Source organism: Pinus tabuliformis, chromosome 9, assembly GCF_031772625.1.
Source record: "Pinus tabuliformis cultivar Carrire ecotype Pingquan chromosome 9, CPIR1, whole genome shotgun sequence".
NCBI classification, from domain to species: domain Eukaryota; kingdom Viridiplantae; phylum Streptophyta; class Pinopsida; order Pinales; family Pinaceae; genus Pinus; species Pinus tabuliformis.
In genome coordinates this window covers 1,558,422,260-1,558,494,348 of record NC_142307.1, presented here as the reverse complement: position 1 = coordinate 1,558,494,348, position 72,089 = coordinate 1,558,422,260, and the positions used below count along the sequence as shown (strand labels likewise).

Here is a 72,089-nt window from a genome sequence, read left to right as displayed (position 1 = left end):
CGCATTTTCTTATGAACTACTTTTATGCAATTGTATGAATAATGTTTAATGCCTGTCATTGGATTAACTCATCACTTTAATTTGTGGACTATTATGCATTTTAGCTTGTGATGCCATCTTGCTCATGTGTTCCTTTCAAGTTGTGTACTTTTACAGACTTCTAAGTGGCGCACTTCCTTTCCCCTCTATGTGTTAGAACCTTCATGCATCACACTTGACTCTCTGCAAGGTCACACACTTTCTCTCACCCATATTTATCCTACTTACCTCTATGCGCTATCATGGTCAAGACATTACACTACCACCCAATGCTGGGACTCCTACTCTGAACAGTTTGAGGTCTAGTTGGGACTTCATATCGGGGAGATCCCCTAAATGTTGTCAGGTCCATCACCATCAACAGGTCCTTAACTTAGCTCATTTTATTTTCACTGTCCTAGAGGGCATGATGGTGCAGTACTATGCTGACTTTAGTCAATAGATGGGCATGAATTATGATTTAATGAATGGTATAAAATACGATTTAATGGATTAATTTAAAGCCACCTCACATGAGCCTTCAGTATGATATCCACTCTCCACTCATGTAAACTCACTCCACCATTCCCACTTGTCACATTTTCACTATGTTTTACACATATACCTCCATGAGGGGCCACATTGAGTTCACATTTGATTCCTCTCATCTCAAACTACATGCCAATGCTTTTATTTTTTCATGCTCATCGCCTTACGTTTGGCCTTGAAGCATCACACATATCCACTGCCAACAGAATTGTACCTTGTAATTTCATGTACACACTTACCATTAATGATCTAAACATATGTGGAGGTTTTAAAATAATAAATATAAAAAGAAATCCAATATTTGACCTGATAAAGTGAGTATTCAATTAGTAGAATAAAATAAATCTTGTATCTATCTTATTTTCTCTATTTGTTTGTGAACTTCTATCTTTGTTTGACGACAACACTGCTTTTAATAGTTTGCATTGTTTTTGCAGGTTCAAATGGGAATGAACAAGATATAATCCAAAACTCTACAACATCAAATGAGATCGAAAGGCTACCTTGGAAAATTTACATCGAAAAGAATGTGAACAAAAAACATCCCACCATTGAACCAAGATGAATTCAACTTGCACAGGATCAAACAAAAAAGGGTTTTTGTTTAAATTTATTATCTTTGAAACATAGTTTGTTAAAGAAAAACAAACCATAATTGGGTGTAATTTGGAGATATTATAAATTAAAATGATATTTCAAAATAACAAAAGCATTGCACATTACGCCATGATGTATGCATGTTTTGCCCCAGTTCTAAAATGACTAGATCTTTTTTGTTTTTCATGATAATTCTTATTGCAAAAAGATTTCTCATAATATCTTGTGTTTGTTATTGCTGGTAAATATTCAATTGAAGTTCACACCAAGAAAATTTATTGTCGAGCTCACATTGAATAAAAAAGTAAACATGAAAATACCATCGTATTGGACACAATTAAGATTGAACTGTGTAGTCCCAAAAGTAGATCTCGTGCGATGATTTCAAATGAAGTTTGTTCAAGCAAACCTATGAGGGAACGTTAGAAAATAGTTGACTTGTAACTTTTCTTCAAAATAGGATTGCAGACAACTTTTGTAGTTTGAAAATTTCATTGTGGTAGATAAAACCCTAAGCATCAAGATAAAAAATAAATACCAACAATGTCAGATTGGAAAATTCAGTGTCAGGAGAGACTAATATGAGCCAAAAAAGTGTAGAGATTGGATTGCAAACCCCAAATATTTAGTCCTTCCTATGAACAAAACTTTTGAAACGGATTCGAATTAAATTTTGAAGGGGGTTTTGATGGTGTTGGAAGTCTACTAACACAAGGGGTCTCCCCAATATGAAGTCCCAACTAGATTTTACATTGTTTGGAGTAGGATCCCCATACAAATAATAGGCCCAACTTCCATTACTTAAAGGTTTTCCTTGGTTGCGATAAACAACATAAGAGAGTATGCACATAACCTTTGAAACAAGCAAGTTGACTCTGTGAGGCATACAAATGTAATGTATATAAGGTACTTTTGTTAAGAAATTTACGACAGAGAGATAAATTATTACTGAGATTTACCGAGATTTACAGAGAGGAATAATAAAATAACCAGCAACAATACACATAAATATCATACACATAATATTTATCCAGGAAAACCCCAAATCTATGGAAAAACCCCACCCAATGAGATCTCATTAGCATTGGCCAAAAACCTGGCCAATCCGACCAAGTGAACCTTCACCACTCACCTCCAGGCCTACATTACAATGAAGTATCCCTGACCTTTTATAGGCTCCATTAAATGCAATACCACAGACCATAATACCATGGGTACACTATACCATGTGCCTAAAACCACTACTATTTAACTAGGTCAACCTTGAATCAAACCTCGAGTTAATTTTACCGAACAATTCCCCACCTAAACTTGACTTGGGGTTCCTTGACTAAATCCATCTAAAACCTGCTAAGTGAGACAATCCCTCTCACTCTAGCCCTTACCCCCTTCAAAGTTTTTTTACCCGGGATTTGTTAACCCAACATCCCCCTATTACCTAGGTCTAACCCATACTTTACCAGTAATTACCCAGGGGTACGCATGCCTTACCAGGTCTTACAACAGTATGCCCATTTACATGCAAATTAAAAATTTCACTCCATTATAATAATAATAATAATAATAATAATAATTTACCCTTATTGCCATCTTTGTACATATGAAATCATTTTCCATATAAAAATAACCCATCTGCCGAATTACACGGGTCACCCGCCGATGTAACCGCTAGTTGTCTAGGCGTTTTTTTCAGGTACATGGTTCATCAAATAATTAATCCACGTGCACTTATCCTCCTCATCCACTGAATCTCTCATGACCCAATAGTGTGTAGCTTTGCTTCACAATCTATGGCTTTTGATCCAGATCTATAAGAAAAACTCAATTATCACTCTATCTACTAGGCCAATACAAACCCTTGGCAACAAAAAACGTCCTTTTGAAGCCAAATTACCTTTGATATGAGTTGTTAAGAAATTTACGACAGAGAGATAAATTATTACTGAGATTTATCGAAATTTATAGAGAGGAATAATAAAAATAACCAATCACAATACACATAATATTTATCCAGGAAAACCCCAAATCTAGGGAAAAACCCTGCCCAATGAGATCTCTTTAGCATTGGCCAAAACCCTGGCCAATCCAGCCAAGTGAGCCTTCACCACTCACCTCCAGGCCTACATTACAATGAATTATTCCTGCCCTTTCATAGGGTCCATTACATGCAATACCATGGACTGTAATACCATGGGCACACTATACCATGTGCCCAAAACCACTACTATTTAAACAGGTCAACCTTGACTCAAACCTCGAGTCAATTTTACCTAACAACTTTTAGAGAAGAGAAAAGAAAGTGTGATATTCTATAATGAAATTAATAGTATTATCCTAAAAGAGACACATGACAGCAAGGAAAGACTCATTAGTTAACTTGCAAAATAGTTCACAAGATAACAACGACCATAAAATAAAATAACAACACACATTCAACAATATATATACCAAAGCCAACGAAATAGTTAATTTTCTTTAGTATGTGTGAACACAAACATATACCACAAACATTAAAATAATAGTCTTACAACATCCACAACACATGCATAAAAGTGCATTAGATCTAAGAGCTTCTGATATTAAGTGAAAGCTCCAAGATACATGATTACAATATTGTTGCAACACTAGCCCCAATAGTGGAACATTAATTCACCTCTTGCTCCTCCAAAGAATGATCTTCTCCCCTATGCCAAGCTAGATAATCCAAGGTGAAAATTCCTTTTCTTCAACTATGAGGGTTTATTTATAACAAATGGGGTGACTCTTCATCTCCCATGTGAATCTTGACCTCCCTCATGAATCTTGAGCTCCTATGTAACCTTTGAGCTCCTACATGACTCTAGGATGTCCCAATGAATCTTCATGTTCCATGTGTGACCTTTGGGCTTCCACACAGTTTACATTTTCTCATTTTTTTGGAACACAAAATTACATTCCGCAAATTGTGGAAAAATACATGGACAATATAGGACTTGATGATGACACTTTGAGAAGCCATAATTTGGACATTGTGACATAATACTTCATTGTAGTGTATCAATGCCAAGTTATTCTCTTTTCTTATATGTCTTTAAGCCTTCATGATATATCTAGCTTGTAATTCATCTTCACCCTCCAAATGGTCTAAGTAAGTGTTCGAACCTTCTAAGTCAACATGAGTTTACATCTCTCTGTCATTGTTCAGAATTCCTTTACTCCTGCATGATATCATATTTATGTCTTGTCTTCGTGAGTGTCCTTCTTGTAACCTATTCTTTCTAACCTCCTTGAACATCATCTTTCCATGATAGGGTGATAGTACCTATGAATGAAGTTAACTCATTACAAAACAACATCAATCCCCAAATCACCTATTCTACCTTGTTTTCTCATGAAAAATGTTGATTGTGATGGGATAATGCACAAGGGTTGATGGAAGAGGAATTCTTGAGCACATTGTGAAAATTTAGGAGGTAGGGATTGGGGGTCTAGACACTATGATTGCGTAATGCGCAATGGAAAGGGAGAGATAAGACATGGATTGCACAATGGGAAATTCCATGAGGAAATGATAGAAATCTTAGGAATTGTGACTGCACAATGCACCGTGCTTGAGGGAGAGGATCCATATACTATGTATTTGAGAACTACAAGGGATAAAATATGGCCCTACTATCCACTAAGACTATGAAATGCATAGTAAGGGAAAGGTTGGCAAAGGTAGTGCGTAGGGAGCAAGTGTAGGAGACAAGAGAGGCAAGTTTGGGCACTGTAATTGCAAAGTGCATAGTGGCTGAGAAGGTATCTCTTGAGATTGTATAGTTGAGCACTGCAAGGGTTCATAGATCACCTCACTATCCAGTGAGACTATGCAATGGCCAACATAAGGCAAGATGGATCAAGGACTATACAATGTGCAAGTGTAAGAAACAAGGTTGAGGATTTGTACTCTAAGGTTGCTCAATGCATAGTTAGAGGAGGTTTTCCTTAAGATGGGTATAGTGCATAGGTCCAAGAGGAAAGGGTCTCATCACTAAGGCTTAGAAGTGTGGAGTGTGCTCATCACTTGACTATAAGGTTGAGTGTGCTCGTGACTTGTGCAAGATGTGAGGACAGGGATGAACTCCAAAATTGACTAAGTGTGAGATCAATGAGACAAGAGAATAAAAGAATGTAATAGGTATTGAACATGATCACACACATATATACACCCATACACATGAAAATAAGATACATATTACCCAAAACCAACACGCATACAATGAAATGATAGTAAAGTGACACTTATCTCCAAGTGCGACACTTAAGATGAACCTTTACCACATAAATGTCGACTGCAACCAAAAGGTGCACTATTCCATAAGAATATGTCCATCATGTGTTATAATGATAAATACCATCAACTAGTGCAATAGAGCGTGTTGTAGTTGCCTCTAGAAGGTGTTCCATGGTGCTCTTAAGATGTGTGAAAACAAGCGAAAGTGACACATGCAAGAGTGAAAGTGACACATGAAAACACAAGAAAACAAGAGTGACAGACGTAAGAATGAAAGTAGGAAAAAGTAACACTTACAAAAGATAGAGAGCAAAAATGACACATGTAAGAGCAAAGAAATAAAACATTACAATTGAAAAAGTGAAAGCAACAATTGAGAAACTCACTCAGAAGATGGGGAATTTGCAACCACGAGTGAGAGAATTCTCTTGATACTCCAACAATGCATAGAGTTCAAAATAAAGAGATGAATATAAGGATGAGCTTTGGAATGGACTATTTATACAGGGAGAGCAAACATACAATTAGGGTTAAATATGGTGAAGGCTTAATGCATGTCGGGAAACTAGGAGCCAAGAGTGAATCGAATGAATTGAATAAGTACACTCTCACTGTCAACAAAGAGTGCACGATCACTATATGCATATGATGTCCTTACACTATCACTACCCATAAGTATTATGTAGTCTATGTCTCTAGGGACTATGCAAGCACTGACATCAAGGACTGCGCAAGTACTATCCACAAGGATTGTGCATGCACTGTCATCAAGGATTGCAAAGTCTCCATGTCTAGACATTAGAGGAAATTTTAGCCTAAAAGTTCCCATGAAATTTTCATGTAATTTCCATGTCATAATATGTAAACCAATCAAAATCCTTTAAATTTAAAAATAGGTACATGTAAATATTTTGGAGGGAAAAGAAGAAAAACTACTTTTTTTAATTCTATTTTTGGCTTATCTCCTTATAGGTTTACTCAAATTTCAAGTGTATATTCTCATTGGATGCGGAATTAAATTACACATCCAACAAGTACCCATTATGCATAATTTTTAGAAGACCCACATTGATAAAAAAAAAAATGTAGATACATTAAAAAAGTTTGTTCAACACACTTTTTTAATGTATCTTCATTTTTTATCAATGTGGGTCTTCACAAAAGTATGCATAATGGACACTCATAGGATGTGGAATTTAATTCCACATCCAACGAGTGTCTACACTTGAACTTTAAGTAAACCTAGAAGGAGATAAGCCAAAAATACAATTAAATAAAGTAGTTTTCTTCTTTTCCCTCCAAAATTTATAACTATTATTTTATTATTTTAACTATCATTTTATTATTTTTCCTTAGGAGGTCACGTTTGCGCTAAAATTTTGTCTAATGCACTGTAAATTCATTGTGATTAGGTATTGTGTAGCCACTATCATTAGGTGCTATGCAATGCTTGACTTCCAAAGATACACATTTACTACTAGGATTGCTTAGAAGAAGTTTGATATGCAAGCATCATAAGATAGGCATGTAAAATTGTAACACCCTCCTCCCACATCTACCCAAGTAACCGGCAAACTAGGGTAAACATGTGACAAGAAGTTACTATGATATGATTTGATTCCCTATGTGTTAATTAAGGAAGTGGAACTGAACGAAATGCACCATACAGGCCTTCCATATCAGCAACAAAACTCCCAAGAGCCATCCCAACCACTCAGGTAACCAACCCATGAGACCAACTTAAGTTTCATACCATTAAACCCACGAAAGCTCCCTTGATTTGGATAAGCATGCATCCAAGATGCTCCCACAACATGGGTATGCATGTGTCTAGGGAATTTTCTATACAATGTTGTACCCGCGTCTCCGAGATTTGAGCCATGTTTTCAAGCCCAGAGCCCAAGTCACTACCCAAAACTAAACGACACTTTTAGAACTGAAAGATAACAATATAATGATGATACAAATACAATTACTTGAACAAGGACTTGAATGGACCCCTACTAGCCATGACAGACATTTTTCCAAACATGTCACAAATATGTAATCCATAGGTTTAAACAACATATTTGAGCATAGGGGTCTCATACTTATCTGAGATTTGCTATGAGGCACTGTTTCCTTATCACTTTAGTTGCATTATCATCTTAGGCCATAGATACATTTCTCATTCAATTACAAGTAAAAACATGATGAGAGCCATACATAGCCATTGTCATAATAAATGCTTATAACCAACATAATAACAACAAATATAGCAAGGATAAATCAGCCATAAAATCCACATATAAACCAATACATTTACACATAAGATACCAAGGAAATAACCTCTTATTAATGAATGAAAAAAACAACCTGGTATGGGACTACCATGTTCCACCCGCCCATAGATTGGTTGAGCCAAATCTCTCTTCAGCCAATCAGTCTCATGCCATATTCCAAGCATGAATGTGGGATCTCATAAAACACATCAATCAAAACCATCTAGGGCTTCCAAAGGCCAAACCACCTCAACTCATCAACCAATGATTCCACTGTTGTGCACGACCCAACCTAGTCTAGTTTTGGTCAAAGACTTCACATTTTGATGAGCAGAGCATGCGGAGTCCATGAAGTTCTATTCACCGTGAAATGTCTAGGGGCTTTGGGGTGGGTCAAAGCCCCTTATTTTGTAATGGGTATCAGGGTTTTAGCCCATTGTTTTGTTGAATCCATAGTATGTGGACCATGGTTTTGTAGTAATGAAATATATATAAGGAGATGCAATGCTTTGTCGAAGAGGCACATATAGATGAAATGATCATACATTCTATCTTTAGTCTATATTTTGGGATTTTAGGAAAGGCTTCGCAGCTAAGTGCGTGAAGGCCTTGGAAGAGTCTGCAGCTGAGTGCGCAGACCATCTGCAGCTGGGTGCGCAAGTCGAAGAAATTATATGTACTGAAAGATCTATCTTAATAAAGACAAGGAAATTTTGGTGAATTCTTGTGTATCTGTATTCTTAATCTGTGTTCATATATATTGATATGCATGTTTTTTACTTATTTATGTGTAATAATACATCCTATATTGTTCTCTGATATGTTTATGAAATAAGCACAAACTTCTGAAGTAAAGCATTAGTGCGTAATCTTTTATATATCCGAAGTTGTAGATTAGTATAAAATATAAGAAAACGCACAGGTGCCACAATACAATATCCCTCTGGCTGAAGAAACCTAGTTTTGCAACCTCCCATAACCACTTTGGGTGAGGCTCCGATCTTCTTGCAGGTCATTGCTGAAAGGGCCAGTGGTTCAGGGTTTTTTTGGTGCACAGTACACTTTGAAACTGGGTCCAAGCCCCTTGAGCCAACAAATGGTTCTGTTTCTGGTACTAGGATCTATTTGAGGGATATATTTTGGCATCCATCGAAGAAGGAAATCTAGGAGTGGGTTGACCAAACATAATAAGAATTTATAGTTCAGGAAAATAGAAATCCGTGATTGTCGCCTAAAGCCTAGTTGTAGAAGTATCACTATACAAAACAAACGAGATATTCTTTGCAACATTTTCTAATGAGTTATATGAATGGGTATCAAAGTTGACCAAGTGTAAGACTTGTTTCAAAAACCTCGAGCCTACCATGTGGAGCCCTAAATTAATACAGCAACTCAGGAATACTAACAACATGATCTCAAGAGCGGTTGGTTTTTGGATTACCAGTATCCTGAGAGGATTTATTATTGAATTTGCAATAGAAATGACTATATCTTACAACAAAGTTGACTGAAGATTTTTCAAGGGTACACGAGGTAAGTACCCAAACTCTTTGAAGCTGTGGATTAAATTTTTTTATGTGAAAAAGATGTACTACGAATGCAGTCATATTAATGTTTGGACGAAGAGGGAATAATTATGAACTAGGACCAAGGTCTATGCGAAGTGGGAAGCGATATAGAGTAGAGAATGGACCAAAGAAATTTATTGAGACTAACTATAGTCCCTTGTTAGGTGGGTCTGAGAGTGAAGAAGAAGGAAGTAACCCTACAACCCTACGGTATTCCCCCTCCCATCCTGAAGGTGCATCGAAGTTAGGAGTTGAGAAAAATCAAGGCATATTTGGGATTCCCCATCCATATACTCCCCTTACCTCCCATCCCCCTCCCCATAATTCCCCTACTCCCCCTCCCCCTCTCCCTAACCCTACAAGAAGAAAAATGGGTGACCATATTAAGTTGCATATATTTAGAGGCCTTGGATCAGACAATCCTGACGAGTTCTAGTTTGTAGCTAATGCATTATGGAAAGAAAGATAGATCAATGGCAAATATGTAAAGAAGGTGTAGCTCATCACGACACTGCAAGAAAGAGTGTTGAAATGGTACATGAAATATTATACGACTAATCAGGTTGCTTTGTTGGATGATATTAAGAAAGCACTGGTATCAGAATTCAAGAAGCCAAAATCAGAATCATATTGCATTACAGAGTTGAAGGAAATCAAACAGATGACTACTAATTTTGTGTGGGATTTGGATCAATGATTCAAGGTGTTAATGGGACAAGTAATCTTTAACATACCCCCAAAACAACATAAATAATGGTTTATGGTTGCGCTGCTACCACATATCCGGTTACCCTTAACACAACAGAAGATAGTGGCTCAAGCTGAGGCATTGGAGATTGCAATGAAGCTAGAAGCCTCTCCAATTGGAGATACTCATGCAGGAGTACAACAAATTTAGAGTCAGCTAGAAAATTTGACCTTGGAATTGCAAGATATCAAGAAAGTTAAAGAAACTAGATTAGAAGTATGGTTTAGAAAATGCAAAGCTAAGGGCCACTATAAGGATCAATGCCCTATGTTCAGAGATTACTTGGCAAGTGGAGAACCTAATCCAATAAATCCATGATCAATTTTGTGGTGTGAGATTTGTAGAACAAGAGGCCAACATCGCTCTGACTATTTCTATTTAATACAAAAGTACGTACAGACCCTAAAGAAAGTACGTTGAAACTTTTGTAAGTCAGTGAGCCATGATGAGAGAAATTGTTGAAGTTATGACTTGATGATGGAGCACACTGTTGATGCTTATATATTGCAAACTGAAGGGCATATATGTGAGGAGCCAAGCGAGCATGCTAGTCGAGGAGGATTCCACGGATGAGGAGGAGGAGGAGGAAGATGATTTGATCGAGGATGCGGCCAAATTATCTATTATAACTGTGGACAGGAAGGACATTTCACAAGAGATTGTCAAAACCCTACTACAACCTGTAGCTACTGAAAATATTTTGATTACATAATAGAAGAATGTTTGGTTCTTATCACAAAGATGCAGGAGAAAAGGAACCACCAGGCCACATAAAATATTAAAATGATGACAATTGAGCCAAGGGAAGATGAATCACGCATCAACATGGTAACAAGGAGTGGTTTTACGATGGGAGATGATAAAGGTAAGAATAAAGTAGAAGAGACATGGGTAAGAAAGAGCACAAAAAAGATCCCTAGGTTTAGTATCCAAAAGGAAAAATAAACTTTCATGGGAGTGAAGCGGAGCTTCATGGATGTTGGGGCTAAAACATCTAGTGCACAACTAAATTTAATGCCAAAGAAGGACTATGACAAAGTATCTACTCCGATGCAATAATTAGATCCAAGTATTTTGAAGTCGTTTTTATAGAATTGCATGAAGTTGTTGAGGAATAAGAATGTTGCCGAAGGAATCTAGTCATTGTTAGACTCTTGTGCTGATAAAGAGGTACCATGAAGTGATCGACACACAGTAAAAAGTTTTAATCGACATAAGAAAAGAAAGGGGAAGGAAATGAAATTGACTACACATATCAGGGAATATGATATGGATCAAGTAATCCTGGATTTAGGATCTGATGCCAACATGTTACCTAAGAAAACTAGGGAGTCAATGGGAAATCCGAAGTTGCAATGGTCACGAATACAGTTGAGGAAGGCTAACCAAAATAAGATCATACCTATGGGAAGGTTACCTGACATCATAGTAGACATCGAAGGAGTCTAAACTGTTGCAGACTTTGAAGTGATTGAAAGTGTAAACGATAACAACCCTTATCCGGCGCTGCTTGGATTAGATTGGGATTTCGATAATTTGGCGATAATAAATTTGAAGAAGAGACAAATGGTGTTCTAAAGAGATGATATGAGGGTCATCGTCCCTCTAGACCCTTTAGAAGGAGTGTGCTATATAGAGCCTGTCTAGGATGAGTATTGTGACACAGATGCCGACAAAATTTACCAGATAACAATAAGGAAGAGGATTGGATTAATCCTATTGTAGATGGAAAATTGGGTTGGGATAAGGACCGTGATTGTAATTCAGATTTCGAGGAAGAACTGGAAAATTGGAAGAATATGTTATATGAAGTCTCTACCACAAAATCACTTTGTTGCATAACTTCCAAGGTATGTAATCTACCTTATTATGATGCGATCAGAGTTGTAAGTCTATTTCTTGAAGAATATGAAAGATATATACCAGAAGAACAAAGGCTGCAAGCTTTGGATGTAGCCCTGAGGTCTACACCTGCTAGATGGTGGGGTACTCATAAAAGAAATTAAACAGATTTGCGGCAGTGTCAAAGATTAATGTGGATCAATTTTGGCTCAATCGACAAAAAAATTGAAGTAAAGTATGATGGTAAGGTTGATCCCTGGGATCATATTCATCGTTGCACTTTAGTTTGGAAAGAAATTCTAGAACAAGAGTGGGTACATGGATTTATCCACACACTAGAAACGATTCATATGAATTGGTATCTTGAAACAGAACTGCGACATGGAACTGCAAACTGGACATATTTGGTTGAAGGGTTCATACTAACATTCAGTTTTGACGATGATTTCCCATGTATAGACTCGACTCTTTAGGAAACAAGAGTAAATATGTTTTGAGAATGAATCTCCATTAACATGGCAGCATGATTGGGCTATGTCGTTACAAAATGCATTGGCATGTTATAATATCACTGCTGAAGAAGATGAAGATCTTCATAATATTGATATACCAGAATTAGAAGGACATTGCAAAGTTGTTGGACCCAAAAAATAAAATACTAGATATAACATAGCCTGTAAAAACATAGAAAGTGAATATTGGGACAGAGGAGACTTGATGTTCGCGAAAATTGGAAACTATTGGGACATAGATACAGTTAGTAAAATCACAGTGCTACTACATGAATACTCAGAACTATTCTCGACGAAGTTTTTAGAAATGAAGAGCATATTAGGGGAATTATGAGTTATGAGAATCCTTCTAAAACCTAACACAAAGCCTGTGAAGCAAATATCCTATAGATTGAATCTAAAATAGAATGAAAAAGTGAAGGAAGAACTAGACAAAATGCTAGTAGCAGGGATTTTCGAACCTGTCGAAGAGTTTGAATGGGTGAGTCCCATGATAATTCAGGAAAAGAAGAAGAAAGGAGAGATCAGAATCTGTGTTGACTTAAGGAAACTAAATTATGCATATGTGCATGACCCTTTCCATACACCATTTAAAAATGAAGTATTGGACAATGTAGGAGGTCACGAGGCCTATTCTTTCATAGATGTCTTTTCGGGTTACCATCAGATCAGGATTGCGCTATAAGATAGACATAAGACAAATTTTGCAACAGAGTGGGTCTCATTTCAGTAGATGGTGATGCCTTTTGGCTTGAAGAATGTGCCTTCCATATTTTCTAGATTCGTAATCATAGCGTTTACGGAGTATACTATGCAGTAGAAGAAAGAGTTGGTGGTTAAGGCATCAAATTTTTCACTGACAATTGGGAATTTGTATAAATTGGGACCAAATGAAATATTGCATAGGTATGTTCCTGATAAAGAAATACAAATAATTTTGACAGAAGATCATAGTGGCACAACTAGTGGACATTATGCAGGAAAAGCCACTATGCAGAAAATTTTAAGAGCAGAACTATGGTGGCCTACATTACACAAATATGCAAAGGAATATTGTCGAGCTTGTGATATCTGCTAAAGAATAGGAAAACCTTCAAGAAGATATGAAATGCCACTAGTACCTTTAGTAACATTGTAGGCTTTTAACAAATGGGCCATTGATTTTTTTGGACCGATCAATCCACCAGGGAAAAAGACTGGTGTGAGGTATATAATAACTGCGATTGATTATATGACCAGGGGGGCCGAAGCACAGCCTGTGAAGGATTGCAATGCAGAAACTGCTGCAAAGTTCATATTTGAGTATATTTTGTCCATATTAATGTGTCGAAGGATATTGATGAGTGACCAAGGGTCACATTTCTTGAATAAGTACGCCATCAGAAAATTACCCCATATCACCCTCAAGTGAATGGGACAGTCGAAGCTTTCAAATAAAATTCTAGAAAATGCACTCACAAAGGTGTGCAATGTGAACAAGAATGACTAGGATCTAAGAATTCTAGTGGTGTTGCAGGAATATAGGACAACATGCAAGAAATTGACAAGCCAGGCACCTTTTAAGTTGGTATATGGACAAAAAGCAGTCATGCTTATGGAGTACATTGTGCCCATTTTAAGAATTGCAACCTTCACAGACATGGAAGATTTTGATATAATGGAGGAGAGGATGGTGAAATTTATTTCTTTGGAAGAGGACAAGTTTATAGCAGGTTTTCATCAACAAGTACAAAAAGCAAGGAACAAAGCCTTGCATGACAGGCACATCAAGCAAAATATATTTCAGGAAGGAAATCTTGTACTCTTATATGATCACAAATTCGTGAATTTCCAGGGAAAATTTAAGACACATTAGCTAGGGCCGTATATCATCAAACATGTCTCTGATGGTGGCATAGTTCAGCTCGCGAAGTTAAACGGTCAGCTCATCCTAGGACGAGTGAATGGTAGCAGATTGAATATATACATGGATGACTCTATCCCTAGAGCTTCACACTAAAAGATGAAAGGAGAAGAGTCTTAGTGCCACTTGCAGTTGAAAGTGGGCACTAGACTATAAAATAATATGCAGAACGAGACTTCTTTGAAGAATATGACTGTGTGATATTCAGAAGTATGTTGGAGTTCGAAAGAACCGCACCAAAGGAAGATTACTGTGCAATATTTAGAAGTATGTCGAAGTTCAGAAGAACCATGATGAAGGGTAGATTACTACATGATTTTTGAAGATAACTGGAAAAATATGACCGTTGGAAGGAAAAAGCTACCATTAAAAGAAAGTTGTCATTAAAAGGCACGAGAGAAACACATTTATGAAGCACAACTGGCCGAATCTAGTGCCATACTTGCATTAAATGAGAAAAATATAAGCCAATCATGAGGTTCAAAATTCAAATTTGCTATAAAGGCCATGTCTCGCACCACATTTTACACTTTGTTGTCTGGAGAATTCAGTTTGAGAATTTGCAACTAAGTGTGAGAGAAGTGAGTTGTTGTATGTCTAAGAGAAGCTTTGAGGAAATTGCTAGAGAATTTGCAAAGAAAGGGTTAGCAAGATTCATGGAAGCCTAGGGTGGTCAAACTGGAGCAGAAAATGTACGCATGTCCCCAAGGCGCGTGAGGATGCCACGAAAACAAGTAGTCACATGAGAACATCCCAAGAAAAGCCCTGAAAAAAGGCTACCTGAAAGAGTAGAGCTCAGAAATTCTCCAAGGAAGAAGACAACAAAATAGTAGTAGATGAAGCCCCGGCAAGATAAGAAACCCAAGGAGAAGGTGAAGGAGCAAGTACAACATGAATAACTATAGGAAATCCATGATAGTGAGGAGGAAGCCGAGATGCCTCAAATAGATATAAAGGGTGAAAAAATTCCCTCTATACTGCCACCATATTTTCCACTGAGAAAACCGAGCGCCAAGCTAGTCAAAGATCTGAAAGATGCGAAGTTTGACACATTCACACCATTTATATAGAAGAAAGTTCCATTTGAAGGTGAAGTGTTGGGGGAAATCCCACAACTAAAAATGGAGGACTGGGACTTTAATGACATAAGAAAATATCCGCAGTTCAAACCAAGCAAGTACATACACACAGTCTATTATCCAGAGAATAGAGTTACGAGGTTGGAGCTGCACTGGTGGGTTGCAGGATTGCAGAGATCAGGCTTGTTAAACATGCTATATGTGCCACACTTCAGTAGAAGCACATCCAACACAGCTTGTGTGCGACAGTTACTAGCATTGGTGCATGATGGATACCTCTGGCTGGGGACAAGGATCCTAATCAATGAAATGTTGATCAAGAGGATTATTGGGCTACCACACCAAGGAGAGGACACTGCTAAATATTTCATTGGTAACAACCAAGACAAGGCAATGGAATAGACCATGAAGGAAAAGTTAGGGATTATCAAGAAGTCATGTGGTTATGATATCAAATCTATTAGCGACCAAGGGGTATGCCTCGCTGCACATAGTAGGGAAAATAATGAGGAAGTGTAGAGCGAATAAAGTTCCAGCAGCTATGGTTTCTTTGGCTGTATAGTGCAGTGATAGGGTTCTATTCAACTGGGTTGGGTACTTATGTAGGGAATTTTTAGAGGATTGTCAGGAAGCATAGGAGGAAGGAAAAACATTTCATTACACGTGGTTGATCTTGATCATCGCGCTGATCGCATGGAAGGAGCCGGAGGACTCATAGTTTCCTCCTATTGAAATAGATGTATGTGAAGCCGCGTAGTATGCCTCACTGTGGCATACTAAGGAGTCGTTGCACGCACATGAGAACAAAATTTTCTTTGTGCTATTGAGCATGGATTTTCACATGGTGGTGAACTAGTATCCCAGGTTATCACCTAGTTTGTATGAGCAGTATTGCAACATTGCAGCATTCAAGGTTGATTTTCATAGAGTCTACATCAAGACATAGAAGGATCCAATGGAGACATGGCACCCTCTACCATACTTGGTCACTGAAGATGACCTGCTCATAGTAATACAACAATGGTCATTTGAATGGATGACCCAGACCATAGACGACACTAAAGCAATAGGGGGCATCGCAAAGCATGTGGGTCCAAGTGGGACAAAGAAAGGGAAATAAGAACATGAACCAATGCCAGAGACAGAGCCAAAGACAAAGCCAAATATGGAACAAGATATCCAGGACCCTCTTAGAGACATAGATCCAACAAAGGAATCACCATTCATCATTAAAAATAGGGTACCTATAGTAACTATGTCGGGCCCAAGGAATAAACAGAAGGCGAGCAAATCTAAGGGTGTGATAGTACTTGTCCTCACTAATGGGGAAATTGAAGAGATTGGCAAGAAGGTCTAGGAAGTAATGGATGAGATCTCGGACAAGGTTGATGATTGCTACAAAACAATCTTGATAGAGGTGCAGCAAGGCATCGTAAAGTTAAAGGTACTGGTATAGATAGCCAGACAACCAACACAGATAGGCCAGCTACCGTAGCCAGAGAAACGAATAGAAACAATGCTCAGAGTAAGGATTTTGTAGGTACTAGTTGGAGAATTGTAGTTTGAATCAACAGAGGATAGAGAATGAGCAAAAGCCTGGGACAACATCAACATGAACATTTTTGCGTTGTTGATTTAGGTATTACATGAACTCCATCAAAATATTACAAATGAATTAAAGGAGTGAGAACATTTCACTTTTATGCTAAGCATTTAGGTGGAGAAGGACAGAGCTTCATTGAAGAAGGAGCTCGATCAATTGATTAAGGAAAGGGATGGAGTATGCCAATGAAAAAAACAGCTGGAAAAAGTCATTGTAGATACCTGTATCACAATTCTAGATGTGAAGGTCCATGAAGAGGAGTTACCAGCAGAGAAGGTCACTAAGCTTTCCATCGCGATAAGATACTCAAAGAATAAGCTCATCGAGATGAAGTTTGAGTATGAAGTCAAGATTACTAATCTGGAAATGAGGCTGCAGCTATCATGCCACTAGAAGGATGTGAATAGAGGGAAAAGGATTTGAAAGCTTCATTGAAAGGCATCATTGACACATTGGAGGACTGTGCCAACTATTGGATGAATCCATGTATATTTGGACCTCACTGCATGAGGATCCAAACATTCAGAGGATCGATGAGGAGCTCCATATGAAATAGAAGCAGTTGGATGAAATTCGGGCAACTGCAAAGACCTTACCAGTCTCGCAAAGGCTTGTAAGAATCATAGAAGGAAAGACTCTTCAAAAGAAGATGGAAGACCTTTGGCGAAAGGAGTATATTTTGATAGAAAGGACTCAATTGTTGCAGGATGAGGCTTTCCAGCTGTTGCAGGTAGTCAATAGTAAGCTCACAGAGCTATGATAGAGGGAGAAAGAAGTGTTGCAGAAGACTCTCGGGCCAACTAAAGGGTCAATGTTGGATGAAGTACACATAGAGGAGGAGTAGGTAGAATAAATACTTTAGCAGTATAATGTCTCCTACATGAGCATCGTAGCAAAGATTCGGGGCACAACAGCTATGTGAGTTGGGACGAGTCACATGTGATTGTTGGGGGCCTATTGGGCATGACGCAACTTGATCCAGTTTTGGGCAAAGATTCCACATTTTCAGTAGTGGAGCGCACTAATTCCATGAAGTTGTATTCACCGCACAATGTCTAAGGGCTTTAGGGTGGGTCAAAGCCCCTTATTTTGTAATGGCTATTGGGGTTTTAGCCTATTGTTTTGTTGAATCCATAGTATGTGTACCATGCTTTTGTAGTAATGAAATATATATAAGTAGATGTAATTATTTGTCGAAGAGACACATATAGATGAAATGATCATACTTTCTGTCTTTAGTCTATATTTTGGGCTTTTAGGAAAGGCTCTATAGATTAGTGCATAGAGGCATTGGAAGAGTCTGCAGCTGAGTGCGCAGGCCACCTGTAGTTGGGTTTGTAGGTCGAAGGAATTATATGTATTGAAAGATCTATCTTAATAAATATGATGAAGTTTTGGCGAAGTCTTGTATATTTGTATTCTTAATATGTGTTCATATGTACTGATATGCATGATTTTTACTTATTTATGTGAAATAATACATGTTATATTGTTCTCTAATATGTTTATGAAATAAGCTCAAATCTATGAAGTAAAGCATTAGTGCAAAGTCTTTTATGTATGTGAAGTTGTAAATCAGTATAAAATATAAGAAAAAACACGAATACCACAACACAATGTCCCTCTGGCTGCAGAAACCTAGTTTTTGCAACCTCCCATAACTGCTTCGGGTGAGACTGCGATTTGCCTACAGGTCATTTCCAAAAGAGCCAGTGGTTGAGGGTTTTGTTGGTGTGTAGTACACTTTGAACCTGGGTCCAAGCCCCTTGAGCCAACATCCACCTCACAATTGGACATCACAAAACCATCACCAGATTGGTCTCTACCCAAGCCTTCCAGGGCTCCAAAGCGTTTGTTCCAACCAAGGCTTCCAGGACTAGTAACTCAACCCATAGTTGTTGTCAGGATTCCAGAGCATTTGTCCAACCAGGCTTCAAGTACTAGTAACTCAACCGAAAAAGGGCTTCTAGATCATTTTTCCAACCAAGGCTTCTAGGACTAGTAACTCAACTCAAGCTATTACAGGGATTCTAGAGAATTTGTCCAATTAGGGCTTCCAGGAACTAGTAACCCAACCCAAGCTAAAGGAAACATGAGAACCAACCAGAAAAACAAAGAAATGAACCCACAAAATCATGGTTATCTAGGAAATGGAAAGGCTAGGCAAATACACAGGAAATCCAGGAAATCCTCTATGCCAATGACAAATCATGACCAATAAACCACATCCATATGCCATGAATGCCAAAACTTGAGTAAAACATACACACAACTCGGTACCTGCAAGAAAAACCCATTGTAGTTGTTGATCCTGATGTACTCTTACACTTTCCTTCTTTCTCCAAAACTCCAAGTATGTCATATTCTCCAAGAGTGCTCCAATAAAACTCTAAGCATCCAAGAGTATGAGAGACAAAATAGAGAGAGAGCTCCAAAACTGAACTAAAAAAAAAGTTAGTGAAAACATCCTCAGAAGCATTTTTATTAATGAGGCCTCTATTTTCTTCATTTTCCATTATTTTCCCTCAATTTCCTCCTCACATGTAACTTGTGACCTTTCACCTTCCTTTTCTCCTAATTTCCTTTATTTTCATAAATAAAATGGCAATAAATTCCTCATTCCTTTCCAAATCCTTTTTCATTGCCTTTACCAATTTCCTTAGCCATAATAAACCAAATGAACACCCAATATGATGTTTTCCCCACCATTCATCTTGGAATATGTGTCCCATTACTGTGGTCTTATATATTTTTACATGGATTTTTAACTAGGGTTGTTATAGAACCCTCCCCCTTGGGGGAACATCGTCCTCGGTGTTCAATGACACTTATAACCAGAAAGATCACTGAAAACAAAACATGCTTCCCATGGAGATTTATAACATAACTCATTGCAGTATTTACAATGACCATCGACTAAAGCATGACAAACATACCGTTTACTAGAGCTTTATAACACATCTCATTATAATGTTTGCAATAATAACCTCATATACACACATACACATTTGCTTCAACTAACAAATAACCATACTGTCTATAGAGATTTATAAATCTAGCCTGATACAATATTTACAATGATATACACATATGCACATTTTTCTCAACCAATAAATAAAAGGATACGATGCTTGTATTCACAACAAGGGAATCTAGACGCTCACACCTCCAGCCTCAAAGTAATAATAGGATTCACCTCCTTCCCAGGAAGTCTAGAATCCACTGCAAGGTCAAATTTGCATCTAATGTCGAGAACCACAATCCTGTGCCACTTGTGCTCTTAGTGAACAGTTACCGACTCATTGTTCCAAGGCACACTCCTAATGTGCACTTGATTCCATCTGACAACGGTAATTTCCAAAACAAGTGTATCCTCGACCTTCCTTTCTCTTCTACATAGTCCCTCAGGCAATTTGGTCACCCCCTTTCATGCATTCATACACCTTCCAAGTTTCGCTAGCAACCCCATCCCAGGTGGTCCATCCCTTGGTAAGGTTTCCTCGCATCAGAAGGTCCAAAAACCAAGGAATATCCCTGCCTTAAAACCATCATACTGGTCATATCATGCTCATGGAAATCAATGGACACTATTGGGTACCAGTGTCCCACAATGGCCCTGCTCCTGAATGCTTTACCAACATATTGTTTCTTGTTCCAATTCCTTTTGTTGTTGCTGCTAATGTTTGTTGTCAGTTTTGACCACCCAATCGGGCATTTCATGCTTTCCTGTACCAAGCACATAATTTCCATTAGATTCAAAATGAATTGAAATAACTTCAAATCATACCTCATTGGTGGCCCATCAACAAGGTTCACTTGAAATTTTGTTCGCTTCCTGTCACAACATGTCAAACTAACATCTTTGACCAAATCAACATGTATAAACACATCACATCAGTTAGCTCAAAACACAACCATGATAGATCAAAATCATAAATCACATGTAACCATCATAAATCATAATCATATATCACATGTCATCATCATAGACCATAATCATACATCACATGCATAATAAAATTGAAATAAAATATTGATACTTATCCTTTAATCAATCCTTAAGTTCTACCTTTGTCCTTATTTTGTATGCACATTGGATCGATTGCCACACCTGACAAACACCCAGTGCCTTCTCCTCAACCATGTGCACATACACATAGTGTGCATCACACACATACAACCACACACAACATACAATACCATGCAATGCATGCACCTAAACCTGACATACCACAAATACACCTACACCCAGTGTACAACACAACACAATACATATACCTACACCCGTTGTACAACACAACACAATACATACAACTACACCCAGTGTACAACACAAGATAAATACGTACAAAGAGTACAACACAATGAATACATATGTCACGATACCACAACTACACAATGCACATACATAGTACCACATGCCCACAACACAACATGTATGACATGCACACAATACCACATGTACACCAGTACCATGTGTATGACATGTACACAGTACCGTCTATACACAACACAACATGTGCACAACATCACATGTACACGACACCACCTGCACAATGTGCACACAACGCCACATGTACACTACACCACATTTACAACATGTACACAGTACCACATGCATGACATGTACACAACACCACATGTACATAGCTTCTACATGCACGACATGTACACAACACCACATGTACAACATCCACACGACACCATATGTACATAGCACTGCATATACAACATGTTAATAGCACCATATGTACACAACAACGCATATCCAACATGCGCACAACACCATATGCACACAACACCACGTATCCATCATGTGCACAGTACAATATGTACACAACACCGCATATCCAACAAGTACATATCACCATCTATACCCAACAATGCATATGAAATATACACACAACACCATATACAAAACAAGCACCCCACATAATATGTAGACAATATCATCTATACATAGCTTTGCATAAATAACATGTACACAACACCCTATATACACAACATTGCATGCAAACAACATCACAGGTGAAACATATACAACAATAGTACTGCACATCCACAGACCACACACTGACTCTACCAAACAGCCTTGCTTCTAGTGTTTTCCCACTATTCATGCATGTTCCATCATGTTGTCGATCACATCGCTTTCATTTCATTGATGTACCCCTCAACATTACTTGTCCATAACATAAACATAGGCATAGTACAAGCATATAATATCAATTCATATCCACATGATACTGACCTTGTAGATCTTTCAGGGTTACTCTTCCCACTTGATTCCTCATAGAACTAGGAACCTCTTCATGTCATTCACCTACATAAGCAATCATTCCTCCACAAGAATGAACCCTGACAGCACTGTTAGATAGTGACATAGATACATAGATAAATACATATATATAAAAATTAGCATAAACAATCATGATCTTGTCAAACAACAACATACATACGTACATACATGTATACATATATAGGCATAATCATATTCATGAACACAATATAATTACCATATATCATAAGGTCTGGGTTAAGAGAACCAATTGTATCTATTCACAACATGCACAACATTGAGAACAACGATTTTCCACATAGCCAAGGCATTTGATGCCTCAAATCCATTTACTTCACCTTTCTGGTTACCTTTCTCATGTCTATACTACCACCATCCATTTACCACACTGGACCCAACCAGTACAACTAGTTATCTTATTCTTACCTTCAGTTGCCCTTATACATCCACCAAGCTCCATCCGAGTCTTACATCACCTGTTGGGTTTCATTCAGCTCTCCCTGAGCTCCATTCACTTGCACCTTTCCAACCAAATCCCAAGGCCCTCAAAACATAAAAAGGCACCAACCAAAAGCAACCAAGAAGAAAAGTATGAAAAACCAATAATAGTATGACATCACAAACAAAGTGGCAAGGCCTTGCACTAGACAAAATCAAAACCCATAAATCAAGCTCAAACAAATCACAAAATACTAAAAGCACAAGATTGGAAATAAGCACCATGACTCAATCCCCATGGTTCCTAGTGCTTCCAAAGGAAAGATCAACTTGAGCCTTCTCCAAGATTTCATGGCAATCTCTTTTGCCATGCAATTCCTTGCATCATAATGCCATAAACATACAACTATCAGTGCATAAGTAAACATCACAATATACCAGTTATCTTGTCGTGTTGTTCCAAGCGAGTTGCCACATTGTACACCTGTATAAATTATTCCTCAACAGATTCCAATTCTCTCGATGAACCCAACTATAGCTAAAAACTACCTAATATATCTGTCAAATACATGTTTAGGAATATAACATATATCCACATAATATCAAACAAAATATAGGTTAAGGAGACTTCTTGTATTCAAAGAATTCATTCATTTGGATTTGTGGTTTGCAAACATATCCAAAGGAATCCTCACCTAATTCCCTTCTTTTCACCTTTTTGACTTGTTGCAATAGAGTCTTACTACGTACTATCACATCACCCAACTGTGAGTTATATAAACACATAAACTATTACCTTGTCAAGCTAATACCAAGCATTTTTCTGCGCAACTGCTCACACATGTCAGTCTCACGTTCCAAAGTTCAAGAAATCTTGTATATTAATTTGAAATAAATGTTTACCAAGTCTAAAAACCATATCATACTCAACAATCAACTCACATTCATCAATCATAATACATAATGCTACAACTATCACCTACTTACACTCAAGTACATATCAATTGTCTCAACACATATGTATTAGTACAACCATCTTAAAACAATAACATTTCGGCAAGAAATCTTATAGACACATACTCATATCGTTCAAGTAATCAAATTCAAACAACTAATAGATGACATAATAGACACTAACCACTCAAACACCAAATAAATGACATAGTCAAACATTCAAACACCAAATAGATGCCATAAGAAAACTCATACCTTAATGTATCTCAGGGAAGGCTATCTTATCTGCACAATCAATATATATTAGCATGATATAACTTCACGACATATCAAATCAAACATAAATAAGGTCATATTATCCATAATAGTCACTAGCTAACCTATTCGCAACATAAACTCATAAAAAACTATCATTCATACATAATAATCACATCTGCATAGTTAGTCTAGACTAGTATGACATAATATCACAACATTGATCCAGGTGGATATTGGTAGCCACCCACTAATTCCACTTGGACCCCCACCATTGTTTCTTTTAGTTTTTTTAGTTTCCTTAATTGTAGCACAATTTACTATTTTAAGCAGTTTTTTGGGTCCTAAACTTCCGGAGTCGTTTTGAGGCCCTAAACAACGTTTCTTTTGGAAATCTACCTCCAACAATTTTTTGATGAAATTGTCTTTTTCGTTGTAGTCCTCAAAGAGATATTTTCAATGGGGTATCATGTGCATCAAACGGAGATAATATGACAAAGTCACAACCCCGTGAAGTTGGTTGTCCAACTAACCCCAACAGGGCCCATAAACTCTTGGTGTTACATCTCCTCATGTTAGGGTTTTGGTTGTTTATGGTTTGCTCTTATTGTTCAATAATAAAAAGGCCCTTGAGCCTCATTGTAATGCAGTTCAGAGGCATGTAGCTGCCACATCTCTTCTCAAAGATAAGCTAACATCGCCCGAGCTAGTTTATTTCCACTTCTGTTTGTAAGCATATTTCAGTATATTACATTAATGAAACGAAGTATTATTTCTGTTGCATCTCTGTATTTAGGGTTATGTCTGTAATTTGTTGCATTCCTGTTTAAATCTTGATCAGTGGTATTAGAGCGGTCTGCTCTTTCTCTATTTTTCTTTGCATGTCCCCTGTTAGACTCCGTCTCATGTCAGAGATTGATTCTTCTTCAAAACCCTGTTTTGAAGAAGAAATCATTAATGTGTTGTTTAAATTTGTGTAATTTATTCTCTAGCTCTTCAAAAGGGAGCAGCGACTTCAAAGCTCCTATGTCTGCAAAAGCACAAAGAAAACAAATTCAACATGAGGCTTATGAATAAACGACAGCCCTTTCAATCGGCATGCAAGTCTTTTTGGTTTTTTCATTTTCCTCCACTTCCAGAGCTAGAACGTTTATATGATTCCCAGACAAGATCTTATGGAACTGCAGCTACGAAAATACAGAGAAATCCTTCCTTTTCTATGATAGAAGCTAGAGATATTCTTCATTTTCAAAATATACTTGGAGAGAAAAATGTCATTAAGTATAAAGATGAATTGGCTACGGAAAATCATGATTGGATGAGGAAATATAAGAGTTCAAGCCAACTCCTACTTCGTCCTAGGAACACTGAAGAAGTCTCACAGATCCTAAAATATTGTAATTCAAGATGTCTAGCAGCTGTTCCACAAGGTAGTAATACTGGCCTCGTGGGTGGGAGTGTCCTTGTTTTTGATGAGGTGATTGTTAATCTGGGGTTGATGAACAAAATAATTTCCTGTGATAAGGTTAGTGGTATCTTGGTTTGTGAAGCTGGTTGCGTCCTGGAGAATCTTGACACATTTGAGCTGATCAGGGGTATATGATGCCCATTGACCTCGGTGCAAAAGGTAGCTGTCAAATTGGTGGAAATATTTCCATAAATGCAGGGGGCATATGTCTTTTTCGATATGGGTCTCTTCGTGGAAATGTTCTAGGGCTTGAAGTTGTTCTTGCAAGTGGCACTGTGGTTGATATGCTTGGAACCTTGAGAAAAGACAATACGGGATATGATTTGAAGCAGTTATTCATTGGAAGTGAAGGCGCCCTTGGCATAGTCACAAAGGTTTCAATTCTTGTACCACCAAGGCTTTCATCAATGAATCTTGCCTTTCTTGCATGTGGAGATTACTTGAGCTGCGAGAGACTTCTCTCTGAAGCTAAAAGGAAATTGGGAGAGATTATCTCAGCGTTCGAATTTTTTGGATCTTGCTTCTTTGGACATGGCTTTGAATTACTTGGAAGGTGTCAGGAACCCTTTACCTTCTTCAAAGGAGTAATTCTATGTTTTGATTGAGACTACCGGTAGCAACCAGTTGCATGACAAAGCAAAGTTGGATGCCTTTCTGGAGAGTCGTCTTGAAAATAGTCTCATTGTTGATGGTAGTGTGGCACAAGACTACAATCAGATTGCTGCATTTTGGTGAATACGTGAGGGTATTACAGAGGCACTAGGGAGAGCAGGTGTTGTTTACAAATATGATTTATCACTACCTATTCAACACCTATATGAACTTGTTGATGAAATGCGCACGAGGGCATGGTGTGTTTGACACAGCATTCAATTGGTTATGCTCAAACTTTTAGAGTTAGTTGCGAGGGCATTCTACAGGATGGGTGCAATTTTCACCTAGCTTTCAACCCCTGGTTTTTCCTCACCACTTGGAGATGAGACTATTATCCTCATACTGAGACACTTCTGGCCACTCCTTGAACGTATATGAAGTTCTGATCATATGCAAAATGTTTGTTTGTCAACTGCTGTTTGTAAAGCCCTGTCACAAGCTATTCAAGTCTCAGGTCGGAACTTCTCAGCACTGATAGACCGATTTTGCGTTCACTTTAAAGTGAATGCCACTCTTTCAGAAAACGATTTAGTGGCATGCTGTAGATTTAGATGTGGATCAGGGTGTAATGGTAGTTTTCCATTATCTGCATGGCGTTATTTCAGTCGAAGGGGTGTAGTAATTGATGGGTGTTATCCCTACTTTGACAATGATGGTTGTAATCATCCTGGTTGCGAGCCTTCATACCCAACACCTCGGTGTGTCAAGCACTACAAGGATAATCAAAATTGGTCACACTCCAAGCACTACAGTTCAAATGCATACAGAATCAAATCAGATCCATACAATATAATGGCTGAGGTTTTCACTAATGGTCCGATAAAGGTCTCACATTCTGTTTATGAGGACTTTGCCCATTATGAAACTGGTGTGTACAAGCATGTCCAGGCTCGTTATTTAGGAAGACATGCTGTCAAGCTGATTGGGTGGACGCAGCAAATACTACAAGCAACAACATAGTCTTGCTCTTGCTACTGATGCCCGCCATGATCTGCGTCTCTCTTTTCCCTCTTTTAAGTGATCGACACACTATTATCGCCTCTACTTAACCTTTCAGAGAGTCGAGACGTCTGTGCCTTGTTCTCTTAAACATCAAATTGACGAATATAGCTAGGCAAAGTTGCTCGGTGGGCGTTTAACTGCCAGCCATAATATCTTTCCGTGACAATCTCTGTTGTGAATTTTTCAATCACTAGAAAGAGCGTCTGCTGGGAAATGAATTTGGGTTTAATGTGAAGATTGCGGATAGGCTACTTCGTTCAAATCTCAACACCTAGTCACTTAGCACCTGGCATTTGTGAAACTCGGATTGCTGGTAAGGCGACAAATGGTTGAGCGAATTGACAGATCACGGTGCAATCTTTCGGAGATTTTGTGGGAATTGCGGGCGATTGTTGGGACTCTTAGTTTAGTTGTCACCATAAGCTGAATCGGTGGAAAATTAGTTTTATTAAAATGGCCAACGCATTTCCAGATTTTGGGGCGCAGTTTGCAAAGTGGCATTCATAGGTTCGTTTGCGTGTCAACAACTTGAATTCGAATCAGGGTAACATGTTTATTCTCCAGGAGAGCTGAACTGATGTATGTATAGTGGCCATGAATGTCCTTCTCAACGGTGGTGATCCCAACTACGTGGCTCCTTTACCATTGGATTTTGTGGCACACAATTGAGTTTGGGTAGCAATGTCATTAATGACACAATCTCCAGTGGCTCGTTGTCGACTGTGGTTTTCCAGATTTTAATCAACTCTGTGCGCTATCTTTAGGATCGGTTGCAACTGTCAATAGCCTCATATCTTGTACAGTTGACCAAATTAAGATGGCTCTGAACTGTGAAAACGCGCATCTTGTTTCTTGTTTCCATCTGCTCTATTTTTATGGCTTTAGTTAAAATAGCGCCCCTGTTTTGGGCAGCATTTTTTTTATTTATTGTATTAAAAATTCATTTTGTAGAAGAGAGGGGAGATTTTCTGAGTGCTGAGTGCTGGAACAGAGCTTTCATTGTACAGTTTTTCGCAGAGAATTTAATGGAATTTCACAGCTCTGTTTGCTGAGATTCATGTGGTATGACAATTTAACATTAGTTTTTCCTCTGTTACATATGTAAACCGTTATGTTTCATTTCATTTCATGATCATTTCTAGCTAAACAAATGAAGTGTTTAGGTAGGAATTCATAGTATTATATGCTCCTCCTATAAGTTTGTTCACGTTCGATGTTTTCTTCTGTTTGACAAGGATTCATCTCCTATGCCCTTGTCAGCTCCTCACCAGTCTTGCCATCTCATTTAAAATCTAGATTTGGTGTTAAATTGCTTGCCTACCTTGCCTCAGTTGATAATTTGTGTAGTCATTATATTTCTCTGTTCAAGCTGTGATTTTGCCCATGCAGCCCAGAAAAGCCCCGTCATTTAATTAAAAACCCCAAATCAAACTTCCTTATCAGTTTACTAGCCTAATATCAGTGTTCCTAATTGGGTCAGCTCATCCTATTGAAAGATCTATCGAGTTTGACCAGAGAGAGCCTTCTAATACCCCGTAGGGCTAGCTACGAGGTGAAATGGTTTGATGTTGCCTTGAAGGTTTACCTTCCTCAGCCTAGGGTGAAATCTCAAGCGCTAACATAGTGGCGACCATACTGGGGACAACATTCAACTTGTTGATTGTTTTGTCCCGGTACATGCAATCAAGATACAGATCTGATGCTGATGGTGGACAGCTGTCAGACACTCATGCAGGCTGAACCATTCACCCGACGACTCCAATTCGATCCAGACATTCCAGTGCCTGTTGATTCATTCATGCAATGGAAGGGTATGTGGCAAACCCTGCCCTGTGTGAAGCTGTAGAAGAAATAAGAAATTTATTAGCAAATACTGAATTTGATGAAGATGTTTTCAGTGCCTTGATTCAATGCTTGGAGTCTTTAAAGGTCTTCAAAATTGAATTGTGTGAGTTAATTGTGGAAAGAATTGAAGATGAGATTCAATGGTTGGATGAGCAGATCCACTCTTATGATTTCCGAGACCCTAAAAAGTTTTTGGAAATCCTTCCTCCATCGAAAAAAGAAATAACAGATTTGCCTATAGATGTATACATTGACAATGTACAGCTGGAAGTATGCATCACAGAGTTGGGGCAGCCAACAGAGTCCGGCTTCCGTGATCCTATTGCGGCATACATGGACATGTTTTTCACTCTGATTGACAGATCAGGCTGTCTTGTACGTGACCAGGGTCAGTACGTGCATGGAGGGCTGCCAGCAACTGCATCTGTGTCCTCGTGGCAGCATTCTCGAGCTACATCATTCTTAGGTTTACTTGAATGGTTAATTTGGCATTTTAGTATTACCTGATCTAGTGTTTGTACAGCAAGGTAGGGTAGTTTTGTAAATAAATAAGCAGCGATAAGAGCAACATATTGTTTTAGTTTGCTTGAAGATTGTTTGAGTTCAGTTTCAGTTTGAGAAATAAGTCAAGAGTTGTGTTGATGATGACTCCATTGCACAATGGATGGAGGCATTGTCTGCTCTCCCAAAGTTCTGCGGTTCTTGGCACCTCCAGGAAGCTGCAGCTGCCATCCCAAATGGAGCCGATGTTAGACTCCGTCTCATGTCAGAGATTGATTCTTCTTCAAAACCCTGTTTTGAAGAAGAAATCATTAATGTGTTGTTTAAATTTGTGTAATTTATTCTCTAGCTCTTCAAAAGGGAGCAGCGACTTCAAAGCTCCTATGTCTGCAAAAGCACAAAGAAAACAAATTCAGCATGAGGCTTATGAATAAACGACAGCCCTTTCAATCGGCATGCAAGTCTTTTTGGTTTTTTCATTTTCCTCCACTTCCAGAGCTAGAAAGTTTATATGATTCCCAGACAAGATCTTATGGAACTGCAGCTACGAAAATACAGAGAAATCCTTCCTTTTCTATGATAGAAGCTAGAGATATTCTTCATTTTCAAAATATACTTGGAGAGAAAAATGTCATTCAGTATAAAGATGAATTGGCTATGGCAAATCATGATTGGATGAGGAAATATAAGAGTTCAAGCCAACTCCTACTTCGTCCTAGGAACACTGAAGAAGTCTCACAGATCCTAAAATATTGTAATTCAAGATGTCTAGCAGCTGTTCCACAAGGTAGTAATACTGGCCTCGTGGGTGGGAGTGTCCTTGTTTTTGATGAGGTGATTGTTAATCTGGGGTTGATGAACAGCATAATTTCCTGTGATAAGGTTAGTGGCATCTTGGTTTGTGAAGCTGGTTGCGTCCTGGAGAATCTTGACACATTTGAGCTGATCAGGGGTATATGATGCCCATTGACCTTGGTGCAAAAGGTAGCTGTCAAATTGGTGGAAATATTTCCATAAATGCAGGGGGCATATGTCTTTTTCGATATGGGTCTCTTCGTGGAAATGTTCTAGGGCTTGAAGTTGTTCTTGCAAGTGGCACTGTGGTTGATATGCTTGGAACCTTGAGAAAAGACAATACGGGATATGATTTGAAGCAATTATTCATTGGAAGTGAAGGCGCCCTTGGCATAGTCACAAAGGTTTCAATTCTTGTACCACCAAGGCTTTCATCAATGAATCTTGCCTTTCTTGCATGTGGAGATTACTTGAGCTGCAAGAGACTTCTCTCTGAAGCTAAAAGGAAATTGGGAGAGATTATCCCAGCGTTCGAATTTTTTGGATCTTTCTTCTTTGGACATGGCTTTGAATTACTTGGAAGGTGTCAGGAACCCTTTACCTTCTTCAAAGGAGTAATTCTATGTTTTGATTGAGACTACCGGTAGCAGCCAGTTGCATGACAAAGCAAAGTTGGATGCCTTTCTGGAGAGTCATCTTGAAAATAGTCTCATTGTTGATGGTAGTGTGGCACAAGACTACAATCAGATTGCTGCATTTTGGTGAATACGTGAGGGTATTACAGAGGCACTAGGGAGAGCAGGTGCTGTTTACAAATATGATTTATCACTACCTATTCAACACCTATATGAACTTGTTGATGAAATGCGCACGAGGGCATGGTGTGTTTGACACAGCATTCAATTAGTTATGCTCAAACTTTTAGAGTCAGTTGCGAGGGCATTCTACAGGATGGGTGCAATTTTCACCCAGCTTTCAACCCCTGGTTTTTCCTCACCACTTGGAGATGAGACTATTATCCTCATACTGAGACACTTCTGGCCACTCCTTGAACGTATATTAAGTTCTGATCATATGCAAAATGTTTGTTTGTCAACTGCTGTTTGTAAAGCCCTGTCACAAGCTATTCAAGCCTCAGGTCGGAACTTCTCAGCACTGTTAGACCAATTTTGCATTCACTTTCAAGTGAATGCCACTCTTTCAGAAAATGATTTAGTGGCATGCTGTAGATTTAGATGTGGATCAGGGTGTAATGGTAGTTTTCCATTATCTGCATGGCGTTATTTCAGTCGAAGGGGTGTAGTAATTGATGAGTGTTATCCCTACTTTGACAACGATGGTTGTAATCATCCTGGTTGCGAGCCTTCATACCCAACACCTCGGTGTGTCAAGCACTACAAGGATAATCAAAATTGGTCACACTCCAAGCACTACAGTTCAAATGCATACAGAATCAAATCAGATCCATACAATATAATGGCTGAGGTTTTCACTAATGGTCCGATAGAGGTCTCATTTTCTGTTTATGAGGACTTTGCCCATTATGAAACTGGTGTGTACAAGCATGTCCAGGCTCGTTATTTAGGAAGACATGCTGTCAAGCTGATTGGGTGGACGCAGCAAATACTACAAGCAACAACATAGTCTTGCTCTTGCTACTGATGCCCGCCATGATCTGCATCTCTCTTTTCCCTCTTTTAAGTGATCGACACACTATTATCGCCTCTACTTAACCTTTCAGAGAGTCGAGACGTCTGTGCCTTGTTCTCTTAAACATCAAATTGATAAATATAGCTAGGCAAAGTTGCTCGGTGGGCGTTTAACTGCCAGCCATAATATCTTTCCGTGACAATCTCTGTTGTGAATTTTTCAATCACTGGAAAGAGCGTCTGCTGGGAAATGAATTTGGGTTTAATGTGAAGATTGCGGATAGGCTACTTCGTTCAAATCTCAACACCTAGTCACTTAGCACCTGGCATTTGTGAAACTCGGATTGCTGGTAAGGCGACAAATGGTTGAGCGAATTGACAGATCACGGTGCAATCTTTTGGAGATTTTGTGGGAATTGTGGGCGATTGTTGGGACTCTTAGTTTAGTTGTCACCATAAGCTAAATCGGTGGAAAATTAGTTTTATTAAAATGGCCAACGCATTTCCAGATTTTGGGGCGCAGTTTGCAAAGTGGCATTCATAGGTTCGTTTGCGTGTCAACAACTTGAATTCGAATCAGGGTAACATGTTTATTCTCCAGGAGAGCTGCACTGATGTATGTATAGTGGCCATGAATGTCGTTCTCAACGGTGGTGATCCCAACTACGTGGCTCCTTTACCATTGGATTTTGTGGCACACAGTTGAGTTTGGGTAGCAATGTCATTAATGACACAATCTCCAGTGGCTCGTTGTCGACTGTGGTTTTCCAGATTTTAATCAACTCTGTGCGTTATCTTTAGGATCGGTTGCAACTGTCAATAGCCTCATATCTTGTACAGTTGACCAAATTAAGACGGCTCTGAACTATGAAAACGCGCCTCTTGTTTCTTGTTTCCATCTGCTCTATTTTTATGGCTTTAGTTAAAACAGCGCCCCTGTTTTGGGCAGCATTTTTTTTATTTATTGTATTAAAAATTCATTTTGTAGAAGAGAGGGGAGATTTTCTGAGTGCTGAGTGCTGGAACAGAGCTTTCATTGTACAGTTTTTGGCAGAGAATTTAATGGAATTTCACAGCTCTGTTTGCTGAGATTCATGTGGTATGACAATTTAACATTAGTTTTTCCTCTGTTACATATGTAAACCGTTATGTTTCATTTCATTTCATGATCATTTCTAGCTGAACAAATGAAGTGTTTAGGTAGGAATTCATAGTATTATATGCTCCTCCTATAAGTTTGTTCACGTTCGATGTTTTCTTCTGTTTGACAAGGATTCATCTCCTATGCCCTTGTCAGCTCCTCACCAGTCTTGCCATCTCATTTAAAATCTAGATTTGATGTTAAATTGCTTGCCTACCTTGCCTCAGTTGATAATTTGTGTAGTCATTATATTTCTCTGTTCAAGCTGTGATTTTCCCATGCAGCCCAGAAAAGCCCCGTCATTTAATTAAAAACCCCAAATCAAACTTCCTTATCAGTTTACTAGCCTAATATCAGTGTTCCTAATTGGGTCAGCTCATCCTATTGAAAGATCTACCGAGTTTGACCGGAGAGAGCCTTCTCATACCCCGTAGGGCTAGCTACGAGGTGAAATGGTTTGATGTTGCCTTGAAGGTTTACCTTCCTCAGCCTAGGGTGAAATCTCAAGCGCTAACATAGTGGCGACCATACTGGGGACAACATTCAACTTGTTGATTGTTTTGTCCCGGTACATGCAATCAAGATACAGATCTGATGCTGATGGTGGACAGCTGTCAGACACTCATGCAGGCTGAACCATTCACCCGGCGACTCCAATTCGATCCAGACATTCCAGTCCCTGTTGATTCATTCATGCAATGGAAGGGTATGTGGTAGACCCTGCCCTGTGTGAAGCTGTAGAAGAAATAAGAAATTTATTAGCAAATACTGAATTTGATGAAGATGTTTTCAGTGCCTTGATTCAATGCTTGAAATCTTTAAAGGTCTTCAAAATTGAATTATGTGAATTAATTGTGGAAAGAATTGAAGATGAGATTCAATGGTTAGATGAGCAGATCCACTCTTATGATTTCCAAGACCCTAAAAAGTTTTTGGAAATCCTTCTTCCATCGAAACAAGAAATAACAGATTTGCCTATAGATGTATACATTGACAATGTGCAGCTGGAAGTATGCATCACAGAGTTGGGGCAGCCAACAGAGTTCGGCTTTCGTGATCCTATTGCGGCATACATGGACATGTTTTTCACTCTGATTGACAGATCAGGCTGTCTTGTACGTGACCAGGGTCAGTACGTGCATGGAGGGCTGCCAGCAACTGCATCTGTGTCCTCGTGGCAGCATTCTCGAGCTACATCATTCTCAGGTTTACTTGAATGGTTAATTTTGCATTTTAGTATTACCTGATCTAGTGTTTGTACAGCAAGGTAGGGTAGTTTTGTAAATAAATAAGCAGCGATAAGAGTAGCATATTGTTTTAGTTTGCTTGAAGATTGTTTGAGTTCAGTTTCAGTTTGAGAAATAAGTCAAGAGTGGTGTTGATGATGACTCCATTGCCCAATGGATGGAGGCACTGTCTGCTCTCCCAAAATTCTGCGGTTCTTGGCACCTCCAGGAAGCTGCAGCTGCCATCCCAAATGGAGCCGATGTTAGACTCCGTCTCATGTCAGAGATTGATTCTTCTTCAAAACCCTGTTTTGAAGAAGAAATCATTAATGTGTTGTTTAAATTTGTGTAATTTATTCTCTAGCTCTTCAAAAGGGAGCAGCGACTTCAAAGCTCCTATGTCTGCAAAAGCACAAAGAAAACAAATTCAGCATGAGGCTTATGAATAAACGACAGCCCTTTCAATCGGCATGCAAGTCTTTTTGGTTTTTTCATTTTCCTCCACTTCCAGAGCTAGAAAGTTTATATGATTCCCAGACAAGATCTTATGGAACTGCAGCTATGAAAATACAGAGAAATCCTTCCTTTTCTATGATAGAAGCTAGAGATATTCTTCATTTTCAAAATATACTTGGAGAGAAAAATGTCATTCAGTATAAAGATGAATTGGCTACGGCAAATCATGATTGGATGAGGAAATATAAGAGTTCAAGCCAACTCCTACTTCGTCCTAGGAACACTGAAGAAGTCTCACAGATCCTAAAATATTGTAATTCAAGATGTCTAGCAGCTGTTCCACAAGGTAGTAATACTGGCCTCGTGGGTGGGAGTGTCCTTGTTTTTGATGAGGTGTTTGTTAATCTGGGGTTGATGAACAGCATAATTTCCTGTGATAAGGTTAGTGGCATCTTGGTTTGTGAAGCTGGTTGCGTCCTAGAGAATCTTGACACATTTGAGCTGATCAGGGGTATATGATGCCCATTGACCTCAGTGCAAAAGGTAGCTGTCAAATTGGTGGAAATATTTCCATAAATGCAGGGGGCATATGTCTTTTTCGATATGGGTCTCTTCGTGGAAATGTTCTAGGGCTTGAAGTTGTTCTTGCAAGTGGCACTGTGGTTGATATGCTTGGAACCTTGAGAAAAGACAATACGGGATATGATTTGAAGCAGTTATTCATTGGAAGTGAAAGCACCCTTGGCATAGTCACAAAGGTTTCAATTCTTGTACCACCAAGGCTTTCATCAATGAATCTTGCCTTTCTTGCATGTGGAGATTACTTGAGCTGCGAGAGACTTCTCTCTGAAGCTAAAAGGAAATTGGGAGAGATTATCTCAGCGTTCGAATTTTTTGGATCTTGCTTCTTTGGACATGGCTTTGAATTACTTGGAAGGTGTCAGGAACCCTTTACCTTCTTCAAAGGAGTAATTCTATGTTTTGATTGAGACTACCGGTAGCAACCAGTTGCATGACAAAGCAAAGTTGGATGCCTTTCTGGAGAGTTGTCTTGAAAATAGTCTCATTGTTGATGGTAGTGTGGCACAAGACTACAATCAGATTGCTGCATTTTGGTGAATACGTGAGGGTATTACAGAGGCACTAGGGAGAGCAGGTGCTGTTTACAAATATGATTTATCACTACCTATTCAACACCTATATGAACTTGTTGATGAAATGCGCACGAGGGCATGGTGTGTTTGACACAGCATTCAATTGGTTATGCTCAAACTTTTAGAGTCAGTTGCGAGGGCATTCTACAGGATGGGTGCAATTTTCACCCAGCTTTCAACCCCTGGCTTTTCCTCACCACTTGGAGATGAGACTATTATCCTCATACTGAGACACTTCTGGCCACTCCTTGAACGTATATTAAGTTCCGATCATATGCAAAATGTTTGTTTGTCAACTGTTGTTTGTAAAGCCCTGTCACAAGCTATTCAAGCCTCAGGTCGGAACTTCTCAGCACTGTTAGACCGATTTTGTATTCACTTTCAAGTGAATGCCACTCTTTCAGAAAACGATTTAGTGGCATGCTGTAGATTTAGATGTGGATCAGGGTGTAATGGTAGTTTTCCATTATCTGCATGGCGTTATTTCAGTCGAAGGGGTGTAGTAATTGATGAGTGTTATCCCTACTTTGACAACGATGGTTGTAATCATCCTGGTTGCGAGCCTTCATACCCAACACCTCGGTGTGTCAAGCACTACAACGATAATCAAAATTGGTCACACTCCAAGCACTACAGTTCAAATGCATACAGAATCAAATCAGATCCATACAATATAATGGCTGAGGTTTTCACTAATGGTCCGATAGAGGTATCATTTTCTGTTTATGAGAACTTTGCCCATTATGAAACTGGTGTGTACAAGCATGTCCAGGCTCGTTATTTAGGAAGACATGCTGTCAAGCTGATTGGGTGGACGCAGCAAATACTACAAGCAACAACATAGTCTTGCTCTTGCTACTGATGCCCGCCATGATCTGCGTCTCTCTTTTCCCTCTTTTAAGTGATCGACACACTATTATTGCCTCTACTTAACCTTTCAGAGAGTCGAGACGTCTGTGCCTTGTTCTCTTAAACATCAAATTGATGAATATAGCTAGGCAAAGTTGCTCGGTGGGCATTTAACTGCCAGCCATAATATCTTTCCGTGACAATCTCTGTTGTGAATTTTTCAATCACTGGAAAGAGCATCTGCTGGGAAATGAATTTGGGTTTAATGTGAAGATTGCGGATAGGCTACTTCGTTCAAATCTCAACACCTAGACACTTAGCACCCGGCATTTGTGAAACTCAGATTGCTGGTAAGGCGACAAATGGTTGAGCGAATTGACAGATCACGGTGCGATCTTTTGGAGATTTTGTGGGAATTGCGGGCGATTGTTGGGACTCTTAGTTTAGTTGTCACCATAAGCTGAATCGGTGGAAAATTAGTTTTATTAAAATGGCCAACGAATTTCCAGATTTTGGGGCGCAGTTTGCAAAGTGGCATTCATAGGTTCGTTTGCGTGTCAACAACTTGAATTCGAATCAGGGTAACATGTTTATTCTCCAGGAGAGCTGCACTGATGTATGTATAGTGGCCATGAATGTCGTTCTCAACGGTGGTGGTCCCAACTACGTGGCTCCTTTACCATTGGATTTTGTGGCACACAGTTGAGTTTGGGTAGTAATGTCATTAATGACACAATCTCCAGTGGCTCGTTGTCGACTGTGGTTTTCCAGATTTTAATCAACTCTGTGCGCTATCTTTAGGATCGGTTGCAACTGTCAATAGCCTCATATCTTATACAGTTGACCAAATTAAGACGGCTCTGAACTGTGAAAACGCGCCTCTTGTTTCTTGTTTCCATCTGCTCTATGTTTATGGCTTTAGTTAAAACAGCGCCCCTATTTTGGGCAGCATTTTTTTTATTTATTGTATTAAAAATTCATTTTGTAGAAGAGAGGGGAGATTTTCTGAGTGCTGAGTGCTGGAACAGAGCTTTCATTGTACAGTTTTTGGCAGAGAATTTAATGGAATTTCATAGCTCTGTTTGCTGAGATTCATGTGGTATGACAATTTAACATTAGTTTTTCCTCTGTTACATATGTAAACCGTTATGTTTCATTTCATTTCATGATCATTTCTAGCTGAACAAATGAAGTGTTTAGGTAGGAATTCATAGTATTATATGCTCCTCCTATAAGTTTTTTCACGTTCGATGTTTTCTTCTGTTTGACAAGGATTCATCTCCTATGCCCTTGTCAGCTCCTCACCAGTCTTGCCATCTCATTTAAAATCTAGATTTGGTGTTAAATTGCTTGCCTACCTTGCCTCAGTTGATAATCTGTGTAGTCATTATATTTCTCTGTTCAAGCTGTGATTTTGCCCATGCAGCCCAGAAAAGCCCCGTCATTTAATTAAAAACCCCAAATCAAACTTCCTTATCAGTTTACTAGCCTAATCTCAGTGTTCCTAATTGGGTCAGCTCATCCTATTGAAAGATCTACCGAGTTTGACCGGAGAGAGCCTTCTCATACCCCGTAGGGCTAGCTACGAGGTGAAATGGTTTGATGTTGCCTTGAAGGTTTACCTTCCTCAGCCTAGGGTGAAATCTCAAGCGCTAACATAGTGGCGACCATACTGGGGACAACATTCAACTTGTTGATTGTTTTGTCCCGGTACATGCAATCAAGATACAGATCTGATGCTGATGGTGGACAGCTGTCAGACACTCATGCAGGCTGAACCATTCACTCGGCGACTCCAATTCGATCCAGACATTCCAGTTCCTGTTGATTCATTCATGCAATGGAAGGGTATGTGGCAGACCCTGCCCTGTGTGAAGCTGTAGAAGAAATAAGAAATTTATTAGCAAATACTGAATTTGATGAAGATGTTTTCAGTGCCTTGATTCAATGCTTGAAATCTTTAAAGGTCTTCAAAATTGAATTGTGTGAGTTAATTGTGGAAAGAATTGAAGATGAGATTCAATGGTTAGATGAGCAGATCCACTCTTATGATTTCCAAGACCCTAAAAAGTTTTTGGAAATCCTTCCTCCATCGAAACAAGAAATAACAGATTTGCCTATAGATGTATACATTGACAATGTGCAGCTGGAAGTATGCATCACAGAGTTGGGGCAACCAACAGAGTCCGGCTTCCGTGATCCTATTGCGGCATACATGGACATGTTTTTCACTCTGATTGACAGATCAGGCTGTCTTGTACGTGACCAGGGTCAGTACGTGCATGGAGGGCTGCCAGCAACTGCATCTGTGTCCTCGTGGCAGCATTCTCGAGCTACATCATTCTCAGGTTTACTTGAATGGTTAATTTGGCATTTTAGTATTACCTGATCTAGTGTTTGTACAACAAGGTAGGGTAGTTTTGTAAATAAATAAGCAGCGATAAGAGCAGCATATTGTTTTAGTTTGCTTGAAGATTGTTTGAGTTCAGTTTCAGTTTGAGAAATAAGTCAAGAGTTGTGTTGATGATGACTCCATTGCCCAATGGATGGAGGCACTGTCTGCTCTCCCAAAGTTCTGCGGTTCTTGGCACCTCCAAGAAGCTGCAGCTGCCATCCCAAATGGAGCCGATGTTAGACTCCGTCTCATGTCAGAGATTGATTCTTCTTCAAAACCCTGTTTTGAAGAAGAAATCATTAATGTGTTGTTTAAATTTGTGTAATTTATTCTCTAGCTCTTCAAAAGGGAGCAGCGACTTCAAAGCTCCTATGTCTGTAAAAGCACAAAGAAAACAAATTCAGCATGAGGCTTATGAATAAATGACAGCCCTTTCAATCGGCATGCAAGTCTTTTTGGTTTTTTCATTTTCCTCCACTTCCAGAGCTAGAAAGTTTATATGATTCCCAGACAAGATCTTATGGAACTGTAGCTACGAAAATACAGAGAAATCCTTCCTTTTCTATGATAGAAGCTAGAGATATTCTTCATTTTCAAAATATACTTGGAGAGAAAAATTTTATTCAGTATAAAGATGAATTGGCTACGGCAAATCATGATTGGATGAGGAAATATAAGAGTTCAAGCCAACTCCTACTTCGTCCTAGGAACACTGAAGAAGTCTCACAGATCCTAAAATATTGTAATTCAAGATGTCTAGCAGTTATTCCACAAGGTAGTAATACTGGCCTCGTGGGTGGGAGTGTCCTTGTTTTTGATGAGGTGATTGTTAATCTGGGGTTGATGAACAGCATAATTTCCTGTGATAAGGTTAGTGGCATCTTGGTTTGTGAAGCTGGTTGCGTCCTGGAGAATCTTGACACATTTGAGCTGATCAGGGGTATATGATGCCCATTGACCTCGGTGCAAAAGGTAGCTGTCAAATTGGTGGAAATATTTCCATAAATGCATGGGGCATATGTCTTTTTCGATATGGGTCTCTTCGTGGAAATGTTCTAGGGCTTGAAGTTGTTCTTGGAAGTGGCACTGTGGTTGATATGCTTGGAACCTTGAGAAAAGACAATACGGGATATGATTTGAAGCAGTTATTCATTGGAAGTGAAGGCGCCCTTGGCATAGTCACAAAGGTTTCAATTCTTGTACCACCAAGGCTTTCATCAATGAATCTTGCCTTTCTTGCATGTGGAGATTACTTGAGCTGCAAGAGACTTCTCTCTGAAGCTAAAAGGAAATTGGGAGAGATTATCTCAGCGTTCGAATTTTTTGGATCTTGCTTCTTTGGACATGGCTTTGAATTACTTGGAAGGTGTCAGGAACCCTTTACCTTCTTCAAAGGAGTAATTCTATGTTTTGATTGAGACTACCGATAGCAACCAGTTGCATGACAAAGCAAAGTTGGATGCCTTTCTGGAGAGTCGTCTTGAAAATAGTCTCATTGTTGATGGTAGTGTGGCACAAGACTACAATCAGATTGCTGCATTTTAGTGAATACGTGAGGGTATTACAGAGGCACTAGGGAGAGCAGGTGCTGTTTACAAATATGATTTATCACTACCTATTCAACACCTATATGAACTTGTTGATGAAATGCGCACGAGGGCATGGTGTGTTTGACACAGCATTCAATTGGTTATGCTCAAACTTTTAGAGTCAGTTGCGAGGGCATTCTACAGGATGGGTGCAATTTTCACCCAGCTTTCAACCCCTGGTTTTTCCTCACCACTTGGAGATGAGACTATTATCCTCATACTGAGACACTTCTGGCCACTCCTTGAACGTATATTAAGTTCTGATCATATGCAAAATGTTTGTTTGTCAACTGCTGTTTGTAAAGCCCTGTCACAAGCTATTCAAGCCTCAGGTCGGAACTTCTCAGCACTGTTAGACCGATTTTGCGTTCACTTTCAAGTGAATGCCACTCTTTCAGAAAACGATTTAGTGGCATGCTGTGGATTTAGATGTGGATCAGGGTGTAATGGTAGTTTTCCATTATCTGCATGGCGTTATTTCAGTCGAAGGGGTGTAGTAATTGATGAGTGTTATCCCTACTTTGACAACGATGGTTGTAATCATCCTGGTTGCGAGCCTTCATACCCAACACCTCGGTGTGTCAAGCACTACAAGGATAATCAAAATTGGTCACACTCCAAGCACTACAGTTCAAATGCATACAGAATCAAATCAGATCCATACAATATAATGGCTGAGGTTTTCACTAATGGTCCGATAGAGGTCTCATTTTCTGTTTATGAGGACTTTGCCCATTATGAAACTGGTGTGTACAAGCATGTCCAGGCTCATTATTTAGGAAGACATGCTGTCAAGCTGATTGGGTGGACGCAGCAAATACTACAAGCAACAACATAGTCTTGCTCTTGCTACTGATGCCCGCCATGATCTGCGTCTCTCTTTTCCCTCTTTTAAGTGATCGACACACTATTATCGCCTCTACTTAACCTTTCAGAGAGTCGAGACGTCTGTGCCTTGTTCTCTTAAACATCAAATTGATGAATATAGCTAGGCAAAGTTGCTCGGTGGGCGTTTAACTGCCAGCCATAATATCTTTCTGTGACAATCTCTGTTGTGAATTTTTCAATCACTGGAAAGAGCGTCTGCTGGGAAATGAATTTGGGTTTAATGTGAAGATTGCGGATAGGCTACTTCGTTCAAATCTCAACACCTAGTCACTTAGCACCCGGCATTTGTGAAACTCGGATTGCTGGTAAAGCGACAAATGGTTGAGCGAATTGACAGATCACGGTGCGATCTTTTGGAGATTTTGTGGGAATTGCGGGCGATTGTTGGGACTCTTAGTCTAGTTGTCACCATAAGCTGAATCGGTGGAAAATTAGTTTTATTAAAATGGCCAACGCATTTCCAGATTTTGGGGTGCAGTTTGCAAAGTGGCATTCATAGGTTCGTTTGCGTGTTAACAACTTGAATTCGAATCAGGGTAACATGTTTATTCTCCAGGAGAGCTGCACTGATGTATGTATAGTGGCCATGAATGTCGTTCTCAACGGTGGTGATCCCAACTACGTGGCTCCTTTACCATTGGATTTTGTGGCACACAGTTGAGTTTGGGTAGCAATGTCATTAATGACACAATCTCCAGTGGCTCGTTGTCGACTGTGGTTTTCCAAATTTTAATCAACTCTGTGCGCTATCTTTAGGATCGGTTGCAACTGTCAATAGCCTCATATCTTGTACAGTTGACCAAATTAAGACGGCTCTGAACTGTGAAAACGCGCCTCTTGTTTCTTGTTTCCATCTGCTCTATTTTTATGGCTTTAGTTAAAACAGCGCCCCTGTTTTGGGCAGCATTTTTTTTATTTATTGTATTAAAAATTCATTTTGTAGAAGAGAGGGGAGATTTTCTGAGTGCTGAGTGCTGGAACAGAGCTTTCATTGTACAGTTTTTGGCAGAGAATTTAATGGAATTTCACAGCTCTGTTTGCTGAGATTCATGTGGTATGACAATTTAACATTAGTTTTTCCTCTGTTACATATGTAAACCGTTATGTTTCATTTCATTTCATGATCATTTCTAGCTGAACAAATGAAGTGTTTAGGTAGGAATTCATAGTATTATATGCTCCTCCTACAAGTTTGTTCATGTTCGATGTTTTCTTCTGTTTGACAAGGATTCATCTCCTATGCCCTTGTCAGCTCCTCACCAGTCTTGCCATCTCATTTAAAATCTAGATTTGGTGTTAAATTGCTTGCCTACCTTGCCTCAGTTGATAATCTATGTAGTCATTATATTTCTCTGTTCAAGCTGTGATTTTGCCCATGCAGCCCACAAAAGCCCTGTCATTTAATTAAAAACCCCAAATCAAACTTCCTTATCAGTTTACTAGCCTAATATCAGTGTTCCTAATTGGGTCAGCTCATCCTATTGAAAGATCTACCGAGTTTGACCAGAGAGAGCCTTCTCATACCCCGTAGGGCTAGCTACGAGGTGAAATGGTTTGATGTTGCCTTGAAGGTTTACCTTCCTCAGCCTAGGGTGAAATCTCAAGTGCTAACATCCCCAACGAGGTCGGGATATAAGGAGTTAGGGCTTGAACTGGTCGAACCTTTGCAAGACCAGCCTTGCAACTCTTGATGGCCTCCCATGGTGGATGAAAAAAAAGATGAGGGGGTAGGAGATCCTATCAAAATGTTGCTTGAAGAGGCCCTCGAGTGACAAAGGAACGCGATGATGGACAACTTTTCCCAGATTCTTCAATGGCTACCTAAGGGTGATACGTCTAACATCTACTTCCAACAGCTAATCTGGAAGCACCACACCCTTTAAGGTACAAGTTAACTTTGACATTCCCATATTTGAGGGTTAGATAGATGTAGACGCTTTAGATAAATGGTTAAATCTGCTAGAATGGTATTTTTCTGTTCATGATTTTTCGGGTGGGAAAAGATTACTTTTGCTCTTCTCAAAGCCGCCCCCCATGTTAAGGACTGGTGGGAAACCTACTACGAGCAGAAGGATGAAAGTACGGCCTCACTATTTTCAGCGACACCCACTTGGAATTCATTCTGGGATGCCATTAAGGAGCAGTACTACTCTGTCAGAAGATATGAGGATAAATACATAAAGTGGACCACGTTGTGGTAGAGAAGGACCAAGACATGCCAGAGTTTACTAATATTTTTCATACCCTTTGCAAAAAGTTGGGTATCAAGGATTCTGAGTAGTATTTGGTACTCAAATACCATGGCTGCCTACACAGGTATATCCAGGATGAGATGGAGTTCCTGGACATCTCCTCGCTTGGTACGACGTACTGATATGCTGTCAAGATCGAGCAAAAGTTTAAATAGAAGAAGCGAGACTTCGGATCTACGAATTTGAAGCAAGGGAAAGGTGCCTCCAAACCGTAGAACAAAGGACAAAGCCAAGGCAAGGTGGCCCAGGAAAACCCGCCAAAGCCGCAAGAAAAGAACAACACCTTGAAGCCAAAGAAGGAAACGGGAAAGTGGTGTGAGTTCCATAAGAGCTCCACTCACAACACGAGTGTCGGGCCAAGCAGTCACTGGTGGCCAAGCTAAAGGCTTTGAAATTAGATGCATGTTCCAACTCCAAGTTAGAACCCAACAAGGGGAATGAAAAAGGGAAGCAGATTATCGATGCGGAGCCCAATGCCACCATTGCCACCATGAAGGTCCAAAAGGAGGAACCTGAAGATCCATAGGATGAGGAGCACCTCTTCCACTCCTAGATGTGGGTAAATGGTTCCCTGCTATAGTTCATTGTCGATAGCAAGAGCCAAAATAACCTCATTTCAGCAAAGGTCATGAAGTGGCTAGGCTTATTGACCACATCACATCCCCAACCATACACCATCTGGTGGCTTCACCAAGGACGAGATCTTTGCGTGAGCCAGCAATGTCGTCTTCCATATAACATCAAGCCCTTCACGGATAAGGTATTATGTGATGTTGCTCCCCTTGATGTTTGTGATGTATTATTAGGCCAACCATACTTGTGGAAGCAACATGTTGTGTATGAGTCAAGGCCTTGTGCTGTTATTGTTACTTTGGGAAATATGTTGTACAAGATACAGGAGGTAGCATTGCCTATCGCCATCTCTTTGGTTACTGCAAAACAATGCAGTAAGCTTATTTCTAAAATTGGGAAATTTGTTTTCCTGGTGATATGCCCTTGGGGAAAGAAGAAGATGGTGGCCACGACCTCCAGACAGGGCCCCTTCGCATGAAAACAACAAATGGACAAGGTTGTGGAGGAGTATGAGGACATATTCACCTCCCCTGCAGGGGTACCTCTACACTGTCAGGTCAAGCACTCCATTGATCTAACCCTAGGTGCGTTGCTACCCAATTGACCAATCTATCAGTGCTCCATTTTGGAGAATGATGAAATCAAGAGGTAAATTTAGGAGTTGCTGCAGAAAAGTCACATACAACCAAGTTCATTGTCCTGTGGGAGCCCGATTGTGTTGGTACAGAAGAAGGATGGGACTTGGAGACTCTATATTGACTATCGGGCACTGAACAAGATCACTATCCAGAATAGGTACCCGATCCCACAGATTGATGACCTTCTGGACCAACTGAAGGGGGGGAAATATTTCAGCAAAATCAACTTGAAGTCAGGATATCACGAGGTACCAATTGAACCCTTCGATGTGTGGAAGACTACCTTCAAAGCCAAGGAGGGCCTTTTCAAATGGTTGGTTAGTCCTTTCAGGTTGACGAATTCTCCTACAACCTTCTTGAGGCTGATGGATTACATTTTGTGGCCATTCACCAACTCATTTGTAGTGGTATACTTGGATGACATCCTGATCTTCAGCCAGAGTTGGGAAGAGCACCTCCGCCACATCTGACAAGTTCTCCAAACACTATGGCAACACAAGATATGTGTCAATTTAGAGAAATACACTTTTGGCATGACCCAAGTTCAGTATCTAGGATACATTATTGATGAACAAGGGGTGCATGTGGATCCAGCCAAGATCCAAGTTATTCGGGATTGGCCCTCTCCAACCAATCTGACAGAGCTACACAGCTTTCTAGGTCTTGCCAATTTCTACTGTAGGTTTGTGTTGGGATTCTCTCATATCACTTGGCCCTTGAGTCAAGTCACCAAGGGAGGAGCGAAAGAAAATTTCTTTTGGTTTGAATCTCAGCAGAAGGCATTCATAGAGTTGAAACATCGCCTCTACCTGGCACCAGTGCTCGTATTACTAGACTTACAACAGCCATTTGAGATCGAGACAGATGCCTCTGACTATGCTATTGGGGCAGTCGTTACCCAACACGGGCATCCAGTGGCATATCAAAGTGAGAAACTTTCAGACACAATTCAGAAGTATCCCACTTATGACAAAGAGATGTATTCCATTGTGCAGGCCTGAGGATAATGGAAGCATTACATTTTGGGGAAGGAAACGGTAATCCACACAGACCACTGGCCCACCGGCCCCTGCAATTCATACAGATGCAAGGGAAGTTGCAGAATGATCGCCATCAGAAGTGGTCCACATACCTGCAACAGTTCCATCTGAATATCAAGTATAAGAAGGGTAGCACCAATAATGTTGTAGATTGCCTCAATCGACCACCAATCATGGCATTAACCACCATGCTCAACTCTTGTGGGCACGAGACTTTTTATTGGCCACTTCTCTACAAAAGCAACCCCGAATTTGGCCACACATACCAGACACTCTTGGAGGGTCAGAATGTTCCAAATTTTCAACTCCAGGATGCCCTGTTATGCCACCTGGGTCACCTTTGTATTCCTTCAAGTGAGCATACCAAGATGATTTGGGAAGCACACTACAGTTAGGTTGTTGGGCATTTTAGGGTTGAAAAAACGATGGCAATACTGCAAAAGTATTTCTATTGGCCGAATCTTTGACGAGATTTCAGGAAGTACATTAGATCCTACACTACTTGTGCCATTACCAAGCCGACCATCAAGAAGAAAGGTCTCTATACTCCGCTGCCTACCCCTAGTCGACCTTGGGAATCCATTTCCATGGATTACATGTCAGACCTTCCTTCTACTAAGCATGGAAGTGACTGTTTTTTTGTGGTCGTCGATAGATTCTTGAAGATGGCCATTATGGTGACCTGCAAGAAGAATATCACAACAGAAGCCACTGGTAAACTCTTATTTGAATGAGTGTGGGTACACTTTGGGATCCCACAGTCTATCATCTTAGATCAGGACAACAGGTTCCTCAGTACATTTTGGTCCAGTCTCTGGTCGATGTTGGACACCAAACTCACTAAGTCCACAGCTTTCCATCCCCAAACTAATGGCCAGGCAGAGGTCATCAATAGGATAATCGTACACGTTTTTCACATGTACAACTCAAATCATCCATGCACATGGGATGAGAGCCTCCCCTATGTTTAGCACAGCTATAACAGGGCTCTCCAGAGCTCGATTGGCCACAACCCTTTTCAGGTGGGCTTGGAATTCCGGCCACTATGTCCCATTGATGTGGCCACGCCATTTACAGCTACTCAGGCAGATTCAGCTCATGTCTAGTCCAAAACTGATAAGGCAAACAACTTCGTTGAGCACATCCAACATATCCACCAGTAGGTCCACAACATTTTGGAGAAATCAAATGCCAAGTACAAGCAACGACATGATCAACATCGAGTGCCACACAAGTTTCAGGTGGGCGACAGAGTCTGGTTGCATTTGCAAAAGGAACGCCTTACCGGAGCCTATCTGAAACTTAGACCACTCCGATATGGTCCTTACATCATTACCAAGGTTGTGGGAGACAATTCATTTGAGCTCAGCATTCCCTCATTCCTTGGCTTGCACCTAGTGTTCAATGTGGACCGCCTTCGGCCATACTTTCCACCATTACTAGACACATTTGACATTGTAGAACAGCTCACACCAACAGAGTTAAATCCATATTGCATGGAACAAGCTGCACCTGATCAGATCATGGACATGCAGGTCAAGAACACTCACCGGTAGAAGATCCAACTGCATCGATTTGTCAAAATAGGCCAACTCCTTAACTAGGGCAAGTGGCTCACCAAGGACAAAGTTCAGCAGAAGTTTCCTCATCGCATGGAGGAAATCAACACAATGGGGACCATTGCTTCCTAAGGGGGAAGGAATGATCCAGGTGGATATTGGTGGCCACCCACCAATTCCACTTGGACCCCCACCATTGTTTCTTTCAATTTTTTTAGTTTCCTTAACTATAGCACAATTTACTATTTTTAGTAGTTTTTTGGGTCCTAAACTTCCGGAGCCGTTTTGAGGCCCTAAACAACATTTTTTTGGAAATCTATCGCTAGCAATTTTTTCGTGAAGTTTTCTTTTATGTCGTATTCCTCGGAGAGATCTTTCCAACGGGGTATCATGCGCGTCAAACAGAGATAATATGACAAAGTCACTACCCCGGGAAGTTGGCTGTCCATCTAACCCCAACGGGGCCCATAAACTCTTAGTGTTACATCTCCTCGGGTTAGGGTTTTGGTTGTTTATGGTTTTCTCTTATTGTTCAATAACAAAAAGGCCCTTCAGCCTCATTGTAATGTAATTCAGAGGCATGTAGCCACCACATCTCTTCTGAGAGATAAGCTACCATTGCCCGAGCTAGTTTATTTCCACTTCTGTTTGTAAGCATATTTCAGTATTTTGCATTAATGAAATGAAGTATTATTTCTGCTACAACTCCATATTTATAGTTATGTCTATAATTTGTTGCATTCCTGTTTAAATCCAGATCAAACATATTAACTCATACCTGAATGTCATAACCCTAACCATTTGCATAGACCAATCCAAATTAGTATGATACATATATCATCAGGATCTTAATGTAATAACCCTAATCATCAAGTTACTAGCATATACAACAACAATTTAACCTATAACACACTCATGAAAAACATATAACGTAATCATCAAGTTATCTAACATAAAACAACAATAACAATGCATACAACCACAAGTCACTATCATTCATGACTATATGACACGTGCATATGACCACACTAATCAACTAGCATCTATCATGTACGTAACCATAACATCAATAGTATGAAAGGAATACACATAACCATAATGAATATAACAATCTGTAACCTACATATCTGCATGCCAAACATATAATACATGTATGATGATCTTCTCTTACCCCCAAAGTCCATTGTTGCAACTTCACTTTAATGATTTGCATCTCCTGCTCTATCTCAGCCAACACATTAGCATCATAACATACCAATATCATCATGATGACCTAATTGCATACAATGACCTCATAATGCATGTATGACCTACCATACATGCATAACCATAACCATAACAATGCATGCATAACAACATATAGACACTGATATGCATAAAAAATTCATATACAACCATACACTCATGACGACACATCCCACAACAACACCATCAACCTTCACATGGAAACATCACTACAACCATGATCAACACCAGGAAAATGAAACAAGCACATGGACTAGAGGCATAGGAACACATATGCAACCGACATGAATGCATGACCAACACAGTCCATCTAGTCTGAGGGGTGAACCATGCTCTGATACCACTTTGTAACACCCTCCTCCCACATCTACCCAAGTAACCGGCTAACTGGGGTAAACATGTGACAATAAGTTACTATGATATGATTTGACTTCCTATGTGTCACTTACAGAAGTGGAACCGATGGAAACACACCATACAAACCTTCCACATCAGTAAAAAAACTCCCATGAGCCATTCCAACCACTCAAGTAACTAGCCCCTGAGACCAAATGAAGTTTTTGACGATTAAACCCACAAATTCTCTCTTGATTTGGACAACCATGTGTCCAAGAGGCTCCATATGCTCCTGTAGCATGGGTATGCATGTGTCTGGGGAGTTTTCTGCCCAGTGTTGTGCCTGTGCCTCTAGGATTTGAGCCACGTTTTCAAGCCCATAGCCTAGGTCACTGCCCAAAACTAAATGACACTTTAAAAAGCTGAAAGATAACAATATAAAAATGATACAAATGCAATTACTTGAACAACTACTTGACTAAACCCCTACTATCCATGATAGGCATTTCATCTAACATGTCACAAATATGTAATCTATAGGTTTAAATAATAGATCTGAGCATAGGGGTCTCATATTAATCTCAGATTCGCTATGAGGCATTGTTTCCTTATCATTTTAGTTGCAGTATCATCTATTAGGTGATAGATATGTTTCTCATTCAATTACAAGTAAAAACATGATGAGATCCATACATAGCCATTATCATAATACATGCTTATAAACAACATAATAACAACATAAATATCAAGGATATATCAGCCATAGAATCCACATATAAACTATATATTTACACATAATATACCAAGGAAATAACCTCTTATTAATGAATGAAAAATCCAACCCAGTATGGGACTACCACGTTCCACCTGAACATATATTAGCTGAGTCAATTCTCTCTTCATGCAATCACCCTCGTGCCATATTCCAAGCATGGATGTGGGATCTCATAAAACACATCAATCAAAACCATCTAGGGCTTCCAGAGGCCAAACCACCTCAACCCATCAGATAGTGATTCCACCTCATAGTCAGACATCAGAAAACCATCACCAGATTGGTCTCTACCCAAGCCTTCCAAGGCTCTAGAGCGTTTGTTCCAACAAAGGTTTCCAGGACTAGTAACTCAAATCACAATTGTCGTCGGGCTTCCAAAGCATTTTTCCAACCAAGGCTTCCAACAAAAGTAACTCAACCCACCAAGGGATTCCAAAGCATTTTTCCAACCAAGGTTTTGAGGATTAGTAACTCAATGCAACTTTTTACGGGGCTTCCAAAGTTTTTGTCCAACCAGGGCTTCCAGGAACTAGTTTCAACCCAAGTTAAAGGAAACATGAGAACCAACTAGAAAAATAAATAAATGAACCCACAACACCATGGCTATTCAGGAAATGGAAAGGCTAGGTAAATCCACTTTCAATCTAGGAAATCTTCCATGCCAATGACAGATCACGACCAATAAACCACATGCATATGCCATGCATGCCAAAACTAGTGCAGAAAACATACATGGAACTCAGTACCTGCAAGAAAAACCCATTGTAGATCTTGATGTCCTCTTGCGCTTTCATGCTCTTTCTTTTCCTTCTTGCTCCAAAAATCCAAGTATGTAACACTCTCCAAGAGTGCTCCAAGAAAACTCTATTTCCAAGAGTATGAGAGAGAGAAAAAACAGAGAGAGCTCCAAAACTGAACCGAATAAAGTCTATGCACTCATCCTCATAAGCATTTTTATTAATGAGGTCTCTATTTTCTTCATTTTCCATTATTTTCCTTCAATTTCCTCCTCACATGAAACTTGTGACCTTTCACCTTCATTTTCTCCTAATATCCTTTATTTTCATAAATAAAATGCCAATAAATGCCTCATGCCTTTCCAAATCCTTTTTCATTGCCTTTTCCAATTTCCTTAGCCATAATAAACCGAATGAACACCCACTAGGATGTTTTCCCCACCATTCAGCTTGGAATACATGTCCCATGACCATGGTCTTATATATTTTTACATGGATTTTTATCTAGGGATGTTACAAAAAGCAAGTCGCTTTCACACTTAGAATTCCTAAAGGAAGACTTGAACACTTGAACAACAAGATTGAGCATGCACTTAATGGTTTAAAATGAAAGATGGGATGACCATATGGAGGCTCCAAAACTTGGATGTAGGAAACATTTTGGAGGATGTTTGTTATAGCAACAATACTTGGTGATTCACTGGAAGAACTCCATCTTATTTGTTTAGTCCCAACTTTAAGTACAAGGTATCATTCTTTCAAGAAGTATTGATTCACCATGTAGATCTCCTTGGCTTCGCCACTTATCCTGATTAAAGATATAGTCTTTCTTATCCCTTTCTTGTCTTTAAACACATTTATAAGACTTTTCATATCTCAATTGTTTCGATTAGGGAGAAGGATAGTATATATTCATGAGTTTAGCATAATTAGATTTTTGGTTTCATCTTTGGTGTTGCTCCGCTACCAGCAGGCATGTTCAGTACCATGATAGAGTCACTTTCAGGAAAGACAAGCATTGTTTCACTTCCAGCGAGCTTGTTCAGTACACTGGCAAAGTTTCTTGTTTCACTTCTCTGCAGATGAAACCTTTCTCTTCTTTCACCCATTATTTTCTTTTCAACATGCTCATTGGAATTTAATCGAAATTTACGTCACTAGGGTGGAAGAGGGATCCGAAGTTATTTATAAGAAAGGGAGGTTGTTTTCTTTGTAGAGACTCTTATATACCTCTAAAATTGATGTGCTCGCTTTTATTTTTCTCCTTTCCCTTCTCTACTTTATTAGATTAGTAGGTGAAAACACCATTTAATTACAACGCTAAGTCAAGAAATGAAGATCCTAAAATATATATGGGCTGGGTAGTTCCACCAAAGGCTTTCCATCCATAATGAATCACATTTTCCATCTAGACATCATTGAGTTTTAAAGATATGTAAACCCAAGCAAAGAAGGGTATCATAGATCACCCAAGAGTTGCTTGTCATCACAATTTCCCTTTCCAAGCTTCACCACATGGTTCTCTTTGAGCCAAATAATGAAATTTCCATGCACAATATTATTAAACATAGAGAAAAGAAAAGAGACACGACATAACAAGAAACAAAAAAAACAATAAAACGAAAAAAATGTAAATACGAAAATGAAAAGAAGAATGCAAGGATGGTGCGATGAAAAAAGAAAACTAAAATGCACATAATTCTAAACCTAGCCTAAGTGTGTAGAAGGTTAGGGCTAAGTGAAGTGAAATTTCTAATGCAACCACAAAATTTGTTCCTGACTGGTAAACTAAAAGATATGAAGTATTAACATCTAGATAAAAAATGTACATAAATAAATAAGTTTACTTGACTTACCTGCACATGAGCATGAAGGTTAAGGTTGCAAGCATAAGGGTGTGCTTTGAAAGCTTGCCCTATTCAACTTGCAAACTTACCACAACATATAAGATGATAAACACGAATACCTTGAAGACATTTATCGAAGATACATCCATATGTTTCAAACTCAAGATAGCATTGGAACTTATTATTAACAACCAAACTTGTCAGATATGATTCCTCTAACTAGTTAGCAATCAGATCATAAAAACAACTAGCTCCAAAATATTGAAATTCATGCAAAGATAAGTATTCAATTATCATATCCATATTATAAGAAAGATCAGGTGAAGTAAACATAAACTTCTCTCACTCAGACACTTTATCAAGAATGTGGGGACTTGACATAACCATCAACAAACATTGAAGTGCCCCAACTCCTTGATAGGTATTTGAACATTCAAGAGATGAAACGAATATAAATGAAAAATTGTCATTAGAAAAGTTAATGGGAAAATAATTAGGGGGATGACAATTGTTAAGGATGGTGTATTGATCAAATTTTACGATTAACACATGCAATGTTCCATTATTCAAAGATAAGGATGTGTTAACTTGAGAGATCCTACAAACACTTTGAATTAGTGAATCTTCCTCCTGACGTGATAACACTCAAAAATGATTGATTCCTCTTTTCCAATACAATGTTATAAAATTATATATTACGGAGCAATGGAACACATAAAATATTGTAGAGATATAAACACAGAAAATGCATAAAACAAGAGAGACACAGATATACGTGGTTCACCCAGTTTAGGCTACGTCCACCCCGAACAACCAATCCTTCCTTTCTATTATCCAGCAAAATGAAGAGACACAACCTACAATAGATCTGCTGTAATATCCTCTGTTTTCTCTCACAGTCTCACCACTCTACTTCTTGCTTGGAGAATACACATATATTACACAGACTCAATACAATGCCCTCATACAAAGAGAGGGATTGCCTTCTAGGGCAAAAAACCCTAAACTAAACTTAAGTTCTACCATCAGATCATCTGCCTAATGAACGGCCCAGATTGACTACAAATTACTATACTTTTACAAGGCAATTTTACATCTGTTTTTAGCTTCAAGGGCACTGCCCCCGAAACCCCCTGCCAAAGGGGGGGGCTCCCCATAGGTCGTAGCCACCCCACCTGGACCCCTCCTACAGTGAATATTTTACAGGTGGCATTGCCGCCCCATTTTGAACTAGGGTCCAATGTGGCAATACCTTTGAATACAAAAGATAATCAGGCTCCACACCCAACAATCTCCCACTTGGAGACTGATTATAGAAACTCCACTGCTACTTCATTTGTTGGACAATGACTCCTCTTTGGACCTGGTTGTTTCTCATCTTCATCGTCATCCTTGAAGACCAATTGAAACTGAGCATATTCTCAGTTTCTCCTTGGTTACAACTTTTGTTAGCATATCTGCAGGATTTTGGCTAGTGTGTATCTTTTCCAGCTTCAACTCTCCATCTTCCAACACTGATTGTTTGAAATGGTACTTGAGTTGTATGTGTTTAGTCTTGGAATGAAATGCTGAGTTCTTTTCAAGATGAATGGAACTTTTGCTATCACTGTATAGCGTGTCCATATCATGCTTCTTACCCAATTCACCCATAAACCTTTGTAACCAAATCATTTCTTTACTAGCCTCTATAGCAGCAACATACTCTGCTTCTGTTGTTGAAAGTGCAACAACACTTTGGATTTTTGAAACCCAACTGAAAACTATTCCACCAATAGTAAATACATATCCTGTAGTGCTCCTCCTGTTATCTCTGTCACCTGCCATATCTGCATCAACATATCCCTGTAGAGAAATGTTTGAACCACCAAAGCATAATGCTTGATTTGTGGTACCTTTTAAATATCTAAGAATCCATTTCACTGCCATCCAATGTTCCTTTCCTGGATTGTTCATGTACCTGCTTACAACTCCCACTGCATGTGCAATATTAGGCCTTGTGCAAACCATTGCATACATTAAGCTTCCAACTGCTGATGCATATGGAACTTTAGACATATAATCCATGTCTTCTTGGGTCTTTGGGCACATTTCCTTACTAAGTTTGAAATGGATAGCAAAAGGTCTACTAACTGGTTTTGCATTGTGCATATTAAATCTTTTCAACACCTTTTGTATGTACTCATTCTAAGACAATGTTAATTTACGATTTTCCCTATCTCTAGTTATTCTCATACCAAGGATTTGTTTTGCAGCTCCCAAATCCTTCATTGCAAATGAATTTGCCAATTTCATTTTGAGCACATTTATTTCCTACATGTTAGACCCTGCAACAAGCATGTCATCTACATACAATAGAAAAATAATATAGATGCCATCATTTTGCTTTTTTAGATAAACACAATGATCAAAGTGACATCTAGTATAACCTTGTTCAGACATAAACTTGTCAAATTTTAGATACCACTGCCTTGGAGCCTGTTTTAAGCCATACAAGCTCTTCTTCAACCTACACACTAGTTTCTCCTTCCCTTTCACTTCATATCCTTGTGGCTGCCGCATATATATCTCTTCCTCCAAATCCCCATGGAGAAAGGTTGTCTTTACATCTAACTGCTGAAGATGAAAATCTTCAACTGCTACTAGAATTAAAATAGTTCTGATTGAAGTCATTTTAACAACAAGAGAAAATGTTTCATCAAAATCAATACCTTTCTTCTGTGCAAACCCCTTCACCACAAGTCTAGCTTTGTACCTGTGTTTTCCTCCATCTTCTTCCTTTAGCCTATAAACCCATTTATTCTTCAATGTAGTTTTTCCTGCAGGCAACCTGACTAAGTCGCAAGTCTGGTTATGCATTAAGGAGTCCATCTCTTCTTCCATGGCTACCTCCCACTTCTTCTTTCTTTCAACCTGCATTGCTTCTTCGTAACATTCAGGTTCACCAGAATCAGTCAACAATAAATAATATAATGAAGGAGAGTATCGTTCAGGGGGTCTACTTATCCTGGTAGATCTTCTAACACCACTTTCAGGTGTTTGGGGTGTCTGTTGCTATTGTGGTGGTTATTGTTGTTGTGGTTGTTGATTATTATTATTTTTAGGCACCTTTACTTTTTCAGTGATTTCATCAAGAACTGCGTATTCCTTGTTTTCTTTTTCCTGTTTCTTTTCCTGCAACTGATTCTTATACAAGACCTTTTCATTGAATATTACATATCTGCTCCTAATGATTTTGTGATTTTCATAATCATATAAGCGATAACCAAAACCATTAACACCATATCCAATCAAGTTACATTTTTGTGAATTTGCCTCAAGCTTTGTTCTATTTTCTTTATCAATATGGACAAAGGCCTCACAACCAAAAGGCTTTAAAAAAGAGTAGTTTACCTTTTTACCTATCCATGCTTCCTTTGGAACACCAGCATCCAAGGAACTTGAAGGCCCTCTGTTTATTAGATAAACAGTAGTATCTACAACATCTTCCCAAAATTGTAAAGGCAATCCTGCATGCAATCTCATGCACCTTGCATGCTCCATGATTGTTCTGTTCATCCTTTCTAACACACCATTTTCTTGTGGTGTTCTTGGAACTATCTTCTCTTTGTGAATTTCGTGCTCTGAACAGTACCTATCAAACTCTTTGCTGCAATATTCACCTCCATTGTCTAATTTGAGACACTTTAATTTCTTTCCTGTCTCAATCTCAACCAAAGCTTTCCATTTGTTGAAAGTATAAAATACATCAGATTTATTCTTAATACAATAAATCCAAGTTTTTCTAGTTGCATCATCAATAAAAGTAACATAATAATGAGAGCCACTGAGAGATGATACCTGAGCAGGTCCCCATACATCTGTATGCACAAGCTCTAATTTTTCGCTCTTCTTTTCTTTCCAAACTCTAAGAAATCTGACTTTCTTCTGTTTTCCATAAATGCAATTCTCATAGAAGTCCAAATCAACATTCTTCAAACCCAGCAACAAATTCCTTGAGTGAAGAATCTTCATCCCCTTTTCACTCACGTGTCCGAGCCTATGATGCCATAATGCTGCATCTGCTCCTTTGGAAGTTAAAGCATTAACAGAGTTAGAAATACCATTGCATAAATATAATGTACCAACCCTTTCGCCTTTTGCTATTACCAGGGCTCCTTTGGTAACCTTCCAAGCTTTATCTATGAAAGTTGTCACACAACCTTCACCGCCTAACTACCCTATTGAATCAGATTTTTCTTTAGATCTGGAACATGCCTTACCTCCTTTAGTAGCCATTGGTTTCCATTTTGCTGTTTTACAAGAACCTTACCCATTCCAACAATTTTACAGGGTTTATCCTCACCCAAATGAACTTGTCCAAAATCTCATTAAACATAGTCATGAAAGTATTTCTTATCAGGTGTGGCATGGAATGAGGCCCCTGAATCTACCACCCAGGAATCAGTAATATTTTCGAAAGAAAGAATCAAAGCATATTGTAACACCTCACCTGTCACATTTGCTTCATGATTGTTTTCTTGTTGTGCATCTCCTTCTTTTCCCTTTCGAGATCTACAATCTTTCTTTAAGTGTCCTTTCTTTCCGCATTTCCAGCACACTATCCCCGATCTAGACTTGGATCTGCCTTTCCTTGATTTACTGTGATATCCTGAGCTCTTTCCTCTTTCCATTTTTCTTCCCCTAGACTCTGCACTCAAAGCATTACCTGATGTCTCACCAGAGCTTTTCCGTCGCATTTCCTCGCTAAGGATAGCACCGACAACATCATCAAACTTTAAAGTACTAGATCCAGAAACAGAGTTACTAATGGCCATTACTAAACCATTCCAACTTTCTGGTAATGAGCACAAGAACATCAGAGCTCTAACTTCATCATCAAAGTTTACCCCTACAGAACATAACTGACTTGTAACAACATTAAAATCATTTAAATGGTCTGCAACAGATCCACCTTCCAACATCTTCATATTAAATAACCGTTTCATAAGAAATACCTTGTTTGAGGCCGAGGGTTTTTCATATAGTTTCTCCAACACCTTAATCGAACCCTCTATCGTTGTTTCCTTCGAAATGTTGAAGGCGACTGACGCTACGAGGCACAACCGTACTGTTCCGAGTGCCTTTCTATCTAGAAGGTTCCATTCTTCATCTATCATTCCCATCGACATCTTTGTTTTTCTGCCCAATGGTAGGTACAGATCTTTCTGATACAGATAATCTTCCATTTGCATCTTCCACAGCAAGAAGTTTTGGCCGTTAAATTTCTCGACCCTAAACTTACCATCTTCCGCCATTGCTCCCACTCAAACGAGGAACCCTTCTTTCCTGCGAGTTTATCAGCCAAATAGACCTTCGACTCTAATACTAGTTGTTAGAAAGTTATATATTACGGAGCAATGGAACACATAAAATATTGTAGAGATATAAACACAGAAAATGCATAAAACAAGAGAGACACAGATATACATGGTTCACCCAGTTTGGGCTACATCCACCCCGAACAGCCAGTCCTTCCTTTCTATTATCCAGCAAAATGAAGAGACACAACCTACAGCAGATCTACTATAATATCCTATGTTTTCTCTTATAGTCTCACCACTCTGCTTCTCGCTTGGAGAATACACATATATTACACAGACTCAATACAATGCCCTCATACAAAGAGAGGGGTTGCTTTCTAGGTCAAAAAACCCTAAACTAAACATAAGTTCTACCGTCAGATCATCTGCCTAATGAACGGCCCTGATTGACTAGAAATTACTAAACTTTTACAAGGCAATTTTACATCTGTTTTTAGCTTCGAGGGCACTGCCCCCGAAACCCCCCTCTAGGGGGGGGGCTCCCCAAAGGTCGCAGCCGCCCCCCTTGGATCCCCCCTGTAGCAAATATTTTACAGGTGGCATTGCCACCCCATTTCGAACTGGGGTCCAATGTGGCGATACCTTTGAATACATAAGATAATCAGGCTCCACACCCAACATACAAGATATCATTACTTTGTATACAATTATATATTAGACCAACAACATAGAAGTTGAAAGGATTAACACTCATTGTTAATACAACAAAATATCAAAACCGGTTAGGAAAAATAATAGTGAAACCAGGCTGACAAAATATAAAAAGTGTGTGTCAAATTAGATCCGACATTGATATCTACTTGAGTAATTACATCCACCAAATGGTTCAAGCACTCACTAATACTTAAGAGGATATATTGTGCTAGGAAAATGTTTGACTTCATAACATACACTAGAAAGATAAGAAGTTGATCATCCATGAAAGGATTTCATAGGGAGAAATATTTTAGCTGGTAATGATCATTATTTTGATAATCAAAATAATAGGCTTTAAAGTTGTGTGCATCGGCGACATATATGCTCTCCAACCGTGGGTTTTATACATGGAGTTCGCATGAAGGAGAATTAAACAAACAAGAATATTTTATCCTATCAAAAACTATATCCTGAGGATTAAAAGGGTTAACTTGAAAAAACTAAAAATCCTTCAAGAGAAAGCTCACATATGATGAAACAATGCTAAGGAAAGAATTAAGTAATCAAATATGGATCCAATCTAGTTTGGGGATCTCATCAGGATCACAAGTCCTTGAATTTTCAGATGATAGATCATCAAATTTGGGTGGCTTAGAAAGATAAACAGATAAATATGTACCACTATCATCATATGTGTCACTAAAAACATTGTTAATACCATTGACTTGATCATATTTAAGATTTAGCATATGGAATTGTTCATGGATAAAGAATCTAGATGAATCAATTGGAGGGCTACCCTGAACATTTGTAACATCTTCCTCTTGACGTATGTAAAATTGATAATTAAACAAATCATGAACAATGGATTCAATCTTTTCATCTTCTAATTGTGAAACAACACCATCTTATATGTGATTGTATTCAAAGCCAGCAGGGTAAAGATCTAAAGGGTTGAGAGAAATTTCAGGCTCATCAAACACATTCGAGTACAATGAATAGTGTGTTATAGGTGAGAAAATATGAAAAGGCTCAGGAGGAGAGACATCAGTTGCAAGTGAGTCTGATTCGAAATTCAAATTTTGCATACTCATATGAACTTGCAACAACAATGGATCATTATGCATATTATGCTCCATATGATCATTTGAACATATGTTGTCACCCAATGTAGTGTATCTACAAAACTATATAAAAATTGAAAAATGTGCCCAAAACATGAATATAGAAATTCTTCTCGTTATTAATAAAAAACCTTTAGGTAGGGTAACACCTTACAATCACTTCTTATGGAAGGAAATCACTCCACAAGATAATTCCTGTCAATACAAAACAATCCTTGTCATCTCTCAATGGGGAGTCTTTAGCCTCTATATATGCTTCATATGTACAATACCATGGGTCTCTTAATACCAAGCATCTAATACAAAGGGATTATCACATTATTCTCTAACTACTTGTGGTCCCTTGCATAATGTGGGTTAACCACTTTATTGATTAACTATAGTGCATTACATCACATTATTCCCTTGGGTACCTCCCTCTGTACCCCATATGATACCCCTTAGGTATACTACATTCCACCCCCTTTAAACATGTTTCATCCTCGAAACATGAGAAGAAACAAAATAATAATATCTACTCAAAAGAGTAGTCCACTGGTACCATGCACATGTTTATAGCCATCCCAAAGGAAGGTGAACACTTGATTTGGTTGGTGCCTTGCTTGCTTGAGATGGAAGCTAGTACTTGTGGTTTCTCTGTGTTGATATGTTTTGGGTGGATCATGATACCTCTATGTGCCTTCCAGGTGTTGTCATCCTTGCTATTAATTATTTTCCACCTTGTTGTTTGTTGTCTTGTTGAGTGGTGCAGGTGGTGATATGTTGAAGCGTTAATTCATGGTGTAGCTTCCTTTAAGTCCCCACCTGATGAAGCCTAAGTTGTATCAAGTGCCTTCTGTGGTACATGCTTTTTTTTCTTGTCTTCCCTTATCACTTCCACCACATATTCCTCATATGATGTGTCAATACCTGTAGAGTTTTCTACTTGGGCCTAGGACTCTACCTATTTACTGATGGAAATATCTAGCAATGTAATATTCTTCTTTTTATACGAGAGCTTCAAGAATTTCTTCTACACATTAATATTGATAGTACCAACAGATTCCATCCAATAGTATCCCAAAACAACATCCACATTATCCATATCTGAAGTATACAAATTAGAATTCAATACATACTTATTCATAGAAATCTTCACATATTTATAAATTTGAACATCCTCGTTATCAACCTATTTGTTTTCAATATGTTTTGTTGGAACTTGCAATTCTCTCCCAAATTAACATTGATAAAATTATGTTGGCAACTAGGATTGATAGGCACAATGATATTATCTTTTTGAATACATCCCTGAACCTGTAAAATAGAAATATTGGTAGAGAGTAAGCCTTTATGGCTCTTAGTTTCCTTCTTTCCAGCTTGAGACCACTTGTATAAGAGGACTTTTTTGTAGTCTTCGTCAGAAAGAGTCGTCACCTTATAGGCAAGTGAGGTTCACCATTTTAGAGCCTCATCTTTGAATTTTAAATATGTGGCCAATATCCACATATGGTAGTGTGACTTTACCCATTTTAGGAATTCTTGGATAGTAGGATCATCATCTTTTCCAGTAAAAATTAGCTCAATAGAAGCCATGAAATATAATGAAGTTCTTGAAAAAATTTACCTACTTTATGCATAAAATTTAAAATGGCCACAACTCGGTCACTCTGGCTCAGAATCCTTATTATAGTCTACTTTTAGAAATGGAACGATCATTTTGCATCTTCCCATGTAACTGGAATCACGAGTTGGGCACTCTATGAACTCAAATTTGCACTGCAACTTTCCGGGCGTCATAAAAAAAAAAGAGCTAGTTTTAAATCAATGATATCTCCCTCATCCAAAATCCAATTTGATCGATTGTTTTTTTGAAATTGGGTGATTTTTCAAGAGAAGCTCAGATCTACAATTAGTTTTCTGAAATTCTGCACAAAAACTACAAAAAATTATTGGAGAATCATCATCCACGAATTGTCGTGATAAAAATTTCTACAACACAAATGATTTTAAATCAGCGATATGTCCCTCATCCGCACTCTGATTCGACTAATTTTATTTTTGAATTTGGGTATTTTTTCATAAGTAATGTAGATCTACTATTTTTTTTGAAAAAATTTCACCAAATTTTTTAGATCTGATTTGCAAACTCGTCGCCCAAAAAATTCCTGCAAAAAAAAGAAAAAAAAAATCTTCCCACTTTGCCCAAGAAAGAGCTCTAATACCACTTGTAGTGCATCTGCAAAATATATAAAAATTGAAAAATATTTCCAAAACATGAATCAAATATAATTTTTTCCCGTTATTAATCTAAACCCTTGAGGCAAGGTAACACCTTACAATCACTCCTTAAGGAAGGAGATCACTCCACAAGCTAATGTGTGTCAATACAAAACAATCCTTGACATCTCTCAATGGGGAGTCTTTATCCTCTATATAGGCTTCATAAATACAACACCATGGGTAATTACCATGGGTCTCTCAATACGATACATCCAATACAATGTACTTATCACATTATTCTCTAACTACTTGTGGTCCCTTGCATAATGTGGGTTAACCACTTTATTTATTAACTATGACCCATTACATCACATTATTCCCTTGGGTAACTCCCTCTGTACCCCATATGATCCCCCTAGGTATATTACACCCAAAGAAGTACCTTGGCGATAACAGGGAGTTGAATGCAAACTCATATAATGAGGAGGCTGAAGATTAATTGAATCAACATAAAGTTTGTTAGCATAATGGTCAAAGAATGGTATACCATTGTGATTTTGGGATTGTCATTGCTCTTCTTAAATAGGGTATATTAAACAATCAAAATCCTGATAATCTTATTCTTCTGGTTTGGTATTTGACAATATATAGATCAAAGGAATTTCAAGATAATCCTGAACTAACAGATTATCCCAATCCAAAGCTGGAGTTTGCAAACTATGAGAAGGGTGCTCAATAATAAGATTGAAACCTTGCAAATCCAAGTCTTCTTGAGGAAATAGAAGATCATCTAATGTACTTGGGCATCCATCACTTCTTATATTACTAGAAACATGAATTTCAAGGTGATGGCTGTCTAAGGTTTGAACTTAAGGATTTTTAGATAATTTGATTCCTTGTCAAGATCACTAGATGATTGATAATCATTTTGACAGAAGAATCTGAAAGAGGGAAGAAATATGGAAATTTTCTTCACTCTTTTTCTGCTTTACCTGTGAGTTATAACCACCTTATACCTAGTCACCATGTGAACCAACAAATTGAGAATAAAAATTATCTGGAGCAATTAGTGGTAGATCATATTGATTGATTGAATCAAGGTCCAAAGGGTCATGAGGTGTAAATGATAGAGTATGACATGTATCCCTTGAAGAAACACTACTTTTAATTGAATCAAATTCAATATTAATATTATACATGTCAGTGTTATCTTGAAGAATCAATGGATCAACCTTCACATTAGATTCAATGGAATAATGAGAACTATGAAATCTTTTTTGAATGAAAAGTGGTTCATGGGAAGAAGATGAATGTGGGAGAAATGAATCAGCAATTTTGTTTTCAAATTGCACAACTCCAACCACAACACGAGGGACCCCTTTGTTCAATAATGAGAAAGGAGGAAGAAAGGGAATAAAAGGAGTGATAGATTCCTCCTCTAAGAATGGAGGTGCCTCATGATCGAGAAAAGTTGGAAGAGAAAAATCATCAGGAGAATCTAATGCAAATTGTTTCATGGATATTAGAACCAAATGTTGAAACTTCTCACTCATGAAATCCCAATCCAAATCTTCTTCAAAAAATTCATAGAAAAGGTGAAGAAATCGATCAATAAAGTCCTTTAATGATTCATTGGGTTTCATTCTAAGTTGATTTATCCTTTTATATACATCTTTATAATCATACCTATCAAAACATTTCATGGAGCTCCTTAACAAGTTGCTCAAATGAATGAATATAAGTAGTTGGTAATGTATGAACCAACCCTTAACATGACCTTCAAGTGTGAGGGTAAAAAATTTAGCATGAGCATAATTACAACGTATTCCATTAGGAAGATAAAATTGAATGAATAGAAGCATATGCCTAAGCACGATTGTTGGACCCTTTCCTTCAAACTTGAGATGTGACAAGTTATGAATGATTTATGTGGGGATTGCAAGATTTTATTTGTTTGAAAAACACCATGGGAGTATGATTTGGGAAGAATCCATTCAAGATAAGAGATTCAAAATAGACTCATCAAGCTCAACTTATCATTTTTCCCTCCTTTTAGCGCCACTTATTTACGGTGTTGGAGGTCTGCCAACACAGGGGGTCTCCCCGGTATGAAGTCCCAACTAGACCTCACACTATTTGGAGTAGGAGCCCCATTAAGATAATAAACTTAACCACCATAAATTAAAGGTTTTCCTTGGTTGCAATAAACAACATAAGAGAGTATGCACATAACCTTTGAAACACGCATGTAAGTTTACATTGTGAGGCATAAAATTGCAATGTATATAAGGTACTTTCATGGAAGGAAAAAGAAAGAATGAGCCTCTAGAATAAAAGTAATAGTTCTATCCTAAAAGAGAAACATGAAAGCAAGGAAAGACTCATTAGTTAACCTGCAAAATAGTTCACAAGATAAAAATGATCATGAAAGAAAATAACAATGCACATTCAACAAGATATATACTAAATCCAACAAAATAGTTCATTTTCTTTAGTATGTTTAAACACGAATATATACCACAAACATTAAAATAATAGTATTACAACATCCACAATACACGAATGAAAATGTGTTAGCTCCAATAGCTTCTGATATTAAGTGAAATTTCCAAGATGCATGATTAAAACAATGTAACACTAGCCCCAATAGTGGAACATTAAGTCACCAATTGCTCCTCCATATAATTATCTTCTCCCCTATGGCAAGCTAAATAATCCAAGGTGAAATTCCTTTTCTTGAGCTCTGAGGGTTTATTTATAACAAATGGAGTGACTCTTAATCTCCCATGTGACTCTTGACCTCCCTCATGAATCTTAAGATTTTATGAAACCTTTTAGCTCCTACATGACTCTAGGACTTCTTAGTGACTCTTCATGTTCCACGTGTGACCTTTGGGATTCCACATATTTTAAATTTTCTCAGTTTTTAGAAATACAAAATTACATTTCAAAAATTGTCGAAAACTACATTGACAACATAGGACTTGATGATGACACTTTTAGAAGCCATAATTTTTCCACCGTGACATAAGACTTCATTGTAGTGTATCAATGCCAAGTTCTTCTCTTTGTTGTTGTGTATTTAATCCTTCAATATAGATCTAGCTTGTAATTCATATTAACCCTCCAAAGGGTCTGGATAAGTGTTGGATCCTTCTAAGTCAACATGTGTTTTCATCTCTCCATTATGGTCTAGAATTCCTTTACTCTTGCATGATAACATATTTATGTTTTGTCTCCATGAGTGTCCTCATTATAAAATATTCTTGCTAACCTTGTTCAACATCATCTTTCCATGATAGGGTGATAGCAATTGCAAATGGATTCATACTCATGACAAGACATCATCAGTCCTAAAATCACCTAATCTTCCTTGTTTTCTCATGCAAAATGTTGATAGTGATGGGATAATGCTCAAGGGTTGAGGGAAGAGGCCTTCTTAGGTAAAATTCACAAAGTTAGGAGGCAGGGAGTGGGGGCCTAGAAATTTTGATTATGTAATGCACAGTGGCAAGGGAGAGGCAAGAAATGGATTGTGAATTGGGAAAGTATAGAAGGAAAGGATAAAAAGATTACACACTGTGACTGTGCAATGCACAATGCTTGAGGGAGGATCCATGTACTATTCAATTGATCACTGTAAGGGGTGAGGATGGCCTTATTATCCATTGAGAGTATGCAATGCATAGTAAGGGAAAGTATGGTCAAGGCATTACGCAGGGATCAAGTGTAGGAGACAAGAGAGGCAAGTTTGGGAATAGTAACTCCATAGTGCACAGTGGCTGAGAAGATATCTCTTGGGATTGTCCAGTTGAGAACCACAAAGGTTCATAAAAGACCCCATTTTCCTATGAGATTATGGAATATACAATATAGGGCATCATGGATCAAGGATTGTGCAGTGGGAAAGTGTAAGAAGCGAGGTTCAGGGTCTGTACTTTAAGGTTGCTCAATGCATGGTTGGAGGATGTTTTCCTTAAGATGGGAACAATGCATAGGTCCAAGAGGTAAGGGTCCCATCACTAAGCCTTAGGAGTGTGTAGTGCACTCATCACTTGACTAGAAGGTTGAGTGTTCCCATGACTTGTGAAAGATGTGAGGACATGGATGAAATCCAAAATTGACTAAGTGTGAGGTTAATGAGACAAGAGAATAGAGTCATGTGACATGTCTTGAACATTATCAAACACATATATACACCCATACACATGACAAGAAGTCACAAAGTACCCAAAAACAACAAGCGTATTGGAAAATGATGGTAAAGTGGCAGTTATCTCCAAGTGAGACACTTAATATGTACCTTTACGACACAAGTGTCGATTGCAACGAAAGGGATAACTATGGCATAAGAATGTGTCCAACACATGTTGTAATGATAACTAACATCAACTAGTGCAAGAGAGTGTGTTAGAGTTTCCTCTAGAAGGTGTTCCACAGTTCTCTTAAGATGTTTGAAAATAAGTGAAAGAAACACATGCAAGAATGAAAGGAGGAAAAAACAACACTTGAGAAAGATAAATCAAGAAAAAATGACTACCTGTAAGAGAAAATAAAACAAAAGTGACACTTGCAAAAGTGAAAGCAATAGTTGAGAAACTCACTCAAAAGATGGGGAATTTTCAACCACAAGTGAGAGAATTATCCTGATACTCCAATAGTGCATAGAGTTCAAAAGCAAAAGATGAATACAAGGATGAGCTATGGATTGGACACTTTATATAGGGAGAGTAGACTGTAATTAGGGTTAATATTGGTGAGTGTGCTTAGTACATGTTGGGAAACTAGGAGCTAAGAGTGAATTGACTAACTTGAAGAATAACACTATCAACAAAGAGTGTGTGATCACTATTTGTAGAGGATGCCATTACATTGCCACTATCCATAAGGATTGTGCAATCTCTATCTCTAGGAAATGCACAAACACTCGAATTAAGGACTATGCAAGCACCGTCCACAAGGATTTCACAAGCTCTATCATCAAGGATTGCATAGTCGCCATCTCTAGAGACTACGCAGTCACTGTGATTAGGCATTGTGCAATGCTTGACTTAAAATGATACACATTGACTGCAAGGCATACTTAGAAGATTTTTTCTATGTAGGCATCACAATATAAGAATGTAAAACCAAGTCACTTCGACACTTAGAATTATTAAAAGAAGACTTGAATACTTGAACAATAAGAATGACCTTGGGATTAATGGCTTAAAATGAAAGATGGAAGGACTATAAGGAGGCTCCAAAATTTGGATGTAGGAAAATTTTGGAGGGAGTTTGTCACAGTGACAACAGGGGGTTTGTTGAAGCATATTTCTTTTTTGTAAAGTTCGGACAAATTATAAAATAAGGGAAAATAACAAAAGAGAGTATTTTTTCAAAGAAAACTCTTTGCATTATTCTAAAGGTGGGGATTTTTCTATAGAATTAGGTCTAGGCCTAGATTCAAATAAGCGATTTTCTTTCTGAGATTCGATCTTTGTTGTTGAGGCAAATTTTACAATATTGTAGATCCATTCTTAGTTGACAAAGAATGGAGACTAGAGAGAATTGTGTGGAGGATTCTCTATGAGATATGTGAAACGATAGAATATCTGAGGTTTTATTTATTGTATTCCAATTTACACATTGTCATTTGGTTTCAATATGATAATAAATTCTTAGTATTGGTATATTTATTCCAGTGTTTGCATATTTTGGCACTAGTGTTATTTATGCGAGATCCTATTCATATAATCAACTATTTTCTTATATGATACAATAATTTTTTCATTTTGTCCTTGAACGTGATCATGTATGTAAATGAATGTTTCTTAACTATTTTCTTAGAGATTTTTTATTATACACTGGTTTAAAATTTCCTTAGCATGAGAACTATTTCCATGCTATAGTGAATTATTCTTAATTATTTTCAGTCTTTATCGATCCTATAAATAGAGCATGAATGGTGCTAAATAATATTGATTATTAGGACTACTCTTGTAATATGATATTCATTTTTAAATCTCATGTTTAATCCTTATTTCAAAACCTTTGCACCTAGTATATAGGTATTTCTTTCTATTTGCCACTTTAGGACAATTTTCTTTGTTCTTTACATTTAGCTAGATTGCATTTAGGACTTAGTTTTAATTTATTTTTAAATGAAATTATCCTTGCATAGGAGAAAACCTTTTGGGTGGCTTGGCTAAGCCCACATTTCAGTCAACCCAAATACTGCCTCTTTTAAGCATGCTATGAGAAAGAAAGTCTTTTCTTTCTACATGTTAATATCAACAACCATTATCATATGGTAGTATGTAGAAGTTATATTTAGTGATAATTTAGTTTATTCTTTATATTATATTAGATAATTAGTTTAGGATTAGATTTAGGTTGAGGTAACTAGGCCTACAAATTGGTCGAAATCACCACACCAAATGGAAAAGGGTCTAATTGGTGCCCTGACTAGGTGATTTCCTTAATGTTGAACAAGGTAAATTTTGGCCATCAACATGATGAGAAAATAGAATAGGGATCCATCATTTGAACACAGACAAAGGTTCGAGCGAGAGTGAAGTTCACAAAAAAGAGTATGACGGGGTAGGAATATATGATCTACGAGGTGAACTTGCGGAAGGAAGGATGAGGCACAACATTGGTGCAAGAGTTGAAGAATGCATGGGTGCATGGCATGACATGAAGGAAAGAGAAAAGTAGGTGGAGACATAGCGTACTCTAGATTCTTGCGGGGTTAAGTGGATGGAACTGTTGTGTGATATGGATTCCTACATAACAAAGTGGTAAATCTTTGATTTTGGATCAGAAGAGTGAAAAGACAGAAAGAGAAAAGCAGGTGGAGACACAACATAGTATGGATTCCTACTTGGTTAAGTGGGTAGAACCATTGTGTGCTCTAGATCCCTGCATAGCAGACATGGAGGAGTGTGGTTGAATAAAAGGGAAGAGAAGAAGCAGGTGGAGACACTGTCCATTATGGAGTCCTGCAAGGTGGAGCAGGTGGAATGAATTGTACTCTAGATTCCTAGTAGGAAGAGAGGAAAATATGTGTATATTTAAAATACCTATAGGTTAGTGGTTCGAAAGATATTGTGTACTTTATATTCTTGTCAAAATAGGTGGAAACACCATGATTATGACTTCACATATCCTTTAGACGATGTAGACACTATGCATTCTTCCTACAAGGTGGAGCATGTGGAACCAAAATGCTTTGCATTCTTGGTTAACAGAGGGAAAGCTCAATGTGTTTAAAATATTTGTGGGTTAGAAGATGGAGATTTAGTGTGCTCTAGATTTTTGGTTGATCAAGTGGAGATGTTATGGGATACATTCCTATTCTTCTACTAAGCAAGTCGAGACGAGGTGGTATCTAGATTCCTGTGTGATTAGATTAATTAACACTATTCTAAATTCCCTAGAGCAGTTAATCATCAAACTTTGAATCTATATTGGTGGCGGTCAGTTGCAAGAAAGAGTATAATGTAGTTTCCTTATGGTTGGGTGGAGAGTTGAAGTCCCTCCGTCAGTTTCCAGGCATTGACTTATATAGATAAGTGTATCTACTTGTACGTATGTTGGATTACGAATGTTGGATGATATTGTTATGGGTTATAACAATGAATGTATCAGTATTTCTTATGGAGGAATTTTGTTGCTCTTGGTTTCCTCTAATGAGATGCATGGGTGATTGTTCTCATGATTTGAGAGGGATTTGCAAATCAATGTGATTATTAATACCTTCTTGAGTGCAAGGTTGATTACATGACATGTATAGATATTTTTTGAGTTCAACTAACTACCACTTTGTGTAATTCTATTATTTGTTATGTCATGAATATTATCGATATCCATTATTTCTAGATTGGTGAAAGTTCATTATTGATGTTGTGTATGGCATATTATCAGTGGGCCTTTTAGTGCATGTTGAATCCATTATGTGAATATGGAATGTTCTGTATCAAAACTCATAGTTAAGTCCTAGTTGTGGTTAACCAAGTTCTATACCCATTGGTAGGCACACTGATAGTTTTATTTCCTTGTTATGGCCATGTTAATATCTGGAATGTTGGTGAGGTAATAAGGGATTCATCCCTATAAAAATAACGGTGTCAAACATTGCTTATTACTAAGAATATCTTCATAAGCCATTTGAGTCCTTCAAATTTCTAAGCCTACTTTCCACTGATCAACAGGCTTGTGCTTGGGATGATTGAACCCTGCTAGACCTGCAATAGAGTCAGAGGTTTTGGAGACAGAGAAATATTTTTCAGGATATAGATATATTTATGTCCCAAGGAATGGAGATATTGGCCTCTATGGGACAAGAATCTTGATTTTATTGACAAGTCATGCATTGATAGTATACATGGATTTAATGAGAGTGTGGGATGGGAAAGTTCTTGAAACCTGTCATGGATTATTTACGTTGCGCCACATCAGGTTTGATAAGAGCCTTTAGGGAAATTAGGCAAGTTCAACATAGGGCACGGGATGGGAAAATGCTCATAACCTTCTACCAATAATTTCTATTGTGTTATGGAGGAAGGATGATGGTTTCATCCCCATATGTGTGTTGGCACTATTGATAGAGGGCAAGATACAATGTCCTTCCCATTTTTAAATGGGAAAATGTTGATTTGCATGGATTCTAGGGACCCAATGGGACCCATGATTTAAGGTGAGGTGGAATTCCATGAGGGACACAGATGGCATGTAGATGTGATGTGGCAAGGTTTCCTATGTGGCACACTATTAATGTGACAAATGACAGGAAGATATGGCCTCTTTGGATGGCGAAGTGGTTAGTTTCTGAATGACACATGGCATCGTTATGGGGTTCCATGTGGCAGAGTGACATCAACTTAATGTCAACATGACATCATCAAGATGATGTAAAAGTGGGTGACATGGAGGCTTGTGGCTAATGTATTTTAAGAGATACATGGTGTTGGTGTGTGGGCCCACCTCGAGTAGGGTTTCTACATGGTGTTAACATGGTAGCACACATGGGTTAGAGCCATGTCTCCATGGAGATCATATAGTGGAAGTATTTTTAGTTTTATACCATGGGGTGCAAAGGAGACAAAACCCTTGTGATTGGGATCATCCCCATCATTTAATGATAAATTGTGTGGTGTGCCACAGAGGATTAAATGGGGTACCATTATGAAGAAAGGGAATGAGGCATGGTGGCACTATGGTGCTATGATGTGGTTGATGCCATGGTGGACCTAATGTCTTGTCACAGTGTCATGTGGGTACCATGTGGCAGAACCTTGCTAATGTGGCAAAGGCTATGAGGCCTAAACTTCAAATGGGCATACTTTTCAGTTTAGAGGTCATATTAAGGAATATTTTATATAATCAAAAAGCTCTTAATGAGATGAACATCATGGCATATCTTAATTTAATTCTGCTAACTTTGGGAAAGGAAGCAATTTTGTAACCCCATATTTATAAAGAGACCATTGAGGTTGAGTTAATTGAAAGTAATGTCTCCCACTAAGCTTTGTATGTCCAAGGGGGTGGGAGGGAGAGTTACAGTACCCTTTAATGTTTAACAAACATGAGAACAATAAAAAGCAATATCATCTTAGAGAAATGAGTGTTATAGAAGGTAGAAACCTGTTTCATGTTGATGGAACTTCCACAAGAAATATGAAGTAGAGAGGTTGGCAAAGGACACCCTCTCATCACAATGGTCTCTCCATTAAGGGTCAAACCACCAAGCGAAAGTTAATTGCGACCAATGGAAATGTGACTACAATGATGATGAGTGAGTCCAAGAAAGATCATCATGCATACATAAGTGAGGTAATCTATAACATCAATGAGAAGATAATGAAATCTTATTTGCAATCAGCCTCACGGTATCTTATCCAAAACATGATAGAGAAGAGAGAAAATGAGGCTCAAGTTCAAAGTCATGGTGCGTATAAAAGAGGGATTCCAAGCTTATAAAAAGACACAAGATGGACACCAAAACAATAAATAAGTGCTAAACTAAGGCATCCATGAAGAGGAAGGCTCTATCGCACAAGAGATGGCATGTAAATAAATAGGGGTTATTGTTGCAAACTCAAGGGATCATACCTAAGACACAATGAACATGGAATTGATGGTCAATAATGCATCAGATATGATAGGGAAATACCTACCCATACATGCCAAGATAAAAATTAATGCACCTAATATCAATAACGACGTTGTTACATCAAATCCCCAAGAAGAAACCTTGAAAACTTGATCCAAAACAACTCAAAAAATACT

At 38.5% G+C, this 72,089-nt stretch overlaps 8 pseudogenes; all 8 read left to right on the top strand.

The window, feature by feature from the left end:
* The first annotated feature begins 24,941 nt into the window (after nt 1-24,941).
* Nucleotides 24,942-26,210, top strand: LOC149154562 (D-2-hydroxyglutarate dehydrogenase, mitochondrial pseudogene; annotated as a pseudogene).
* A 183-nt stretch (nt 26,211-26,393) lies between these two features.
* Nucleotides 26,394-26,963, top strand: LOC149154561 (cathepsin B-like protease 3 pseudogene; annotated as a pseudogene).
* Nucleotides 26,964-29,768: 2,805 nt separating this feature from the next.
* On the top strand, nt 29,769-31,037 carry LOC149154560 (D-2-hydroxyglutarate dehydrogenase, mitochondrial pseudogene; annotated as a pseudogene).
* Nucleotides 31,038-31,097: 60 nt separating this feature from the next.
* LOC149154559 (cathepsin B-like protease 3 pseudogene) lies at nt 31,098-31,790 on the top strand (annotated as a pseudogene).
* Nucleotides 31,791-34,009: 2,219 nt separating this feature from the next.
* Nucleotides 34,010-35,863, top strand: LOC149154558 (D-2-hydroxyglutarate dehydrogenase, mitochondrial pseudogene; annotated as a pseudogene).
* A 60-nt stretch (nt 35,864-35,923) lies between these two features.
* LOC149154557 (cathepsin B-like protease 3 pseudogene) lies at nt 35,924-36,616 on the top strand (annotated as a pseudogene).
* Nucleotides 36,617-38,836: 2,220 nt separating this feature from the next.
* Nucleotides 38,837-40,690, top strand: LOC149154556 (D-2-hydroxyglutarate dehydrogenase, mitochondrial pseudogene; annotated as a pseudogene).
* Nucleotides 40,691-40,750: 60 nt separating this feature from the next.
* On the top strand, nt 40,751-41,443 carry LOC149154555 (cathepsin B-like protease 3 pseudogene; annotated as a pseudogene).
* The last annotated feature ends 30,646 nt before the right edge of the window (nt 41,444-72,089 follow it).